At 34.4% G+C, this 72,089-nt stretch overlaps 1 protein-coding gene across 2 annotated transcripts; it reads left to right on the top strand.

Annotated features, from left to right (window-relative positions):
* The first annotated feature begins 25,612 nt into the window (after positions 1-25,612).
* On the top strand, positions 25,613-40,143 carry LOC131030244 (uncharacterized membrane protein At1g16860). Of its 2 annotated transcripts, XM_057960971.2 has the most exons (5): positions 25,613-25,999; positions 26,160-27,193; positions 35,789-35,944; positions 38,918-39,129; positions 39,347-40,143. In XM_057960971.2, exons 2-5 carry the CDS (start codon positions 26,264-26,266, stop codon positions 39,537-39,539), a joined length of 1,491 nt encoding a protein of 496 aa, XP_057816954.1. In that variant the 5' UTR covers positions 25,613-25,999; positions 26,160-26,263; the 3' UTR covers positions 39,540-40,143. The 2 variants fall into 2 exon arrangements, with proteins under 2 accessions (XP_057816954.1, XP_057816953.1); XM_057960970.2 differs by having other exon boundaries at positions 25,613-27,193.
* The last annotated feature ends 31,946 nt before the right edge of the window (positions 40,144-72,089 follow it).

Consider the following 72,089-nt stretch of genomic DNA (forward strand, 5'->3'; position numbering starts at 1 on the left):
AGTTCCCTTGCCTCATGGTAAAAATCTTGTTTCTTGTAAGTGGTTATATAAAACTAAATTGAATGCAAATAATGAAGTTAATAAGTTTAAAGCTAGATTAGTTGCTAGAGGTTTTTCTCAAATTGAAGGCTTAGATTATACTGAAACTTTTGCTCTCGTTGCTAAAATGTCTACTATTAAACTTGTTCTTGCTTTAGCTTCTAATATGAATTGACCTATTCATCAAATGGATGTTAAAAGTGCTCTTCTAAATGGTGATTTACATGAGGAAATTTATATGTCTCAACCTCCTGGTATTATTAAAGAAGGTAATGAACACTTAGTTTGTAAATTAAAGAAATCAATTTATGGATTAAAACAATCTCCTAGGGAGTGGTATTCAAAGATTAATACAATATTTCTTTCTCAAGGTTTCATTAGAAGTAAAAATGATCCAAATTTGTATATTAAACATAGTGAAGATGACATTGTGATTATTATTTTATATGTAGATGATTTAATTCTAACTTCAAGTTCCAATAATTTGATTTCTAAAATTAAGTTTCAACTTAATCAAAAATTTCAAATGACTGATTTAGGTCTTTTACATTATTTCTTAGGAATGCAAATTTGGCAAACCTCTCAAGGAATTTTCTTATCTCAAAGTAAATATGCTCAAGATCTCATAGATAAGTTTAAAATGAATGATGCTAACCATGTTTCAATTCCTATTGAATTAGGCACTAAGTTAATGCTTGATATGCAAACTCCACTTGTTGATCCTACTTTGTATAGACAATTAGTTGGAAGTTTGAATTATTTAACTCTTACTAGGCCAGATATTACTTATAGTGTTGGTTTGGTTTCAAGATTTGTGTCTAAACCTCAACAAACACACTTTAAAGTTGCTAAAAGAATTTTAAGATATATTAAAGGAACTATTAATGTAGGTTTGTTTTATGATGCAAATTCTGATTTTACTTTAAACGGTTTTACTGATTCCGATCTAGGTGGAGATCCCAATGATGGGAAATCTACTTGTGGTTATTGTTTTTTTGTTGGTTCAGGAGCAGTTTCTTGAAATAGTAAAAAGCAACAATCTACCTCTCTTGGATCCACTGAAGCTGAGTACAAAGGATGCATTAATTCTTCCAAAGAAGCCTTGTGGCTTAGAAGACTACTTGAAGATTTGGGTCTACCTCAACACGAACCAACTCCATTGTATTGTGACAACCAAAGTGCCATTGCCTTGGCTAAAAATCCAGTTTTCCATGCAAGAACAAAACACATTGCTCTCCAACACCACTTTATTAGAGAACAAATTGAAGACAAGCAAGTTTCACTCCTCTATTACAAGGGGGAAGACCAAGTTGCAGATATTTTGACCAAGCCACTTTGTAAAGAGAAGTTCCAATTTCATTGTAAAAATCTTGGTTTGCAACCCATTGAAGGGTTTGATGTAAACTCCCCAAGTAAAGCTTAAGGGGGGGTGTTAGAATATTTAATCTTTACTTGGCTTAGGTTTATTTGTATTTAGTTTAGGATATTCCTTTGGAATCCCTACATGTAATCTATCCTCTAGTACATGTGTGAGGACAAGTAATTTCTTTTATTTTCCTTTATTAAGGAATATTAGATTTCCTCCTTAAGGGGATGTGGACACATGGCACACACATTTTATGAATGGTGGCATTCATAGATTTGGTAGTTACTTTGTAACTCCTCTCCTCATCTCTATTTAAGAGATGTCTCCTTTCTTATTTCTTCTTAATGACATTATTGTAAAGAGCCTCTCTCTCTCTCTCTCTCTCTCTCTCTCTCTCTTTAGGCATTGCCTCATTCATAATATCACAAGGGGTTTTTCTTTGCTTTTCCCCTTTCAAAAGTTCTTGTGCCTCCTTAATATTTGGGTGATTGCTCCAAGGTTTCTGCATTTCTCTTGGTAACATTTACTCCATCAATAAACTTACTTGGATTTTGTTTTTCTTTCATTGCTCTTTTATTTCCTTTCACCCTCATTGGGTTTTTCATGTAAAATCTTGGTGTCCTTGTATGGTTTTTCTTTTTCTTTTTTTCAGTTGTTTACTTCTACACGTTATAATTGGAATGTATGGTAAATGAATGGTTAAGCTTTAATATATGTTGATTCACCCCCCCCCTCCCCAATCCTCTTAGCATCGGTAAGTGTTCAACACCTCACACCTTTTTTGTACCTCTTGTACCATGAGACATATTAAAAATCATTCAAAGGTATCAATCTACGACATATCTCCTAACATAAGGATCACATTGTAGAAAGGTTGAGGACCTTGTAAGAATAAGTTAATAGGAAGGAAAAGAAAGATGCTAAGGAGAAAAGTGATAAGAAAAAGAGAATTTTGAAAAGGAAATAAAAATCAACCAAGATCCTCTAGTTTCAATGGTTAAAAAGGCTACAAAACAATAGACCATGAAGATACCAGAATAGAGATTAGAACAACTAGTGTCTACAAGTGGAAGCACTCCAATGCAAAAAGAAAAAATGTTTATAGAAAAGTAATTAAAAAGGGAAAAAGAATAAATATATTGAGAAAAAAATAATTCACATAGAGGATATCCCCCCACAAGCTAAAAGTCTTCTATAAGAAACCAAAAAGGCCTTGTTAGAAATTATCTATGAGAAAAATAAAGAGAAGCAAGTAGAAACAAAATAAATCAAAAGGGAAAAAAATAAAAAGCATGAAGAAAATCGGTGCAATATGATGACAATTTGTGAATAGAAGAGGAAACTCTAAAGGAAAAACAAATGCAATGATGAAGAAGAGAAAAAGCATCACAAGAAAAAAAAAATCCAAGAACCTACTTTAGATAAAAATAAATTGCTTAAAGCCTTACAAATAGTAGATAAGTAGTTGGAGGTAAGTCAAACTTACTCCACCACAATCACAACTAATAAAGAGGTTATTATGCATGCAATGTTTGACTTCATTATCAGTAATCCTTAATCTATAGAGAAAATTATGGAAGGATCTCGAAAGGAACTAAGATCAATTATACGAAAGCAAGTTGTGACACAAATAGAAAAATCATCCACATTTATAACTATCATGTGTTACCAGGAAACGCGTCTCCTACCAATACCGGAGACTTCTCCGGAAACTTCTTGACGCATAAGGTGCTTTTGGTTGCCATCTCCTGTCGTCTCCCGCCTAAAAATTGACGTCTCCTAGAAAACTTAGGGAAAAATGCAGTAAAAGGGCAAAAAAAAATAAAGCAAACAAATAAGATAAGCTTGAAACAAAGCAAAGTTGTAGGGAAATGACTAATAAGGAAACTGTTTCACAGGAAGACAAAACTCCATGCAAAGTTATAGTGATCAGATCTATTGACAATGTAGACTTTTTGAGAGGACCGATTTCTTATCATTGTAATAGTTTAAAGAGAAATTGCCTTTACTATTTAGCTGACAATATTGAGTGTGCTCAACATCTATATTACCTTACTTTCACTAAACAATTTAGACTGGCTATGGTATCAGCAATATAAACAATTTCAATTTCATTTTTTGTTCAATTTTAAAGTTAATGTTAAACTTTACCACTGTTCTTGTTTTCAAAGTTCTCTGTCATGACATGTTTTGGAAATTATTAAATATTATTTATTAAAAAAATTGGTGTCTCCAAGTCCTCGCATCTCCTATTTTCGAAAATTAGTCGTACCAGTCTCTAGAGTCTCCAAGTACCCTCGTCTCCTGGTAACCTTGGAACTATCACTAAACATATGAGCAATAGAAGTGACTAAAGATTTATGTCTTTCTTCAACAACAATAAATAAAGTATAGAGCTTACACTCTCAAGAGTTGAGAATAAAGATGAGGTAGATTCCCTACTGCAAAGTATAAATTATATAAAGATTTTACATTATATGGAGAATTTGTTGTGGCAACCCAACTAACTTATAATAATGTTATAAAGAGTAAGAAAATATAAAGGAAAGAATTAAAAGCTACACCATCACTATCTTCACTATATATACAACGACCAAAGGATGGGCATGATTTACTTCACAATTGATATAAATAGAAGTAATTGTTACAAAGGGGCTAGTAGAAACACCAAAATAACTACTCAGAACATAAATTTAGTATTCATATGATTTTCTTATTTATATTTGCTTATTCATTATTTCATTAATACATTTTATTATTTATCACATGTTTTAAACAATTTTTAAAAATCTAATGGTTAAAGTTGTCATTGTGTCACCTACCCTTTTTTTAACACTCTCACCACCTTTCTATCAATCTATTATGTCTTATCAATGGTGTGGGTAGGCTCCTCAAAATCACAAAAAAAAATCCATTATTTATCTCTTGATATATCTTCATCAAGAATTATATAGAAGCGGCTACAATATGATTCCAAAGAAGGATAAATATTGTTCTTATTGGTTGGGACTCAATGATGTGAAGGACTTGCCAAGTGAAGGTAGAATAACTTTGATGGGAAAATTGTCTCGTCTACATTAACACTAGAGTTACCCTCACTACTTAATTCTAATGTTTTATTTTAATTTACATTGACCTTATGATTGTATACCTCATGGGGTCATGATCTCATTATTTTGTGTCAATATTTTTCTTTTTGAAACAACGTGTTTCTATTATTTCTTGACTTTACATATTTAACTCCGAACTATAATTCTATGTCTCCCATATTGAAAACAAAAAAATAATAATTTTAATATATAATTTTCATATTATAACATAAAAATTAATAATTTTAATATATAATTTTCATATTATAACATAAAAATATTTTATATCTTTATAATAATAAACACCTTAAAAATGATATATCCCAACATTTTACAAATTACAAAACCTAAAAATCTCATCAACAAACATACACTTAACATACAAATCATTATTTCTTGCAATATATTTTTCATTTTTTTCGATAACTAAGAGGAATCTATAGGTTAACCTAACGATTCGGGGTTTAGTTCTTTGACAAAGCGAAACCTCCATAACCTCTTGAGATCAAATCAACCACCAAATTAATCGAAATGATAGAAATCGATCTTACATACATGATTATATAATTGTTCTTACAACTATCTCTTATAACTATTAGTCTATTTTACTTAGTCCAATATAAATTAAGCCCCCAGATAAACAATTCTACAAAATCTCACATAATAAAAAAAGGTAAAGGAATGTACATTAGAATCCCCCCCACTTCTAGGTAGGGACCAGATTCTAAATCTAAGTTGAACTCATCATAGGCTTTAATTTGATTAGAATGACGTGAAATTTGAGCCACTAGGTATGATAGCTACCCCCATTACGTGCGTACTTGAGGAAGTGATAAGGTCAGCAGTTTGAATATAAAAATATTATTATAAGAGCGCAATCCCATGCATAACATTAGATAAATCTTCTTTGCTTACAAAACTCCAACGTACATTTCCACATTCAACATATGCTCAATGAATCATGTATTTATCTTTAATAATGTCAAGGAAGCTTCAAAGAAGCTTCTCCTTCAATCATTACTAATTGATAATGGTTGGTATGCATAGTGTATCAGAAGAAGAATTTAATAGTTGGGTGCATTTGTAAAATAGTATTTGCAGATTTAAATATTAATGTTTTTTATTATTATATTATAGTGTTATTAGTTGTAATATAAAGTTGTTAGTGTTGACCATTGTTGTTAATGATTGAGCGAAATGTTATTAGTGTTATTAATGTTGATCATTATTATTATTTCATTGGCTAAATAATAATTCTGCAACGTTAAATCAAAGTGTTGAAGTAATAAGTTTATTTTTAAGTAGGTTGTAGAGTTGAGAGTCGTCTTGCTTTTGTATGTTTTGTCTCTTACGTTGGACTAGGGTTGCTCGAAGAAGAGTTAGAATGAGAGTTTCCATTTGATGAACATAAGATTGACAACCCTTTAAAAAACACTTAAAGTGTGTTAAGAGTAAAATTAATTAAATGTAAGTGATGTTTTATATATAAATGAGTTGAGTCTAATAAGTATACTAACTAAATTAAGTAAGATTAAATTTAAGCATATTGAAATGAAATAAGGCGATTTAGGGTCATGTAGCTTGAAAAGTGAAGTTTGATTAAAGGCATGCTAACCAAAAGAATTGCAAATTGAATTATTAATCAAAATGTTTAGATGACTAACCTTTGAGAAGATGAGAGTCTAAGGTACTTGATCATGGTAGTGATATTGTCCAAAACATGATCTTGTCCAAATTTCTATGATCTCATATTGAGAAAAAAATTCCCTACGATACCTACAACACTTGCTAGCCTACAAATATTTGGAATAAGGAATAAGGTGGTCATGCTACAAAGCATTATGGAGCTTTATATGTAAAGGTTGAAGTTTAGGACTTCATTGTACCTTAATCAAGTCTCAAGATCCAGTAAACAATATACGTAAAAGCGACTATAGCGTTGAATGTCGATGTTGATATACATAGAAAGGTTGACATTCTAGACCTACAAAATTCTTAATGTGCTTCCTTACTTTGATTCAATGATTATGTGGCACTGAGTGGCCTAAAGATTATATATTTGAGTACATGGCTTAAACACATAATTACAGGCCTTTTAGGATTTGGATCACTTAAGGACATAAAATGTGTCTATATTGCCTAATTAGAAAGTGATCATTATGAACACAAATATGTTTGTAATGTATTGTAATTAAATAGAAGGGGAAAAGTGTCAATATGTGTTCTTTCTCCTCTACATTTTCCTTGTGATTTTAGTGTATTTGCAAAACTAAGTTTGCATGCATATCAAAATATAAATGAGTAAAATAACAGTGAGATGAAGGATATGAATCTTCTAGATATTGAATCACTAGAAAAAAAATTGTTCCCAACCTATGAAACTATGCATGAACTAAATATTAAATCAATGGTAATATGAGCCCTTAAATTGTGTGGACTATTTCATAGGGGTAAATTCAGTCATAAACGATAATCAAATTATAAGAGCAAATAACAACTCTAATCTAATTAGAAACACTCCTAAATGACAATATAATAATGCAAAATCAATTGAATTGAATAAATAATCTAATTAAGACTCCCTCAATTGATGTAGCAAGGCTTCCATTGCTCTTCTCCAATTTGTGTGGTAGGTGGCTCTCAAGTGTTGCACTGGGATTTCCTGCATATGATTGACACAAATATTTTGAAGACTATGATTCTAGATTGATTTGATGAAAAGGTCTTGTATTTATAGATTTTCAAGACAGATTGGGTAAGATATTGAATTGAAGTTCTAATTGATAGATAATTGATTTAGATTGATCAGTTAACAGAGTTGATTGATTTGTCAACTAAGATTGATTAACTTGTTAACTCGTTTGATTGAGTAGTCAACTAGATTTATTGGATGGTGAACTAAATAGATTAGCTAGTTGACTGAATTGATTGAGGAGATGACTGAATGGATTGGAGAGATAAGTGGATTGATTGATCAGTCAGAAAAAGTGATTTGGAGTGAAAAGGGGTGATTGGTGAGTTAACTGATTTGATCAACCAATTATGATTTTCAACATGTGTTGTAGGAGATTGAATTGAAATTCAATTTCATTCTTATTTGAATTTGAATCTTATTTTCGAATGCTAAAATGCACATGAAATTTATTAAAATTAATTGAAATTCAAATATGGTGAAATGTGAATTTGATGATTTGGAATTAGATGAAATTAATTAAAATCCATATTTGGGGAATTGTGAGTTTGAGAGAAATGAAATTAGATGGAATTATTTGGATTTCAAATTTGGGGAATTGGAGGAATAAATAATGAAACTATCTAAACATTAGAAATGGAATTAATTAAATAATAAAAATTATTTAATTAAGGGAATTAATCGTAATTAATTTTTAATTAATATTTGAGAAAGGGGTCAACTGATTAATTAATTGAGAAGTGGAAATTGAATAATTAGAAATGTTGAATGTGATGATTGAGTCAGTTTAGAAGAATAATTATCTTAATTACTTAATTAAATAGGACGAATAATCAATGTGCGATTAATGAGACATTTTTAGGTGTCTACATGGACTATGAATGAGTGTCCCTAAATTGAGGAGAGAAAGGAGTAAAATAATTATGATGGAAGCATGAGATTGCAGTAGAATATGAACATGTAAATGTTAAATTGAGGGAAGAACACATTGCTATTATGTTCCTACTTATGTGTGTGATCCATGTGAATGGAGGATGTAAATTAAAAAGATGTCCTTGTTGGAAACTCGAGTTGTGTTGTCATTGATGTCAAACTTGTTGGTGTTTGTTTGGTGTTGATGTCAAACTTGTCTAGTGTTTCCATTAGTGACACAATTTGTGTGGTCTATGATTGTGTGTTGAGGTAACAAAAGTGAAGAGGAAGTTGGAGTTGTTCAGTTATGTGGATGCAATATATGGTCCGGAAATGAGTGCTCAAATGTTGTTATATTGTTTGGTGGTGATGTCGAGTAAGTATGAGATGTTTTTCAGATGGATACGATAGTAGAAGTCACAATATGGAGGAAAGGTTATTTAATGTCCTTATGGAAGAATGCTTTGTATTCCTTTGATTCTTGGTGATGATCGCTTGTGATTTTGGATATAATGTCTATGTTATGTGGATGTTGCACTAACATATTTTTAGGTCCTAAGTTGCTTAGATGATGAGGTTAGTTGTGACAATTTGCTGAAAGTGAGGCTATCTATCAGGATCGGTCCAAAGAATGTTCTGCATTGCTCTGTTGTGTTGATTCATGTGTTACAACTTGGAGGACATGTTTGTATGGTTCATGCAACGCTCTAATTCATATTTATAGTGTTGGTTTGATCGACAAGTGAAATTATGTTGTTTTGTGTTCAACATTGTTAGTTGTGTTGGTCTTTGACTGACTTAGCTTATTTATTTTATTTTGATCATACTCTTTTAGTCCAAATATGCATTGGAGGTTGAGTTGGAATGTTGATATGGGTCTTATCGTTGTGAGTGTAGATCCGCATTGAGTAATTTGCATTGGGTGATGATTTTGAGCCAACTAGTTAACCCGCTTCATTATTTTTCTATACGTTATGTTTGATGCTAACTTTGGAGAAGTGTTAGCATGTGCAATTCATTGGAATCAACTTAAGAAGATGTGTTGTGATGTATTTGGGTCCCCTTTATCTCTTGGAGTGGACCGCATTGTGTGTTATTGGTCTAGGTGGCCGATTTTATGTAATTCATGTATATTATGTATATGGCCAACCTATTTGAGGGTTTCAATTAATAACATTGTATAAATGGAAGTGCAGATGTGTGAATTGGTGTGTGGATTGTTGTGAAGTGGATGTGAATGATATGCAAGCGCGTGTGAAGAAGCAAAAGTGAAAATTCAATTTTGTGATGAGTTTTGATGATCATATCTTCAGCGTGACAATGTTTTGAGACAGCGAATAAAGTGAGATATGTTTACCATGATATTGTTTTCTTGACATAGTGGTTGAAAATTAGTTTCAGGATCACGAGATCTTGTTCATTTTAATTCATCATTTCCTTGTACCTTGTTCAATTTAATTCATCATTTCCATGTACCTGTTGAAAGATAGTGAGTCCTTTGGTAGCTTGTGCAGTCTCTATATCTTGCCTTGGAGCAATGCGCTTCACTAATGCATGTCCTTTGTATCTTTCCCTAAGGTTGTGCACCTTAGTCTTGCAATTCCAATCAGGAGCAATGTGCTACCTTGTAATTAAGCCTAAACATTGTAATCAATTATTCATATTGTGAGTGTGATTCTCACCATGGTTTTTCTCTTCTTGGGTTTACTATGTAAATCCGGTGTTCTTGTGTGTATTGTGTTTTATGGTTTCGTGTTTCATAATTGTAGAGATAAGTTAATTGTGATTTGAAGTTTAAAATGTTCTAAATGAGTTATTTTAAGGTCTAGACTAATTCACACCCCCTGTCCCCCCTCTCAGTGTTGTAGTGTGTTCAACAATTGGTATTAGAGAAAGGTTCCTCTAGGATAATCTTAACCACATGGGGAAGGTCTGAGATGGCACGAGATACCTATTTCAAGGCACCAAGGTTTGGTGGGACAAATTATTCTACTTGGAAGTCACATATGGAATATCATTTGAATTCTCTACCACTTGGAATATGGGAGATTATCAAGTTTGGCTATACTGCTCTAAATGGTGGTCCTACCACTTCAGATGAGTTCAAGGATCATGAAACAATGCCAAGGCAAACAATTTACTTGTCAGTAGTTTAAGTAACTCGAAGTTATTGAAGGTCAATGGATGAAAAACTACAAAGCAAATCCAGGATAAGTTGAGAAACATCTATGAAGGAGATGAGAAGACCAAGAAAGTCAAAATATAGAATCTAAAGTATAGGTTTGAGACACTAAGGATGTCCGAAGATGAGAAAATTGAAGGTTACCTGCATCGAGTGAATGAGATAGTAAATGCACTTAGAGGAATTGGTAGGAAAATTGAAGAAGTGAAGTTGTGAGGAAAGTTATGAGAACACTCCCTCACTATTATAAACCTAATAAGTATGCCATTCAAGAAAGTCATGATATGGATAAATACACTTTGGATTAGCTCTATGGATCGATCTCTGTCTTTGAGATTGCAATGATTAATGATCAGTGCAATGAGAATAAGGAATCAACATTCAAAGTTACCAAGAAGATTGAAGATGAACCTAAATCAAGCAATTTGATGGATGAAGTACAAGAAAATTTTGTGAGAAGATTGAATAAAGGATCTGATAAATACAAAGGTAAGATTCCCTTTAAATGTTTTAACTATGGAAGAATTGGTCATTATGCTTCTAGATGTACTTTCAAAGAGGATAACTATAAGATATTCGATGATGATAACAAAAGAATAGATAATTATAGGAGAGATGAGAGAAACAAAAGAGTAGATGACAAAGATAAGTCTAAAAAAACTAAATTTAAGTTTTTGCTTAATGAAACCTATTCCTCTGAAGATAAAGATGGTGATGACTCAAATGAAGAATATTTTTTTTAGCCATAGAAGAAAAAGACAGTAAAGTTTCAATACTCTGCATGATGATAGTGAAAGATCAATGACTGTGAAGACTGCATTGCATGCAAAAGTGGAACCTAAAGCTTGGATGATTTATTTTGGATGCTCAAATCATAAAGAGACGAAAGGAAGTTCATAGACTTAAAAAAATATGATGGTGGGTCAGTGAAGTTTGTAGGTGAGGAGGTTACACCTATTTGTGTTAAAGGAACCATACCCATTGATGGTAATCATAAGAAAAATGATGTTTATTATGTTAAAGGTTTGAAACATAATCTTTTGAGTGTGAGTTAGATGTGAAGTAGAGGCTACAAACTCATATTTTATGGGTCTGAATGTGAGATCAAAAAAGGAGGCTCCAGAAGGTTAGTTGTAGAAGGCATAAGAACAAATGGTAATATCTACTATGTGAAGGAAAATAGGGGAAGTAGTTGTTTGTTGGTGCATAGCATTAAATGTTGGTTATGGAAAAAGGGTTGAGACATGTTAAATTTGACAACATTGTGAAGATCAACTCTACTCATGCAATGAGAGATTTACTAGCACATTATCAAACCTACCAATATAGAGTGCAAGGAACCTCAAATGGGAAAGAAAACAAGGAACAAATTCAAGAACAAGGAGTATAGTACCACAAGGCCTTTGGAGTTGATTCATGCATATATATATAGACCAACAAGGACAAGAGGACTAAATGGTGAAATGTATTTTATGTTGCTCACTGAAGATTACTCTTGAATGACATGGGTTACTTTCTTAAAGGAGAAGTTTAAAGCATTTGATAGATTTAAGGTATTCAAATCTATGGTTGAGAATCAAATAGATGCTAAAACTAAGCGTTAGAGGTTTGAAGGAGGAAGATAGTTCACATCAAATAAATTTGATAGATTTTATGAAAAACATAGTATTAGAAGGCAATTTTTTGCACCTAGGACACCTTAGTAGAATGGAGTTGTTGAGAGGAAGAATAGGATTGTTGTTGAGAGGTCTACAACTATATTAAAAGATGTTAACTTGTCTAATGTGTATTGGAAAGAAGTTGTGCATACTATTGTAAATATTCTTAACATAATACAAGTAAGAGTGGATCACACAAAGACACCTTGTGAGCTATGGCATTGAAGATCACCTATTATCAAGTATTTCAAAATATTTGGAAACAAGTGCTACATAACAAGAGATTAAGAATACTTGGGAAAGTTTGATGCAAGATTAGATGAAGGAATATTCTTGGGACACTCTACAAAGAGCAAGGCATACATACGTTACAACAAAATTCTAAAGAAGATTATGGAAAGTATGAATGTCAAAGTGAGTGAAGAATGGAATCATGTTGCACTTGAACTTGAAGTTGAGATAGAGGATGCTCCTATTGTTGTGGAAGAGAAAGTTTAGTTCTGGAAGACAAAAAAGAGAGAAATGCAAAATGAATGAAGCTAAACAAGCACCTAAGACACGTATGAAGTGTGTACGAAAGAACCATTCAAAAGATTTGATCATTAGAGACAAAGAAAAAGGAGTTCATAAAAGAAGAAGACTTGTTGAGACTAGTGAAAAAGCAAATTTATGTTTGCTATCTCAGGTGGAGCCAAAATCTTTTGCAGAAGCTAGAAAAGATAAAGGTTGGATGAAAGAAATGGAAGAGGAGTTAAATCAGATAGAAAGAATCGGACATGAGAATTGATACCTAGATTGATGGACAATAATGTGATAGGAATAAAGTGGGTGTTTCAAAATAAGTTGAATTCAGATAGAGAAGTCGCAAGGAACAAAGCAAGACTAGTTTGTAAGGGTTGTTCATAGGTTGGAGGTATAGAAATTCGAGGATACTTTTTCTTTGGTAGCTAGGATGGAATCTATAAAAATGTTTCTTGCATTTGTTGCATATAAAAACTTTAAGGTAATCTAATGGATGTTAAGTCAACATTCTTGAGTGGAGAAATTGAAAAATAAGTGTATATTGAACAAATGGATGGGTTTAAATTGTCAAAAGATCCAGATATGGTCTATAAACTCAAGAAAGCACTCTATGGACTCAAGCAAGCTCCTAGAGTTTGGTACACAAGGTTGGATAAGTATTTGTTGTAGAAAAATTTCAAGAAAGGTGAAACATATAGAAATATTTATTTGAAAGTTGAAGGTGATAACTATTAATAGTTGTTGTGTATGTTGATGATATCATTTTTGGACGAGATGATGCTATTTGTAGAATATTTGTAGAAGAAATGCAAAAAAAATTGACATGACAATGATTGGCGAGTTATCAATTTTTTTTATTCGAGTGACATAGTCAAAAGATGGTATTTTCATTTATCAAATCAAGTATATTAAGGAGATGTTGAAGAAGTTTGGTATGGAGAATTGTAAACCAGCTAGAACTCCTATGACTAGACTCATTGCAAGTTAAGTAAGGATGATGAATCTTCATAAGTTGATTAGAAATAGTATAGGTCCATGATAAGAGGATTGTTGTATTTGACTGCTTCAACATTGAATATTATGCATGTTGTTTATTTGCTTGCCAGATATCAAGCTAATCCAAAGCAATCTCATGATCAAGCAGTGAAAAGGATATTTAGATATTTGAAAGGGGTTCTAAATTTTGGTTTTTAGTACAAGAAGAATGATGATTTCACTTTGAAAGCATACATAGATATAGATTGGGTTGGATGTGCTAATGATAAAATAAGTACAAGCAGTGGTGCATTTTTTCTTGGGAGATAGATTGGTCTCTTGGTTAAGGAAAAAGTAGGATTTAGTGTCATTATCTATAGAAGAATCATAATATATTGCAACAACATCTCGTTGCACTCAAATCATGTGGATGAAGAAAACTCTCAGAGATATCAAAGTGATCTATGATGAAGCAATTCTTATTATGTGTGACAATACAAGTGTAGTTAATATTTCAAATATTTTGGTAATGCATTTAAGGACTAAACACATTTCTATCCGGTATCATTTCTTAAGAGAGAAGGTTGTAGAGAAGGAAGTCAAGTTGGAATATGTGCCTACAAAGGATCATATTGTAGATATCTTTACCAAGGCATAGATGAAACATATCTTTGAGTATCTCTAATAAAAATTAGGGGTTATTGTCACTCCTTCAAACTAGATACATAGAAGTGGTGCATCTTTCTAAGGGGATATTCAAAGTTTATATTTTATCTCCTGGGTTGATGTGGTGGTTGCTCTCCGGGGGAGAAATGAAGGTTGTGAATTCTCGATTACAGGAAAATGGTTGCAGAAGAGAGATATCCCTATCAGAAGCATATACCTAGAAGGTAGAGAGATATTTATAGAAATTGATATGGAGAGTCATTGTTTGCAATATTGCACCCTTTGTCCTTCATGTCAAAGGGAAGAGAGAGATATATATGTAGTAAGATGGAGAGAGATATGGTTGGAAAGAGTTTATTGTTGGTTGGTGGTACAAGTGTTTCCATCAATAAAAAAGGGGGAGATTGTTGGAAACTTGATTTGTGTTGTCACTGATGTCAAAATTGTTTGGTGTTGATGTCAAACTTGTTTGGTGTTCTCATTAGTGACACAATTTGTCTAGTCTATAATTATGTGTTAAGATAACAAAAGTGAAGAGGAAGTTGGAATTGTTGTGTGGATGCAACATATGATCAAAAAATAAGTTCTTAGATGTTGTTATATTGTTTGGTGGTGATGTTGACTAAGTATGAGTTGTTTCTGGATGGATGTAGTAGTGGAAGTTACAATATGTAGGAAAGAGTATTTAATGTCCTTATGGAATAATGTTTTGCATTTCTTCAGTTCTTGATGACGATGGCCTGTGGTTCTAGATATAATGCCTACATTCCATGGATGTTGCACTATCATGTTTTCAAGTCTCCAATTGCTCAGATGACGAGGTTGGTTGTGATGATTTACTGACAATGAGGTTGTTTGTCGAGACTGTTGCAAAGTGTTAAGGTTTAGGCAGATCCAAAGCAAAAGAAAATTAACAATTATATGCAAATTCGAATACACAAAAAATAAAGAATAATACATAACACAAATAACACCGAGATTTAACATGGTTCACCCAAGGTGGGCTACATCTATAGAACAAAGTCATCCAACCTTTTCTTATTATCTAGTAAAACAATACAATGCTATTACAATGTCTTTTTCGTTCTAGCCACTTATAGCATGCAATTTTTAGGGCAACCTACAAAGTCGGCTTTTTAGGATACGTTGACGAATGTATATTATTTGCATAATTAGTTGCCACATACCAACACAAAGAATGATTTGCATTGCTTTGTTGTGTTGATTTATATGTTGCAGCTTGGAGGATATTTTCATATGGTTCATGTAGTGTTTCAATTAAAATTTATAGTGTTGGTTTGATTGAGAAGTGAAGTTATGTTGTTCTGTGTCTGACGTTTTTCAATTATGTTATTATTTGGTCGGCTTCGTTGATTTGTCTTATTTGGATCATACTCTTTTGGTTTTGATGTGCATTGGAGGTTGAGTTAGGATGTTGATATGGGTCTTACCATGGTGTTTGTATATCTACATTGAGTAATTTACATTGGGTGATGATTTTGGGCCAACTAGTTAACATGCTTCATCCCTTTTCTACATGTTACATTTGATGTTAACTTTGGAGTAAGTGTTAATCTATTTGGTTCATTGAAATCAACTTAAGAAGATGTGTCATGATGTATTTGGGCCCCCTTTATCTCCTGGAGTGGACCGCATTGTGTGTTTTTGGTTCGAGTGGCTGATTTTATGTAATTCATGTATATTATGTCTATGGCTAACCTATTTGAGAGTTTCAATGAATAACCTTGTATAAATGGAAGTGTGGATGTGTGAATCAGTGTGTGTATTACTGTTGTGAAGTGGATGTGAATGATATGCAAGCACATGTGAAGTAGCAAAAGTGTAAATTTTGGTTTGTAATGAGTTTTTATGATCATATCTTTAATGTGACAATGCTTTGAGTCAATGAATGAAGTGAGATATGCTTGTCATGAGATAGTTTGTTGGACATTGTAGTTCAAGGACAATTTCATGATTAGGATATCTTTTTCATTTGAATTCATCATTTCCCTATACTTTCCAGAAGACAACGAGTCCTTTGGCAACTTGTGCAGTCTTTGTATATTGCCCTGGAGCAAAGTACATTAGCAATGCAAGTCCTTTGTATCTTTCCCTAAGGTTATGTGCTTCAGTATTGCAAGTCCAATCAAGAGAAGTGAGCTACCTTAGCCTTGATCCTAAACATTGTAATAAGTTATTCATATTGTGAGTTTTTTCCCTTCTTGGGTATTCCACAAAAAACTAGTGTTCTTGTGTGTATTGTGTTTTATGGTTGCATGTTTCAAAACTGTAGAGATAAGTTGATTGTGATTTGAAGCTTAAAGTATTATAAATAAGTTGTTTTAAGGTTTGGACTAATTCACCCTCACTCTCTCATTTTTGTAGTGTGTTCAACAGTCCCCATGCATTTCCCCTATAAGAAAACAAGTACACATAAATATTATAAGAATAAAGACTACCTTGCCCCCAAAATGGAAAGATCAAGTGAAAGAAAGAAAATAAAATGAACTATGGTATACAATAGAAAATATAATATATAGTGTTAGAGATGTAAAGAAATAAAAAATAAATCCGTTAAAGTTGAGTAGATATAGATTGATATTAATGGGTCCAATAGATGTGTCACCTAAACCTATGCTTCCCATGAGACTATCCTTAAAATGCCATGTTGTATAAAGGATGGTGCATGACCATGGATTATTTCTCTATGAATGAGAAATGGTATAGAATGGTGTCTAATATCATGTATTCATTGAAATAAACTACTTAGATACTATGCCCTAGTGTTTATATCCCTAGCCTTTGGATTTTTTAATAGATATTTAGTTATGCGTGTGTTAGGAAAATAGGCATGGAATAGGGATAGTATTAGCATCACACACTACATTTTTCAATTCTAAATCAACTTCCTTGAATGAATCTTACTTAAAACTACAATGATTTGATTGATATGTACTTTAAAAATCCTAAAATAGATAAAATAATAGCTAAAATTTTGGCCAACTAAAAAAAATAGATTGACCCATAGAAAATTGATGCAATAGTAGATGGAGGGTCCATGGATTAGGACTATCCAACCACACAATCAAGAGTTAACACAATGCAGTTATCATGAACACGAAAGAGATTCTTATTTATTCAAATAACATAATAAAAATAGAGTACTTATTTTCCTCTTACATGTATTATAAATGGCTCAAAGGCCACCATAAGCTGATTACAATATTAAATGCAAAATGATAATAAAACTCTTGAACAATACTTAAACTCCTTATGAAAACTTCATATACACTAGCTAACTACCTCTAACTCTAACCACCTTCTAATGAATCCAAGGTGTGTTAGTCTATTCTTTACGATGATTTGTGTTGATCACAAGGTGTCCTAATACCCAATGTTTTGTGAAATGTGTAGATCAACCTAATTCCCATGGTGAATGTCCAAGAGGGAATGAAATGTATTGTGGTCCCATTTGAGGATTTCTATAGTCCTAATCTACCTCATGATGTAACAAGATTGGTGCTACAAGAACACAAAAGTTTCAGACACTTCACTTAAAAAAATTTGTATTGTCTACTATGCACTTCAATTTTTTGTTAATGATATCTTCTTGGAAATCGATCCAAACATCCTAGTTCCAGAGTATGTCACATATGATTTGTTTTAGATATATTGTTCTCTATCATAGGCTAAGTTTATGTAATGTGGTGAATTTCAATAAGCTCTATTGGGATGCTCACACATTAGACACCCAAGGTTATTTAAAAAGTGAGTCTTACACTCTACCAATTCTAGGTAAATTTTGATGTCTTCCATAACATCTTGAGAAATCCTTGATGAGACTTCTATTGACAATTCTTCCCATTTCACTAAGTATTTCATATACTTGATATTTATTATTGCATCCAATTCTACAGTCTAATATATGTTTAATTTTTTCATGTTTTTGTTTTGGTAGTTGTTCCTTAAAATTAACCTCTATGGTATCATTTCTTGACTATCCTACATGATACTTATGAAGATATGTAATATTGAATATGGGTAAAATGTAAATCCTTTTAGTAAGTCAACTTTGTTGGATTGATGCTCCAAGCCAAGATCAACTTTATATGGAAGTTGTTTGTAGTCGTGATCTTGGCTTGGAGCATCACTCCAACAAAGTTGAGTTACTAGAAGGAAATGACATTTTACCCATATTCAATATTACATATTTTCATAAGTATCATGTAGGATAGTCAAGAAATGATACCATAGCCTTGCATATATATAGAAAAGATAAATACATTGCTAAGATACTTTAGGATGTATAATAGCCTTGCATATATATAAAAAAGATAAATATATTGCTAAGATACTTTAGGATGTACAATAGCCTTGCATTTATAGGCAAGAGATGATGAGGTAGTTGTAAAGATTGAAAAATTGGGTTAGATGTGTAATAGATCAAATAAGCAACCACAAACTAAGATCTATTACTAAATTCCAATCATAAACACAATCAATGTATGTTGATAAATTCAACAATCAAGAACAAAACAATCAAAACAAACTTAAAGTTGAATCTAAACATGTGACTTCCATTGCTCTTCTCCTCCTTGTTGCATGTGATGATAGTGGCTCTTAGAGTTGTACAATACTTGCAATGTGATCAAAAGGATTCGAAGAATATAGTTGATCATGACTAAGGATGATGTTTTTGATTAAGGGAAAACAAGTTTTGAAGGGACCTGAAACCCTATACAAAATAGGTTTTGGAAGGACCTGAAACCCGAACCGTAAGTAAGATAAGCTTGAAAGTCCACCCAAAGAATGTTAGAATCAATGACAGTCCCAAAGACACTGAGAGGGGGGGGGGGGGGTTGTGAATCAGTGTCTAACCTGTTAACAAAATATTTAAACTTATTAAGAAATTTGTATCCCAAAATAGTGGACTGGTAAATAAGAATTAATGCAACAAATAAGAATAACAGAGACAACATAGAAAACACACCATAACACAAGATATTTAACAAGGAAACCCGATGTGGGAAAAACCTCGGTGGGATTTGTGACCCACAATATTCACTCACTGGCCAATGAATAAATATTACTTACAATGAGGGGCCTGCACATGCAAGAAGGCTAGCAGCCTAGAGCTCACTGCTCAATCACAAAACAAAAGTCTCACCGACTTACAAAATGGATTATCAAAATCCAATACAATGTACTGCTTCAGATCAACATCAACTATGCCAGGTTCAGTATCGGTTTAAGCTCAGTCTATTATCAAAAACCTTCGCTGTCAACTTTATCACCTTATACAAAAATATCATCTATATCCACTCTCTCTATCATATATCATCTCTCTCTCACAAACTGACCTATAAGATCTCATACATATATATGAATCTTTTACAATATGCCATGTCGGCTTTTACAAAAGATAATTACAATATAAAATAATAAATAAAAGTGTATTCCATGTCGACTTGAGTGTCGGTATGCATTATTGCTGCTGCCGGTGAAGTGCTTACCGGTGAATGTAGAAGTCTATTGCCGGTGCCGGTAACTGTCGGTGGGTTGACAGATGATTGCTAGTTGGTTGCCAGTTGGTTGCCAGTTGGTTTCCATCAATGACAACATCAACTATTCTCATAAGAGTGTAGAATGCCAACAAAAAAATAAAACACAAATGAACACAAAAAAACCATACAAAAGATGGGGGACAACACAAGAAGGATCCCCAACAAGAACCAACGAGCTGTAAAAACCAAAGACCAACAAGCAACCCAAACCCTACCAAGACGGATCAAGAATTTGATCTACACTTGTGGGATCGAAGGGTCATATTAAGAGAGGACTGAGACAATTTAGATTTCTCACTTTTAACGATAATCCATCCCTCCTCAACCCTAGCAATAGTCCTTTGCCAAGAAGACGGGTCTAGAATAGAGGACCTCCCACCACTAGGAGGAACAGAGGCAACATCCGGAGAGGCAGGGACAACAGAATCTGAGAATCAGAAGTATCAGACAAAGATCCAGCATCAATCTGGGAAGAGGGAAGGTAATCCACCAAAGAAGAAGATCCAACATCCTTTAGATGATCAGTCGGGATGCCACCACAAGCATCCACACACACTTGAGGCAATGCAACATCAGAACCAGGGGCAACAACAAGAGGCGCAAAACCATCACCCACATCGGCTAGAGGAACTTGCGCAACCACCCGGGAGAAGCTTTTCTTTCGAACAAAGCAGTGTTCAGAAGAGGCACCCTTCCACCAAGAAAGATATCTTTTTTTCTTTTTATCCGACTCACACTGTGCAACAACATGCCCAACCTGGAAGCAATTTCAACATCTGAAGGGGATGATGTTGATTTAATAGATTTTTGAAATTTGAATCGACGATCAAGATTGATTTAGCAACAAAGTCAATCAACGATAGAGAATCAATGAGACAAGGTAGTTGGGAGCTGATTACTCATGTAACTAGATTGATTGATAAGTTAGTTGATTGACTTAGTGGAAAGTGATTTTGAAAATAGTGGATTGATTGACTAGTTAGAAAAATTGATTAACAAGTCAATGGACATGTTAGTAGTGGAATTGAGAGTCAGTGGTAGTTAGACATTTTCAACATGTGTTGTAGGAGAATGGATGAAATTAGCATTTTAGTTGAATTTGGAGAAATTTGGTTTTCAAAAATGCGAGGGAAATGAAATGTGAAATTAAATTGAAATGTGAGGGAAGTGAAATTAAATAAATTAGGAAAGGCATTATTAGCTAATTAAATAATCTAGAGTAATTATTTAATTATGGGAAGATCATTGATATAATTAAATAATAAGATTATTTAATTTGATTAAAAAGGGGATTAATTAAATAATAAAATTATTTAATTAATATTAGGGGAAAATTAGCTAATTAAATATATATAAAAAATTAACTATAGAATTGGAGAGAAATTTGAAATTTGAATTGGGAATGGAAGAATGATGTTAATTTAGAATAATAAAGTCAAATTTATTATATAATTAAAATTATTTAATTAATAAAGAGGAATAATTAGTAAAATTAGTGTTTGCGGGCATGAACCAATTTTAGGTGTCTACATTTTGTCCCTCTTTGAGACAATACGATTTTAAGCATTGTTTCAAATAAACATCATTAAATCTCTACCCTAATATGCTCTAGTGGTGAAAGGATGATGTGGTTCACCCTCGGGAAATTGGGCAAAAAATGGACAAATCATTTTTCTTCTTGCTAAGCAGTTAGTGAGCAATTGATGGCTTAAACACATGGATGCTTTTTCTTAGGCACTATGTTAACTTTGGTTTATCTTAAAACAAAAAAAGTTGGTCTAGGGAATTGGCCTACACTCTTGTTATCACTAGTACTCATGTCAAGATTAAAAGTTATTTATCATTTAGAATATTGGAAAGCCTTCAATGTGGTTAAGCCTTTCCATAAATGGCTTAGAGATTATTTAGAAGCTTGTATGACTTTCAACCACCAAAACCTTTGGTGGTCTCTAATTATTAATAGCTCCAAGTTGCATTAAGTAGAAACACTCAGAATTGAAGCTCTTTGACCCTATCACAAAGTTATCCATACCATTAGAGATTTAATCCTTTCTCAAGACTAGACCTCGTGGCTTGCTTTACAATATAAAACTAAGCTTTCTAGTGCTAATTCTCCTCCCATACTTCAAATTGAAGAGCTTGTTCTTAATATTGTGCTTCACAAGCTTGAGCTTCAACTTCCTCTAACTTGGTAGAAGGATTGGAGTGGAATTTCAACACCACATTTATGATTTGCACTTATGGGATTTTCTATCCTTTTCCTCTTTCCCCTTGCAAGATCAATGGGCAATGGGAATTGAATTCTCCCCCTTAACCTTTCTCTATATGTGTAAATATGTTTGATAGTTTAGTTTGGAGCCCAAAATTGATCCTTTTTTTTTTATGGTTTTCAGTATGCTAAGGGCTCCCTATTGAAGAAACACTTGAATATTGAACTAGATCATCTAAGATGTCACACCTGTTAAAGTGGAAACCTTCAAGAATTTATTTTGAACTTTCTCTTCAACCTAGGATACTTAGAATTAGCTACACAACCTTCTTTTATCATTTTCTCTGGAATTCTTTTCCCAGAGATTTGAGTCTTTTAGGGATAACACCTCTTAGTTAACATATATTACTAGATTTCATGACGTTTTTAGAGTTTTTATTTTGTTTTAGCTCTAAAAACCTAAAAGTAATGCTATTTGTATTTCTTTTAATAAGAAAATTTAATTGCTTACCTATGCATACTTTTAAATCTAGTCATAGGTGGAGAAGGTGGCTTTGAAATTCCAATATCCCTCAAACCTTCTTAACCATTGAGGACTTCATTCCATAATATGAACATAGTTTTAACCCATGGCCCTTCCTAGAGAACATTGTAGGCCTCCAACCCCTAAGTAACACTTTTGCTCACACAACTAGAACAATTTCTTATCACCTTCTTCTTAATAAAGTGGTTAAATTCCTTCCCCATGGAGGGAATCTATTAGGCCTTTGATAGAGGCATTAAGATTCTTATTTTGTCATTGCCTCCTAGTTGGAGAGTGTTGGTGCCACTTACAGTCTAAGATTCATAAGATTGTTGAGAGCAATGATTTGCCCTCTAGTGAGCCTTCCCCCTTGGATGGTTCCCTGGCAAGGTGGTATACTTCCCCTTTCTCCTTGTGTCATTATGTGTAATTAATAATGTCACTTGATACTTTTATTTTTATTGGTTTCTTGTTAGTATTGTGTTATACCATGAATATCTATTAGTCTTTTAATTGTAAATTTGTCATTGCATATTGCTATTTTTTATAATATTTAATATCTAATGGCCACATAATATTTTCAAAAATATTATTTTTGTCAAGTGATCCCTAATCTTTTAATGCAATTAAATAAGCCACAAACTATCCACCAAAATCAAGTTTTATTGAGTACAAATGAAAAAATATTTTAAAAAAATGAGATTGCAATTATATATCTCCACCTATTTTAATAAAATAAATCACCCCAATCTTTAATTTATAACCAAAACAATATATTATTCATACAAATTCAAACATCTTAAAAAATAATAATTGTAAAACCATCATAGTACATATTAGTAGGGTTTAAGTTTAAGAGTAGATAATGGGCACATTATGAAGATGCTCTTGAATTGTGTATATCATCATTTCTTATTTAGAATCAAAAGTCTCCATCAACTAATAAATGTGTGTCGTGCGTTTGAAACTAAAGCTCACGAGGGACAGAATTCAAGTAAAGAAAATTAAAATTGTTTGAAAATTATGTGTGGGAAAATGTAAAGCCAATGAGGGAGATGTTGAAAAGGAAACTAAAAGATAACAATACCAAAATTTAGACGTACATGACAACCATCAATTCCTGCTATCAACGTCAGTTCAAAAGTGAATCTATCAACGTCAAATTTTTAGCGACTCACTAACATTGACCTTTTATTGTAATCATGCTAATCTACACTTCTTTTAAAGCTAATCTGCACTCCTTTTTACGCTGTCAAAAGAACACAGAAAATAGCTGAAAACCAAAGGCAGCTGCAGCTGGTAAAAAAAAACCAAAGGCAGCAGCAGCAAAATAATTTCATAATTTATTATCTTTTAAATTAAAATATTAGAATTAAATTACAATGAATAAAAATAAAAATATTTTTAATAAAAAAATGTATTCAATATTTTTTTAATAAGGTGTTATACTTTCATTAGAATAAAAATAATTTATTTTAAAATTTATATATACTTCTATTTATTATTCTTTTTTAATTTTTTAATAAAAAATATAAACAATAAAAAGAGAGGTAGTATATTTATTATTATTAGATTAAAATAGTTTTCATAATAAAGACAAATACTAAATTTATTATTAACAATAGAATTCTAGTTCATATTTTTTTTCATTTGACCATGGCAATAAAAAAATTACATAGTCAAATTTAGAAAATTGTGGAAATTTTAGGATTCTAACAATGTAATTGTTAATAATAAAGATGAAAAACTTAAAATAATATATTTGCTATCTTTAATAGATTTAAAAGATAACAAACATAAAAAGTCTCTCTATATAATACAAATTACAAATCAATTAAATAATATTATTGTATCTATTTAAAAAATAATAAAGAAAAAATGCCTCTAAATATAATAAATATTACAGATAAATGATATTTCTATGAATTAAATTTATATTATTTTAATAAAATAATTGATTAAAATAAATTTTTAATATTTTTAATATATTTATAAAAAATAACTTACATAATTATAATTAATTATATTAAATACACATTTTCTCTTCTTTTTAAAGATAGATTATGAAATAGACTAATATTCATATTATTGTTAATTTTTTTAATATTCTAAAAGTAAAATAAACAATTTAAAAAAAAATTGTTAAAAATTATTTTCAAGTAAATATATAATAATTAAAGTAAAATACCGCTTTTAGATTAATTGGGTTAGTTTATTTCTTAGATTTTACTTGTTGGATCACACCATCTAGATGTTAGAGAGTTGACATTCTGATGACATTCCCATGGTAGATCAGAGAGTGTGATCCAAAACCTCTAGATGTATGTAAATATTTCTAGTTTTATTATTTGTTTATATGAAAATTGTTAAAAATATTTTCAAGTAAATTTATGATAGCTATGTGAAATGAAAAGGTTGAAGAGTGGATTAGATTTATTCCTTAAATAATTTTGATAAAATGGTTTCTCTTTTCAATTAGAGACCACGTCTAATTTGAATATATACTTATCATATCATAATCAATGTAATATAATGACTAGAATAATAATTTTCTTATTATAATTTAATTATGTTAAAGAAGTAAAATAGATTCAACCCATATATAATTTTAAAAATAAAAGGACCAGTACAAAAATACTTTATGACAAAGACACTTCTGATATAATAAAACAGATTCAACACAATTATAATTACAGAAAACTTAAAAAAAATATAAATTAATAATTAAAAAAAAAAACATCTAAAAAAAAAGAAATGGGTAAAACATTTTTTGAAATCGAAAATGGTGACCTCCTTTATAGAATGCGTGACGTAAAAATTGGAGAGAAGATACTATGATTTGTCAGAAAAAAAGTTACAAGTACAGTAGACAGAAACTTGGAGAGTTAGATTCTAACTTGTATGTCCTCTATTGCACCGTTATATAACGCCCATTTACCCAAATTAAACAACGTTAAATTTCCACGTATATGCCAACATTTTCCAGCCAGGCGTGGGAAAATGCGCTGATGTAACTATTTAAAAAAAATCACCACTCCGTATCGTGAAGACGTGGCGGCGACAAAATAGGTGGAAAAGCCCACGTGTCATGTGCGACGTGTCGTACAGTAAGTGGGGTCTCCGCCCGCGCCTCATATTGTTAACGGCACAAACTCCCCACTGACCGAATCCCGGTAAGAATCGGAATTCATTTATCACAGTGACCGGGGATGACGGGTGGAGAGGGAGTGGAGTACCGGTGCGGCCAGTGATCACCAGGCTGTAGGCAGGCAGGCAAGCAAGAAGCAAAAGAGTGGGATGTGTGAAGCAGAGGAAGTGAAGAACGAGAAAAAAAAACCGATAACGGCGAGAAAATGATGGACAGCCTGTGTGTGTGCCTGTGTTGCTTTTTCATATGTTGAGTTTGAGGAGGAGGGACGTCAAGAGATCGAGTCGCTGGAAGGTGTGGAGGATATTTTACAGCTGATCACACCAATGAGCGCCGTTGCCTCGGGAATCCGAGGCTCTGTCACCATCACCGTCAAATCACGCGCGTTTCGACAACGACGACTTCATTGCGCAGTGCAAAAGTGATCTTGATTTCTCTCACCAGGTTGCTGCAGGTTCGACTCTCGATCTCTCCAAATTATGGAATAAACCCTAGTTAGATTTGAGTGTCCCGTCTTTCTGTTGAGCCTCTGCTTTCCAGTCCTCTGCACAATGTCAGTTGAAATCCGGAAATGTCTCTGAAATTTGTTTAGTCGTCTTTGCAAATTTCAACAGAAAACGCTGAAAAATCTACAAATTTCATCGACATTTTACCCCAGTGTGCTTGCAACTTAAGTAGAAGCACGTACAATTAGGATCTGCGCGAGAGCAATATATCAATGGCGAACAACAGTGGTAGGGTTTTAGCGCATCAGCTCAGTAATGGGCTTTATGTCTCGGGTCGCCCTGAGCAATACAAGGACAAGCAACCGACGATGAGCTCGACTGCAGTCCCTTACACGGGAGGAGACATCAAGAAATCTGGCGAACTGGGAAAAATGTTTGACATACCGGTGGAAAACCCTAACAAGATGAAGAAATCGGGGTCGCTGCAGAAGATGTCTAGTTCTTCTCACTCAGGTCCTCTTACATCGGCTGGAGGTCCGAGGGTTTCGGGGCCCATAAACCCCGGCGGACTTTCACGGCCAGCTACCAATACTAACCAGGGATCGAAATCTGGTCCTCAGTCCGCCAATCTCAGCCGTCAGGTGTCTCAGTCCGGGCCACGAAGTGGTGACATGGCCGTTGGACCAAACCCTAAATCTGCACCTTCCAGCGGTAATGTGAAAACTTCAGGCCCTCAGTCGTCCACTCCTGCCATAGTGAGGACAAATTCCGGTAATTTGCTTCCGGCTACGGGGCTCATTACGTCTGGGCCTTTATCATCATCCGGTGCGCTGAAAAAGGTGACTTCTGGCCCTCTGGATCCCTCCGGAATGCCAATAAAGATTGCGAGTATGAATCACAACCAGGCTGTAAGCAATCTCAGCAATGCTGAAGACTATTCGTTCCGAAGAGGTTTTCCCAAGGTGTTGCTCTGGACTCTTATCCCCTTGTTTATAGTGGGGTTTATTGCAGGAGGGTTCATTGTGGCCACTGTTCGCAATGCAATACTTTTAATTGTCGTCGCGGGGCTCTTCAGTTGTGTTTTTCTTTTGATGACATGGAACATTTGTTGGGGAAAGAGGTCTGTCCTTGATTTCATGGCCTCCTATGGTGATGCTGATTTAAGGACTGCACAAGATGGACAGTATGTGAAAGTCAGTGGGGTAAGATTTTATTGTTTGAAATTTTGAGAAGAATACTGCATTTGTCTTACAATTCTATTTATCTCATTCATTGAAAATATTGCCTATATATTCAACATTGTACTCTTCAATCGCCTTGCATTGCATGTCCATGTGTGTGCATTAGTTTTGTACAGGATCTCATGCTGTTAGTATTCTGAATTTTTGTTGGATGTCTTTAGCAAGAAAACTGTTGTGGCATCATTTTCTCATTAAATAATCCTGTTTTTGTATTACAGAAAGTTAATACTGAATGCTCTCCTTGTTCAAAATACATTGGAGTTTTGTTTTTTCATTATATGGGGTTCAACATTCAGTTGTGAAAAGTAAGAGTTCTCCGTGTGCCTAAATATCACATCTGTAACTTGTTATGTATTGCTTAAGACTAGATGACTAAGATCTAATGTCATGTATTGCCAAACAAAGGAGGCATGTAGCTCTTGGAAGACCCTAGGGTTTCTTAGAAGACCATTTCAAGCTGAGGGTATAATGTTGTCCTTTTCTTGTTTTGAAGACTGCCAAATCTTGCTGTAGTTAAGTTTGAATATCTTCTCTATCTGCAAATGCTATCAGGGTGCTATCACCAATGAGATTCCCAATTTTTAGCTTAAGCACATTTGTTGTGGGTTTCAGGTTGAATATGTGTTTCTTAGTTATTTCTTAATAATATTTGCCATTTTGACATGTGATTGACTGTATATAGTTGTTCTTGATTTGTGTACACTTTATCATACAGCTTATTCAAGGACCCCAATTTGAAATTATGATTACGTCATTGTTTAATTAGGAGGTTATTAAAATCTTGATGATAGACAATTTTCTCATGCATCAAAATTTCTAATAAAGGTTATTCTAGATGGTCTGTGTCTCTGACTTTTATGCTTAATAAAAGTTAATATTCTGCTATACTCGTTTAAACAGTAAGAAAATTTCTTCATTTAAGAATTCTTGTTGATTTATTAATTAATGAAAAATAAATTGCATCGATTTATTACAAAGGAATCTCTCTTTTTTTTTTTTCCATTTCTCTTCTCTGTAAGAGAGCTTTTTTGGTGCAGATAATTTTTTTGGGTTTTATGAAACCTAAACAGGGGTTGTGCTCGATTAGGAACCATTATAAACAATTGTAATGGCTATTGCTCTCTTGACAACTTCTGTGCCATCTGTTTTACTGTTATAGCCGAATTTAATCGCTTAATGGCCTGGAAACATTTGTTTCCATTTTCTTCAAATTTAACTTTTAGTCACAAAGTGCTTACATGGAGATTATGTTCATGACAAAGTGGGTACAGAAAGTCTGATTGGTTTCTTGTCCACAATCGGTTTTGCCCAAAAACACCAGACCTGTATAATTAGAGTAGAGGTGTACTGGTTCACAATAAGTCTCCCAGCAGGTACGTTGGTAGAGGCTTTATAAATTTATAAGTAATCACCTTTAAAAAATGCGTCCACCTTTACCTTCAACAAAATTAAACTTAAATAGGTTGAAATTGATGTTCGTGATTTATTCTTAAATTGTTCTAAGTAAAATAAAATGACTCTTAAGTAAAACAACTAAAGACTATATCTGAGCATTTTATAGATAGATGTCATCAAGATTTCTGTACTAGTCTACTAGCTTGGTAAACAAGTGATGATATGGCAAATAAGAAAATTTATTGTATCTTTTATTGGGCCACCCATCTTGATCTGATATTGCAGTGCATTATAAATTGACCAAGAAGTATGATGTCATTCTATCTCTGCAGTGACTTCCTTGATGGCATTGTTCAGTATCCTACCCCCTAGAGTTTTAGGCTTATGTGGCCTCTTAAACCTGCACTACAAGTAGTAATTCTATTAACCATACATTTACAAGATGGAATATATGATAACATTAGTGGCTGAAAAAAAATAAAAAAAATAACTACAGCTAGCCTACGCTGGTCTCATAGAGCTTCCATCTAACTCTTGCCTTCAAGTGAAGTTTGAGCATTGTAGTATTTTCTAGAAGCAAAAAATATGAATACTGCTGGTTGTACGGGGCACAAGTAGATATCAAAACACTCTGCGAGCTTAAATGAGATGGGTATGGAGTTGAGGTGGGTGCAGTTGAATCATTAGTGATATCTAGCGGATGTATAGTTACTGCCCCATCCCAAGAGAGTAAACTCTTCCTATGTCTCTCTTTTGTGTTTTCCTTTTTCCTTTTTTTTCTTTGGCCTCCACCTTGGCATTCTCTTGATTACAATTACAAGAAGAGAGGCGAGGCAGGTTGGGTGCTGGGCTGGGTTGTGGGGATACCCCCGAGTTAACAAAATAAGAAAAGAAGAGAGGCATCAGGGCATGGTGTTGCATCATGAATAATTATTTGGCAAGATGGTAGTTTGATCAGTTTATTCCTCAATTCAGTACTGCTAAAAAAATAAAAAAGACTTTTCTATTTGATTGCTATGTGATGATTTCTTGCTATATTCCCTCCTTTATCTTGTGCAGCAATTTTTCCCTAGGTGCTTGCTGTATTATTGATTATTATAAAACTCTGCCAAGAAAGCCTGAAATCATAACTACTAATGCTTTTCCATTGCTGAAAATGAAGTCTTTACTTTTTTGGCTAAGGAAAACCCTTTCCAAATTGCTGCTCACTGGAAAATCAAGAGAACCTTATATCCTTGTATTGTTAGCTGCCCCTCCATCACCTTTGCAGTGTGAAAACCTGATGATTTGAATACTGATTCAATTGTCCAAATGATTTGTTGCCATCTCCAAAAAAAATTAAACTTAAAAATTGAAGACCATAAGTTCTTAAAAAAAAGTAGTGTGTGGTAGCAAGTCTTGGCCATAGACTTGGTGTGTTTCCAGAGTTACTAAATCGTGCAAACCTGCCTTGGTATCTTGCAGATTTGGCATTACTCGTGTGGCAGAAAGTTTTGTCTAAGTCTTGTAACAGTTCCAACAATCAATAGCTTAAGCTGGGGAATTAACAGTGCTCATTTTGTATTAATATACTACTTTAATAGACATTATTGTCTCCTCTATATTAGTAGTAATTACCGCCAAATGGTAAAAGATTAATGAGAAAGCAAGCACATAACTTGGGTTGTGAATTAAAATTTGATACGATGCCTGAGTTAAATATGAATTTGCTAGATGAAAATATATCAAATTATTCTGAGGTATATTCTCAAAATGCACGCACAGCCTATATTCCTCAAGTGTGATAAAATAGATACTTGTTAAGAGGTTTTAGGAACCCCGTTTTCTGCAGTTGTCTTTCTTGTTCTATAGTTTTGTGCATATGTTATAGACCAACTAACTGCAACTTAGGTGATGGAGGCAGATTCCGATTCATGTTTTGAATTTTGGTTCTGTTCAGGATACACTTGATGGTGATTTTTTAACTAAATTTTTCATTAATTGGCATTTGCCCATGTGTGCTTGTTAATAGCTAATGAATTGAGATTTGATATCCATTTGGAACAATATTCACTACTCGAGCTATTACAATTTGTTATAAACAAGCCTTGTTAGTAGTCTGAGATTGCTAAATTTCATTTGCTTGCCTACAGTACTGGTTTGGATGTTGATTGTAAATTCTAGTAGCTTTTAAAATCCTTTTTTTTTTCCATCACACTGTTGGTACTGGTACCCTTATATCCTTTTCTTTAAGTTTATCTTTCTATCTTTGGCATTTTGCACATAAATTTTTTGATTCATTTTACAAATAGTAATTTTTTCATTTTCACTTCAAATAAAATTATGGAATCAAATAAAGCATCATTTTTAAACCACAAACAGAAAGTCTCACAACCATGACAGACTGGTTTGAAAATTTGCTGGATGCAATCAAAACCATTTGAGAATATTTGAAAGTCTGATTGGGACATAGTTTTGTTTTACAAATGTGAGAGGGTCTGTAGGGATGGACTTTATTCTGGACTTTAGTTCTACCTTATGACCTAGCACCTAAGTCACCAGGTTTGGCCGAATTTCATCCTTGAAGTTCAAAATTCGCCAAACTTCAAAAAAAAAATAAAATTTTTTTTTTGGCCTCCTTCTTCTGTGAATATTTTTTAAATACATCTTCAGTCTGTCGTGAGTTGCGGCCTGCAGGAGTAGTCGCAGACCCGTGATAGTCACAGCCTGCAGGAGAATTTTGACTGCAATTTTTGCTTGCCGTTCGTGCCCTAACATATGTTTCCTATGGTTTATATTTTATAAATATGTCATCTTTTTGTTACGATTTCAAATCTATTTATCAATGTTAAACTATTTAGGCAATTTTATAGATATATTACATATATTTATTAAAACAATTTAAAAATTACATATGGCAAACTTAATTCGAATTTTATACATTTCAAATTTTTCCCGCATCGAACTTCATTCGAATTTCAAAGTTGTCGAACTTCGAATTTGTATTCGAACCTGGTGACTTAGCCTAGCACACTTTCACATATTATATATTTTCAATTTTGGTGTATGATTGGATCTACTATTGAAGCAAATTTGATTAACTAATGCATGAAAGATTAGCTTCTCTCCATAAAAAATCTATTTCTAATGGAATCTGTACTTTGCATAACCATTAATTTCAGTTTTCATCCCATGATCTACAGAAAATTTAGTTGAAATTGTTTTTACACAGAGCAAAGTTGGATGACTAGCAACATGATTGACTTTCATTTTTACTTAATAGCGAACTGGATAGTATTTATTTGAAGATGCAAGAGATTCTTTCCAAGTACTTGAGGCCAAACATTTACGTTAGCATGAGGCAAATTGAAATGGTTCACTCATCTTTATCCTATTCACATTATTGAACTACACATCTTCTGTTTTGGTAATTGGTTTACAAGTACTTTGAAGCTTCCGTTGCCCTCACTTATCTGTTTCTTAACCCTGAATGATATATATTACTGAAAATGTCGCAAACTGATATAAATTTTGTGTTGTAAAGCTATAGTTCCTGATACCTTTTTTCCATTCTTAATTTGCTCTGCATTTTAGATGGGTGTATGATTCTGCAGTTATTAGTGAGCCCTTTGCAATATATTTTCATGAAGTTAAACTTAATCCCACTAAATTGTCATTTTTAAAAATAAGAGATGTTGCACCAAGAACAACATGCATCTCAACTAACTGTGGTATAAATGGCAAACTATCTAGGGGTCAATATTTGGGCACACAAAATTATGACCAGTTTCCCATGAGCTGATGGAAGACGAGAATCTCTTTCTGTATGCCACTTCTAATACAGCCCCAGTATGATGAAACCGCCATTCGGATTGACAAGAATCATTTGGATTTGGAAAATCAAGTACATTTTAAAATAACTTGTTGTTAATTAGTAATTATTTTAATTATTATTTTTACGTAACTTTTTATGCATGAGCTTTATAAAAGGGTCACGCTGGTGTGATTTGTGACTTTCATTTTCCTCTGTACATTTATAACCCCAATATGACTCCTTTATAAGGTTTATCAGTCTCATCCTATTTACCTTTCAAGGTGCAAAAGCTAGTACTAGAATTCTATGCACTGTTTTCAATTACATTCTGATTATCTCCTGTATTAGTTTTGAGAAAGAATCTCAGGCATTAAATTAATGATTGCAAGGTTTGCTTACTCACATTACAAGTTGCTGCATAACATCTTAGCAGAGAAATGTTTTGCCAGATGTGAAGGGAATCCTAACCATACAAGCGTAGTTTACTGTAACTCTACTGCTTTTCACATTCCATCCTAGATAACCCATGTTTAGTTTCAGTGCCAAAAACTCTATTTTATTACTTTCCATTTTGGGAATTACCTTGTGGTGTATGCTTTGTTACAGATTGATGGATGCTTCTGCATTTCATATCTTGATTACATTCCCACATTTATCTTTTATTTGGTGAAGGCAGAATATCAACTTCTTCAAATGTAGAACATTCTCATCTGCATTTATCTCGTGTTCTTTCTTAACTTGCATATGGTTTCTCTTGTACTTCTTGCTGTGTTTGTATGGTAAGGTACTAAGGATTGATGACAAACTACTTAAACCATTTCAACTTGCACTCATTTTTCATTATGGTAAGATCTGCCAGTCTGATAGTGGTTACGGATGGATGAATCTCTTTTTCCTGCTTGTATTGTATCCCAATTTGCTTTGACTTATGATGTTTGTACTTTTTGAAGTTTTTAAAAACATTGAGTTTTATGGAATGTTCCAATAACTTGATGTTGATAATTAGTAAATAGTAATTATTTTAAGTAACTTTTTATGCATGATCTACCGCACTTCTTGGTGATAGGGTGATGCCAGTAGGCTTTATAAAAGGGTCATGCTTGTGTGATTTGTGACTTTTATTTTCTCTGTACATTTATAACACCAATATGACTCCTTTATAAAGCTTATCCTCCTATTACCTTTCAAGGTGCTAAAGCTAGTACTAGAATTGTACTTTCTGTTTTCAATTACACATTGATTATCTCCTGTTGCAGTTTGGAGAAAGAATCTCATGCATTAGATCAGTGATTGTAAGGTGTGCTTATTCTCATTACAAGTTGCTGCATAAAAGCTTAGCAGAGAAATGTTTTGTCAGACGTGAAGGGAATTCTAACTATACAAGCGTAGTTTCAGTACCTCTACTGCTTTTCACATTCCATCCTGGATAACCCATGTTTAGTTTCAATGCCAAAAACTCTTTTTCATTACCAATCGTTTTGGCCCTTGGGAATTACCTTGTGGTGTATGCTTTGTTACAGATTTATGGATGTATCTGCATTTCATATTGTGATTACATTCTCACACTTATCGTTTATTGGTGAAGACAGAATATCAGCTTCTTCAAATGTAGAACTGTCTCACCTGCATTTCTCTCTTGTTATCACTCTTAACTTGGTATTTGTTTATTTTGCCCTTCTTTCTGTGTTTGCATGGTAAGGATTGACGACAGACTACTTAAACCGTTTCAACTTGCACAAATAAAATTCCGAGGGTGGTTCTGGATGAATTAGTCTCTTTCTCCTGCTGGTATTGTATCCCAATGTGCCTTGACTTATGATGCTTCTACTTTTTGAAGTTTTTAAAAACATTGGGTTTGAGGGAATTTTCCAATATATTGTGATCTGGGTTTCTGTTATTTTTCAGTTCTTTTTTATGGTGTTCAATATAATATAACTTTTTTGTATTCTTTCTTTGTTGATATTACACAACCTAGCAGCACTTCCTCTGCAAATACTTAGTTTGAACTACTCTGTTGTCGTGCCTCTCGTATGGGGCATCTCTCAAAGCTCTGCAAGCACATCTAGCATATTATCCTTTACAGGGCTATAATTTTGTGACATGCCAAAATAAATTCCACATGTTCCAAAATTTCAAGGCCATCGTTTCCTAAAAATGCCAAACAAGGTTTTATTTTATCATCATTGTTCATATTGTGGATAAATTCCCAGTGCAACATCTTTGTGTTTCTAAATTCTAGTTGATGTTATAGCCTATAGGTGAATGCTGTAGCTAGCAAGGGCATTGTATGCAAAACATTATAAGTAATCATGCAAAACGAAGGGAGAGGAGAAAGAAGTTAAGTAATAGAATATGATCTTTCTACAAGCTTTTTGCCTGTATTTTGAATCATGCACGTTTCCAATGAATGTTGAGAAATAGTGTTGTCTCACTTTGATCTTATATTGAACTGGAAGGAATTGTATTTGTACTAAACAAAAATATGTTTGTTCTAGGTGCATTATGGCAGATATTTCCAAAATGATATATGACTATCCTCTATTTGTGTCAGCCATGCTTCACTGATTTGGCTATGTCATTGTTTCATTTTAACATTACTTCGGTTTAGATCAAACTGTCTGCTTATTATTGATCTTGTAATTTCCTTGAAGAGGGGATCTTGAAAGAGACTTGAAATGTCAATTTAAAAACATCAGTCTTGACAAAGGTCAAAATAAAAACAGTAGTGTCATCCAGATACATGATATTATGTTTGACTATGGAAGTTTAAAAGTCTTTAATTGTCTGCTTATGTTTTGCAGATGCATTAAATATAACTATTTCATTTTTTACATTAATTTGTACGTCCAAACAAGCCTGCTTATGAAGCTTACAGTTGATTAAATTTTTATAGTCAAAGCTTGTGATAATGTGCTTTTCATTTTGTTTTATGGTGATTGTTTTATTTGTCCAGTATACTGGTCTTCTTTCTAAATTGTACCCTTTCTACATCTTGTGACTGCATATCTGACACATTTGAGAGCATTGGCACATTAATCATTGCATTTTTGTATTAAAATGATCACTAATTTACCACCAAAATAGAAGTTATGAAAGATGGTTTCTCTTGGATTGTTACTTATCCTTGGCTGTTGCTTTTTCCAATCTATATTCTTTCTTTGATATCCTCTAACAAACAATCTCATTTTGTTTATGATTATGTCTTTTATGTCAGCAATCTTGAACTATGTTTCTGCTGTTAATGATTTGTGCAGTTCTGAGAATTTATTAGTATCAAAATTACATTGGAGAAGCTTTTCCGACTCTTTTTCATACGACTCAAATTTTCTCCATCTTTTGGTTTTATGATTCTTCTTACTGTTTTGCAGGTCGTCACTTGTGGAAGTGTACCTTTAGAGACATCATATCAGAGGGTTAATCGCTGTATTTATGCATCCACAGGCCTTTATGAGTATAGAGGATGGAAATCAAAGCCTGCCAGGGTGGGGCATCGCCTCTTTACATGGGGTTTGAGGTACCTAGAGGTAAAACTATAGTTGATTTGGCTTGTAGCCCTAATTTTCTGTTGGAATAAATATTCTATATGATATAAAAATTTCCACCCTACATATCATAGAGGTGCAGGCTTGAAGGTGAACTTCTTTCCCACTTCTGTAAGTCTTGAAACATTATGTACAGGTGAAATAAGCTTGTTAGTCAACTTACCGAATGTTTTCTAGTCATATAACTATAGAGTAAGCTTTGTTTGCCTCCATAAATTATCTTAGAATTATTCTTAAAACCTTGCACGCTCTGGTAAGTTTTTGATGTTACTATATACATGAGAAGGGGCATTACGCCTAAAACTTATGTTGTGATAGACCTTTATACTGCAAAAGTAGACAGAGAGCACAAAGCAACACCTACGTCAAGTAGTCTGGACAAACATGAAGCTTTGGAATGTTACTTGTGACAAATTTTGTAGTGACGTGTTTATACCCTCTTGCTGGATTGGGAGAGGGTGTCATGTTCTTTAATTTATATTCGTGAAGCTTTTCCTAGAATTCATCCAGTTTTATAAAAACCATTTTATCCTCATGGCCTTTTGTTGTGACCTTTTCCCCACCAAGAAGGAATCTCAAATATCCTTGGGAGGTTATATGGTAAGAACTGAGCTATATTACGTGGTAGAGTTTGGGTAGATTCATCACTCTTTACCATGATTGCATTCAATAGTTGAAAATTATTGGTGCGTGCATTGGGACACCAAGGACTAACATCAATAGTCAAGTAAACGAATGGTTTCATTATACAATACAAATGATTGAATTGTAAAAAATAGGCCATGTGGGCTTGATGGTGGTGTATGAGCGAGCAACATTTCTGAATTGGATGAAGCATAGCCAAGGAGTGTTTGTTTAGGTTCAAAAACCACTACATTTGCTTCACTTTCAGACATATGAGAAGATACATTATTGTTTTGCTGCTATCACAAATAACTGTGACATTGTCCAGGAGCAGTTGTTTTCAGGATCTAGCTTTTCTATGCCATCCTTTTTAGCCTATATTTGTTGTGGTTGCAAACCTGCCTTTTAGGGTGTTTGATCCGTATGTATTGCCAAGGTTAAGTGCTTGGGGTGCATGCAAAATGCAGTCTAATCTAAGTTAACAGCCAAGAAATAAATCTAGTTCACTCTCAAAATAACCAAACAACTGAACCAGAGGCTCTCCAACCGACTAATGTGCAAACCTAGGGATCAGTGAATCACAAACTTGAAATACCTGCACATTTCAATGGATAATGATGAGAGTTTGGAGGACTGTTATTTGCACATTTCAATGGATAACGATGAGAGGCAGAGGACCGTTGTAACTATGATTGACAAGCAGTTTATGGAAGAAACAAGAAAAATTTGGCTAGGAAGCTCAATGGTGATGATAGAAGATTGTGGGTAGTTAAAGAAGATAATATGCTTGTGTATATGAGATTCAATTACAAAATTAATATGCCTATGCATATTAATGTGTGATGTACAATTGCAGCATAGCCCTTTGGACAAAGCTGGTAATTGTTCTCTTGCCACCTGTTTTGCAGTATTTTGTTTTATTTGCCATTTGACTTCGGCTATATCAAAATTGCATTTATGGTCTTTGAGGCTCCTGCCTAAACTTGAGATTCCAAAATTGTCATTGTGTGCAGAGCCTATGTTTGATCTCATACACTTTAAAATAAAGCTAAGCTGTTGCACAACAAGAGGTTAGAATATGTGAAGAACCTTTCTATTTCTATTCCTTATCTGGATCCTTCTTTTTTAGCTGAAGTTATGTTGGTTTCTGTAGCAAATTGTGAAATAGTATATGGACCAACAGACAGAGGCTGCATTAGGTCTTATCAATTTATTGATTTTAGTAAGACCGCATCATATTTTGTCCATGCTGTGTCAATAATGAATATATCTTGCACATCCAAATTGGAGTGAAGTTGGATCCCTTTGTGAATTGTGAATAATACATCACTAACCCATATACAGAGGCTGTGAAGGTCTGATCATCTGTTGATTCTACTAATGCTGCCACATATTTTTGTGCATTCCTTATTGATAATGAAAATAGCTTGCATATCCAAAGGCCCATCTTCTTCAGCTAGAATCTAGGTGGTTGAATAACATGAACTGCAAGAAAATCAGAACAAGTTCAGGCAGACTTTTAAATGTTAATCTTGAACAATAGAAGCAGGCTGTAGGCTAAGAAGAACTTGCAATTGTTTGATTATTTGAAATAAACTTATCAGTCATGACTCAATGAATTGAAAATGCAAGAAACATTTATATACACGTGGAGAGGTAAAACTAGTATTCAAATAAAGAAGAAAATTGGATAATGGGTATTATTAGTAGACATTAACCTCTTAGTTGGATGGAATTCTTGATTCCTTTACGGTTGTGGTTTAAAAAGCTATTATCCCACTTGTGCTTCCAGTCTATTGAAACTTAAGAATTGTGCACAAAGATTAGTTTATGTCTTGACAAACTTCAGCCAAATATCATTTTTTGGACAAACAAATAGATTAGTTTGACTAGACAAATTTTATATTCTTCTTTAGATGTGAAATACCTGAAACGTGTCCTTCAAGCAGACACAACAGTTAAACTGTTAAAAGATAAAAACACATCCCAGCAAGCACTTAATATTTAGCCATAAATGTAAGTTCATTTGCTTTGTTAAGTTTGTGTGCATGATATCAAGTACGCAAAGGAAATCCAATTTTGCTGATTAATGTAACTAAACATGATGGTTGTGGCTTGCAACTATTCTGATTTCAGGGATTCTAACTTAAATCAAACTTTTCACTGAGTTTGTAGCTCTTTATGGTGCTTCCTTAGCTTTGCAATCTTGCAAACATTGCCTTGTAACAGGATTTATGGTGCATTTATTGGAACTTGCATTTGCTAAGGGTAGATTGATTATTTTATTTGCTGGTGTCGCTATCATCCTTAATGGTAACATTTCTTCAACAGAGGCATGTAGCAGAATTCTACATCTCAGATTTTCAATCTGGTTTGAGAGCTTTGGTTAAGGCTGGTTATGGTGCACGGGTCACTCCCTGTGTTGAAGAAAGCTCTGTTGTTGACATAGGTCCAAGGAATAAAGATCTACCCAATGATTTTGTTCGTTGGCTGGGTGAAAGAAATCTTTCAAGTGATGATCGTGAAATGCGACTGAAGGAGGGGTGAGGATATTTTGTGACTATATTATATACAATCTCTAGATTAATTTCTTGATTCTTTCATTATTTACCCTAAGTAATTATAGGAGGCAAGTTTACGGAGTAATAATTTTCTTTTTCTTTGTACTAGAGATCAATATAAAAAATGATCACCTATTCTGGGTCAGTTTGAGTGGGCTGAGTAATGCCATAAAAATTGAATCTTTATGCATCACTTCAGGTACATCAAGGAAGGAAGTACAGTGACTGTCATGGGTATGGTTCAGCGCCATGAGAATGTTCTCATGATAGTTCCTCCTCGTGAGCGGGTATCCACTGGTTGCAGATGGGGAAAGTTCCTCTTGCCAGGAAATGTTGAAGGCTTAGTTATAGCATGTAATGAAACCTCAAAGTTTGATGGAATACCACTTTGATAAGTGACTGCTGGAAAATGTTGGAGATTGATACAATATGTTTTTGGTCTTTGTAATTTTAAGTAGGCCTCCATTATTTTTTACTATTGACCAAAGAATTTTACCAGGATTCTTTTTCCATTTGTGAAGCTGGGTCTAGATGTATTCTTGCATAATTTCAGGGATTGGAGAAGATATTCCATGACAATAGAGCACAAAACCAAGCTTTGGAACCTACTAAAAATCTATTGTCTGGAAGAACTAAAAAATGTGATCATTAAATTCTACAGGCAGTGCTGTTTCCCCAAAGGTAAATGTGCTCACTACTTTGTTGAGCACGGCATTTGAGTGAAAGTCTCCTCTCCACTAAAAAGGTTTTTAGTTCATTCTATTAATTTGCAGTATAGCGATAATGTATTGATTTAGTGGCTTGTTAGTCTCTAGACATTAAAGTACTATGTATTTGTAATGATAATTTTGGTGAAATCGTATGATTTCCAAGTTTGTAAAGATTCCATCTTTCGATGTTCAGGATGCGTGCTATTGTTACTAGGTGCGTGAACTTTATGGCTTTAATGCCTTTTGCGATAACATATGGAAATAGTACCCCACCATTTGAATTGTTTCTATTTTTTTATGGTGAATTTGCACCTTTTTGGATTAATTTGGAACTGACTTAGAAGATATTGAGTATCTTATTTTAAATTTTAAAATCTTTCATTTTGTTGAATTTATCGAGAAAAATAATAATAAAAAAATTGCATTTTGTTGAAAGTTGTGACAAACATCCTTACCTGATAATATTAAAAAATAACATTTATATTAAGAATATTAATGTAATTTTTGAATTTTTTTTGGACCTTTATGAAGAGAATGTATCATGATAACTCTCTTTCACTACAGAATTCTATAAAGTAAAAAATAATAATTTATACGTTCATTGTTATGCAAATAGGGATTAATTAGGGTTCTCATTCGAGAAGAGGTTAAAAAAATAGGACAAAAAAAGGCAAAGTTTTCTCAAAGATGATCAAGTTTCATTATGGCAAGATGCTGCTAGTACACACTAGGTGATTGAGTTTCATAATGATAAGATGCTAGTACATACTAGTAAGTCATAAAGTAAGTTTAAATGTTTAAAATTTAGTAGAAATATGTTTGGGACTTGGAATGATGTATGCTCAACTAATAATTATATATATTTTATTCTACCATAAACTATGTGTGATAATAGAACAACTAAAACACCCATTTTAACCCACCTCTTAATTCTTACCTAAATAATTTGAAGTTTCAAAATGATCTTTATTTCTTTATAAATAGAAATTTTATTAATAGTTACTTTTTTCAAACAAAGATCCATGAGATATTAGATGTAATCATATGGATTGAGGCAACTCCTTTTGAAAAAACTCCTTTTGAAAAACCTTGTAAGGACCACGTTGCTTTTGTGCCAATTTGTTATCTTTTTTTTTTGTTTCTTTATAGATAAATTGGCTTGTGATAGTGGCCACTTCTCAATCCTTATTTCAGCTTACTTATTGGGATTTAACCTACTCATTTTCTTATTTCTCCCTTTTTCCTTATTTTGCCTTAGCATGTGGGAACTTTGGACCTTGACACCAAGTGTGTTACATGCTCCATTTCTCTATCTTCCTCTTTGTACTTATTTGGGTTTTGTGTTTGTTGATAAACCTCGAACACTAGCACAAAGTCCTTAGTGTTTAGTCTATCTTGAGACTCGGTTTCCTTTATATTGTTATATCTAGATTTCGTGTTTATGTTCTTTCCCAAGATCCATCCCTTTATATATATCTTCCTTGAGACCTTAGACACCTAGAGGAACCTTGCGCCTTTAGATCTTGTACAAACTTCTAGTCTTATCTTGCAACCTTGTCTTGGTTCTTAAATGTATCTTAAATATTTCTTATTTACCAAGTCACTCTTGATTTTTGAACCTTATTTGAACCTAACCATCAACCCTCACTATCAACCCTCAATGCTCATTCTAATGTCCCTCTTAGACCCCCAAAATTGGTAAGTGGTAGATTGAACCTTAATGCGCTTCCATACTATTTCACATATTTCATCAATCTTCAGGTTATCTCATCTACTCGGATCTATGGTACGTTCCATTTTGAAGGCCATTTATATACATTTTGTGGGCATTTTATGACATTAGGCACTTATATTCTAATCACCATTATTGCTAAAGACATCATAAAATTCTAGAGAAGCATTCTTCCATACCTTTAGGGTACATTCATGCACATTTGGACACGATTTAAAGAGCAGGAGAACCCAAGAGATATGAGGTCCTCTATACTATATCCTTTAGAGGACTTGCGATTTAATGTTAATTTTTGCACCATTTTTTTAGTTGGCGACAATGTACTAATGGTGTATTTGAGGCCAGCAAATTTACTTGCAAAAGGGGATGGACAAATAGAGATAAGAGCATCGACATAGTAGACGATAAATTTTTTCATATGAAGCCTTAAGGTCTCAAGTTTTAATTTTGGGTATCAAAATCTTGGTATTGTATAAATGTGGGTTTACTCAAGTTTTATAGGAAATTAATTATAAATTTTAAAGAATGTATATAATGTGTAGATTTGAAATTGAATGAGTGTCTCTAGGTGTAGTATGTTTATTCCTATATGTATTCATCATTATTTCATCTAATAGAAGATTCTAAAATATTTAAAAATATCTTTTTAATGATAATGGACATATTCATGTTATTTAAGGGTTATTAATGATTTCTAATTTTATACTTTGCAATTCAAAAATATATTTCAAAACATATGTATAGAACCTTGATTGATTGATATTTTATTTGATATAGTCCTTTTGTGGGAAATTCATTATATTATGACATTTGGTTTCTATTGTTTCATCTTTCGAGTAAAATTGATAACTTTATGCTCAATTGGATATATGAACTAGTCTTTTGTTTTCTCTATAGTGCATCATTCCAACATAGAAAAATAAACTAAGAATTTCTATTATTTTGCCTTTGTTGTTTTAGTGCTTTACAACCTTCATGTTTGAGAGCATATAATAGTAAAAGGGATTGTCATACTAAAAAGTTAAAAAAATCAATAATAATATTTAATTTATCTAAGTAAAGGTGCTTGACCTTGTATAGTCAACAAGCATAGAGAGACATCATGAAAACCAAAATAGGGCTACATTATGTAGTGGGTATGGTTTGCAAAACAAAAATTATTTATATATTACCATTTAATCAAATACAACACCTTAGGGAAGCTCACCTTGGAATAATATAGCCATAAGTGAAAGAGGATCTACCCACCTCAATAATTGGTACTTAGTTACTCAAACTTGACCATAAGTGTGTGGTCCCTCTCCCAAACTTGATACTCTTGGTAGTTGGGAAGGGATTTGGGATATTAGACCACTGAAAAATTGGCACAATTACTAGGGATGAATGTTTTAACCATTATTGATGAAGTGTGAACCTTGTGCATGTATTGAAAACCTTTGCAACCGGATTTCTAGTTCTAGCGAAAGGATTTGAGTTTGAAAAATTTGTTAAACCATAAGCTAATACACATAAATTACCACCATTCTTATGGAGGATTTGAGTAAGCTCATATTTTCGAGAATTTGGTTAATAAATTTTTGGTGTATTTAGGAAGATAAAATTCCTTATGATTTAGTTTAAAAGATATTCACTAATAAAGAAAGTGTATCTCTCACTTGGAGCGTGGAGACTTTGTTTTAGTATCAAACCTAGATTTGGTGTGCAAATTAGATAAGTTAGTTATGTAAGGTGGAAGAATACCCAGAGGTGATTGACGAGATATTTTAGCTAAAACAAAGAAATAATAAGGTCACTAAAAAGATAAAATATAAGTGATCTACCCATGATTCCCATGATGTTGAATATGTTAGCACATTTGGTAGAGGAAATGCTTTTATTTATTTGAGAGATCAATACCAATACTCTTTAAATGATTAAACTGACAACATGCTTAGAGTAGGTAGGATCAATTTTAGATATAATTATGTTATGCCTAGGAAGTAAGAAAATGTGAGGGTAAGAAACAAAAAAAACTTCTCATGTATTACTCACTAAGAATTTCAAAATAAAATTTCCTTCACTACTATAGTGTCTAAAATTGTACTTGCTTACAATTTTGTCCTCACTTGGACCTCACTTTGGCCCTTCAACTTTCGAGGCCTAACTGAAGTATTGATATTGCTCACACCACCTATCAAACATACTTTTTCACTACCTGCACAATCTCCCCCCAAACTTGGAGCCTTGATATCTAGGACCATGGCACCCAACACCACAATCCTCTAAAAAAGGGCCTAATTTGGGGCCTCATAACTGTCAAATAATTTTAGCGGGGACCTAGATCTCGTTACAACTTGTGTCAAAAATTCAATTTGTTTTTTGACAAGCAAGTATAAAAGGAGGTCTACCCCTCTCATTTTAAACTTAACCTCATTCAAGATCACAATTACACTTTAACAAATTCAAGTGAGCAAGCAATCAATCTTTCATCAAGCATTGGAGTAGAAGCGAAGTCAAGTTTGAGACATTGAAGATGATATCCATCATCTATATTTTATGAAGACAACATACATAAAACCCTAATTCCTGTGTGAAGGTTAAACAAAACTTCATTGAGGTATATCATTAGTGTTTCAATCATTTTACTAAAGTCTTTCACTTACATTTGTCAATTCACATTCATGGTTAATTCTAAAACTAGGGTTTGACCTAAGGCAAAGCCATATTCCCAACAATTTTCCCAATCTCTTTGTGTACAACAACAAGTACAAAGTTGTAGTCTAGAGGACCAATAGAGTTCACATAGATGAACATGCTTAGCTTTCGAAGGTGGAAAATTCAGAGGACCATGGTGAATTGATACTACATGGTCACAAAAATTAGGTTGAACTTCTGAGAGCAGATTTTAGACAACTTATTTTGCCCAAATCTAGGTTAGTGGCTTTGTACGACATTTGTAGCTTACTGTTTTTGTCAGAATACTTCAATTATCACCTATTTTCCCCTAATTATCAAACAATCAAATCAATTCAATCTAGGAAGGAGAAAGCCCTTACTCAAGGAACTGGAATTTGAACAGAATCTCAATCTTTTGAGGTTAGATCTATTAGATTTGTTCTCCTTCTAAATGTAATGGTGAATTAGGTCATTTAGTGGTTTTATTATCTTAATTTTACCCTAACCCTAAAATTTCCACCATTACATTTTCAGTGAACCCGACTTGCACCCTAATTTTTGATTTGTGATCTCAAATATGATTTGCATACATTTTCAAATTAAAACTTGTACTTATAAGTTTTATTTTCAATTGAATTGCATAAATTTTTAGGTTAAATTGACAAAAACCCTAATTTATAATTATAAACTTAAACTTGTGGGTTGCCTAATTTTGATTTATTGTCTTAGGTTTGATTGTTTATGCATTTTAAAATTCAAATTCGCACTCAAAGATCTCATTTTCAATTGAATTACATAAATTTAGAGGTTGAATTTAAAAAAACCCTAATTTATAATTCTAAAATTAACTTGTGGTTTGCATAAATTTTCAAGTTTATTTTCATATTTGATCTTTATGACATGTTATACTATGATTTAGAGACATTTATTGTTCAAAATCAATATTCAAATTGCTTAATTAATTGGTTAATCATCATTTTTACAAAAAAATGTATTGCTTAATTATAATTTTTAATTTTTGCATTCAAATTTCCCTCCTTTGTGCACGAGTTTTATGACCATTAGTCCTACATACAATATTCTTGTGAGAAGAAGTTCTAGAATTAAGGCTTCCCAAGGTTTAACTACTAAGGATATGGAGCCTAATTTGGATAACTTATTTCATGAGAATGTTGGCGCATCCTCTAATCCAACAGATGATACCATTTATCTCCATTCTCTAAATAATTCTCATGATGTGGATGAATCACTAAATAGGGTTACTATTTGTAGCATCCTAAATTGTACCCCTTTACAATTTTATCCTCAATTGGGTCCTCACCTTGGCGTTCGTGTCTCGAGGGCTGACTGGAGCCTTGATTCTCCTTACACCATGCAAATTCTTCATTATTTTCACTTTGCACTTCATTTCCCCCTTGTTTCTTGGTTCCTGATTGGTCAAGACCAGGGTGTTGGCACCTTGGTCTTTAGGGGCCAAAGTGCCCAATGCCCTGGTCCTCCCAATCAGAACCCATTAACAGTCACATCATTTTGATAGGGACCTAGATCCCGTGTCAGCTCATGTCAAAATATTAAGTTGTTTTTTGACAAGCATGTATAAAATGAGATCTACCCTTCTCATTTTGATATACAATTCAAATCCAAGGAATTCAATCAAGCAATCAAGCATTCAAATTCAAGTGAGCAAGCAATATGTCTTCTTTCAAGCATTAGAGTAGAAGTAAGGTCAAGATTCAAGCATTGGAGTTGACATTCATGATCTATGTTTATGAAGACTTCATGAAACCCTAATTCCTTGTAGAGACAAACAAAATGTTGATTTTCCCAGGTTTTATTGGATGTATTTTAATGTATATATCTGATTCAATCTGATACTTGCATTCTTGGAATTCTATGTGTTCTCAAATTGAATAACATTATACTATATATTCCTTTGGAGAGGCATGTCCTTGAACGTACATGTCTCTCCTTTAATTATAATAATTTAATCAATATTATAATGTTTCATTAATCAATTATTAATTTAGAATAATATAATAGATTAATATTGAATATTAAATTTTATTTGATTAATAATAATATAATAATATAACATAATAATATATTATTATTAATCAACATATGTTATATCTATTCTAAATGATCATTCGACTGAAGCTACAAACATTAACACTCCCTCTTAGCTAGGGAGGATGATCAGACATAATGTGTAGTGATCTCCCATGTCAACACTTATGGCCCTCACCATAGCTACGCAAAACATAATCAACACTCCCTCTTAGCTAGGGAAGATAAAAACAATGTAAATGCATTAAGTCTAGATTAATTATGGAATAGAGAAAATATTATCTCACTATGATATCAAGAAGTATGGTGTAAACAAGAATATCAAGGCACATGATATTCACCATAACTCAAAAATATCATCTCATGATATTGGGAGTATTTGCATCAACCATATGATGCTCATCACAAGGGACCATAGTCTCAAGGTGTGAATTTGCCTCCGTCAGCGATTCTATTCACAAGCTCTTGCGTGGATTGCCTCTGTCGGCGATTCTATCCATAAGCTCTTGTGTGGATTGCCTCAGTCGACAATTCTATCCATGAGCTCTCACATGGATTGCCTCAGTCGACGATTCTATCCACAAGCTCTTACATGGATTGCCTCAGTTGACGATTCTATCCATGAGCTCTCACGTGAATTGACTCAGTCGGCGATTCTATCCACAAGCTCTTATGTGGATTGCCTCAGTCGGCGATTCTATCCATGAGCTCTCACGTGGATTGCCTCAGTCGGCGATTCTATCCACAAGCTCTCACGTGGATTGCCTTAGTCGGCAATTCTATCCACAAGCTCTTAAGTGGATTGCCTCTGTCGATGATTCTATCCACAAGCTCTTATGCGGATTGCCTCAGTCGGCGATTCTATCCACGAGATCTCATGTGGATTGCCTTTGTCGGTGATTCTATCCACAAGCTCAAGTTATTGTAAGATCGTCACCTTCCAATAACCTCAAAAATACAAGTGGAAATCATTTGGAAGTCATCACTTCCTTATGATTTACACAGGGCCCATAAGGCATTAAATGATTTCATTAGTATAATAATCAATTGAATCAAGTTTTACCTCATAAGTGTTTCACCTTTAATAGTGAAAATCCCTCTCAATCACTATGATCGAAATTGTCACAAGTTGACTGAACCATCTGCTCCCTCTGAAGCTCAAGTTCTTGTATCAACCTCTTGTCCTCTTTTGAAATGTCAAACTCCCTCTGCATCTGGTCTCAATCATCAATTCGTTTATAAGCATCAATTTATTTCTCCCTTTAATTGATATTACAGCTAGCTCATAAACTAAATTATCTTGAACAAAAATACCAATGATAGAAGCATACAAGATTTTACTAGCCAATATTATAGCATAAATTACAAAATCAATAATTCATGTGCCTTAATAAAACATGGAATACTTATCTTAAGTTTAAAACATTTCCTTTCATAAGGTGAGCCCGTATAAGAAATATCACGCATGAATCATCTCTCATCATAATTCCCTTTGAATGATGTAGAACATTTTCATAATTTTGATCAACACTTTCATTATGATCTGCCACACATAGTCGTTAATAAATTTTGAAATTTACCAAATTTATCCAATCTCTTCGGTGAGATGTTATAAAATCTAATTACAAACATTTCCTCCAAGTTATAGTCAGATCCAACAGTTAAAACAAAAGTTATGACATTTTTCCCAAAACTGCTAACCCTAGGTAGGGTTTCAAGTGACCTGCACCAAAGTCGTCATATCTTGCACAAAACTTAATAAAATTTGATGAGATAAACATATTTGAAAACTAGAAACACAGATCTTTCCATCCATATATTATAGTCCTCATTTTGAGGCCAACCAAGGGCCGTACAATGGCATATTTCAGATTGAAAATTCTAAAAAAAACTGAATTCTTCAACCCTCTCCAACCTCCAAATTAAACTTCATAGGCCTGAGCTCTGATACCATGTTAATTTTTCTAGGTTTTATTGGATTTATTTTAGTGTATATATCTGATTCAATCTAATACTTGCATTCTTGGAATTCTATGTGTTCTCAAATTGAATAACATTATACTATATATATATTCCTTTGGAGAGGCATGTCCTTGAACGAACATGTCTCTCCCTTAATTATAATAATTTAATCAATATTATAATGTTTCATCAATAAATTATTAATTTAGAATAATATAATAGATTAATATTGAATATTAAATTTTATATGATTAATAATAATATAATAATATAACATAATAATACATTATTATTAATCAACATATATTATATGTATTCTAAATGATCATTCGACTGAAGCTACAAACATTAACACAAAACTGCATTAAAAGGTATATCATTAGTGTTTCAATCATTATTCAACATCTCCCTAAAAAGAAGAACATTTCCATTACTATAATTCAATTACATTTCATTTCTATTCCATGGTTAATTCCAAAACTAGGGTTTGACCCAAGGCAAACCCCTATTCCCAACCTATTTCCCTTCTCTAGTGTGCACAAGAATAGGTACAGAGCTGCAATTCACAGAGTTGAATTTATTTATAGTGACAAACAAATTCCCCTTTGGATGGAGAAAAGTGCGGAGGACCGGTGTGACGAACATACCGGTCCTGAAATTTCAAGAGTTCCTTCTGGGAATAGATCCGAATACACTTACATTCCTTAGATCCAGGTTTGTGGCTCGATCCGATGACTATAGCTCAGTGTTCATGTGTTTTTACTTCAATTCCAACATATTTACCCTAATTTTAGCATTTTACAATTCAACTCAAAAGAGGGCAATCAATTCAAATCCAATAAACCTAAAAAGGATTCTCAGCCCTATCCTTGCTAATTTGTGGCTAGATCTATTGGGTTTACCCCAATCTTTTAATGTAATGGTCCCTAAGTCTAAATATTTATGGTTTTCATACATCTAATTGTGGATATCCTAATATTTTCACCATTAATTACACTATTGACCAATTGTGGAATGTTGACAATGAATTTGAAAATCTTTGACAATGGATGAGTCAACAATACCCAAAATTGAGGCAATCCCATTGATTGAAAGATTAAAGAGAATGGTGCAAAGTGATAAAATTGGTGTTGATTTGTTGCGTGGCCTTCCTCATATTGTTGACACTAATATCATGCCAATCAAAAGTTGTTCCAAAGTCCTTGGTTACTCTAAACCTACTAGTCAAGTCAATCATTCTTTTCCTATGCCTACATTCTTTCCTAGTGTGCCTACATTTACATCTTCTATCATGACTACATCCACACAAGATTTTAATCCTAAACATGTTAGTCATGGGGGCAATCCTATTAATCAATATTCTTACACACATCCTTCTATGAGTCTTCTGTTTGTATCCCAATCATCTCCCATACCCACATACCATTGTGTTCCACCTCCTTATTCTCAACCTCCACCCACATACAACAATATTACTCCTCCATCATAATCCAATCTATCCAATTTCAATCCTTCTACCGAAGCAACCATTAACAACTTAGCCCAAACTGTTACATCCCTACAACAACAATTGGCTTCTATTACTCAATCCAAGTTCAATGTCCCTACATTTGATGTAGCGAGCCCATTATCTGATGACATTTTTAGTGTTGTCCCTCCTAAGCATATATAAATCCATTAATTGGAGTTGTACAATAGAAAAGGTGACCCCTTGACTCACGTAAAAACATTTCAAACTTTGTGTACTAGTTTTGCTCATGACTAAAGACTTATGGCTAAATTGTTTACTAGAACCCTTAGGGAAAAAGCTTTGCAATGGTATTGTTATTTTCTCCTTATTCTATTACTTCTTTTCAACAATTGTCTAATGCTTTTATTCAACATTTTCAAAACAACATCGGTCTTGAGATTACTTTGACTAATTTGATTCATTACAAGCAAGGAGTTACAGAAAAAAGTGATTGATTTTATTAGTAGATATAAACATTGGTATTCTCAAATTGCTTATCCTATGCCTAATCATGATGCTCAAACATTTTTTATTGCCAATTTACAAATAGATATTTGAGATAAGCATCTATTTTCTATTTTTTCTTTACGCAATTGTGTGCAATGCTTCATAACTACCAGCTTCAAGTGAGCCAATTTGAATAATCTCCTTCAATGGCTCTGGTTGATAAGAATGAGCGTGCTCAATAATCTTTTGCGGACTTTAAACCTAACAAAGGATACACCAAGATAAATGAAAACATCAATACTAAAGTGGTAGCCATGACATCAGGTATGGCCCCTTTATCCAAATACTTTACAAAAGAGTTAACTCCTCTTTTCGAGCCTTTGCATAGTATTATGTTGAGATTGATGAATGCTAATGTGTTGAAACTTCCTCCCATTAGACCAAATGACTCTTCTAAACCATTGCCAACCTATCATGAACCCAAAGCCTTTTGTCAATATCATTGTCAACTTGGCCATGATACTGAGAAGTGTTATACTTTGAGGAATAATATTTAAGACTTCATCGATAATAATACTATATTCGTAGCTAGTGTGAATGACAAAGGAAACAAATTCATAGTCCTTCTAATAAAAATATCAAAATCTTTACCAATTCTTTGTCTTCTCACTCTACTAATGTTGTTGAGTTAGAGTCTCTTGCCTTTCCTCCCAATGACCTTGGTGTAGAATCTAATAATGTTGTGAATCTTGTTGACAAACTTATACCTTCTAAGGACCTGTGCATTACCTTTGATCCTAGTGAGATTATTGTTGCACCTAATGTCCCATTGTATATCACTGCGAATATCAAAGATAAATTGTCACAGTGAGTGCTTATTGATCCACTGTGTATGGTGAATGTGATCACTAAAGAATATCTTTACATTTGAGAAGTGAATCAAGTAACATACGATAAATTTGATTTTATGGTCACAGTGTATGATGGTTTCTCTTGTCCTACTATTGGTTCTATTACCCTTCTCATTGAGGTTGGTACTAATTACTTATATGTGACTTTTTCTATTATTCCTACATCAAATCAATTTCGTGTGAAGTTGGGACATCCTTGGCTCTCTTCCATGAAAGCTATCCCTTCTACCATTCATAAGTGTTTGTAATTCCTCATAATGGCACTATCATAACAATTAATCATAGCCTTTACCAATGCATGGCGAAGCATGTTAATTTCACCCTTGATTAATTTTGGCCTCAACAAATTGAACCTCTTAAGCCTCGAAGTGATGCCCTTTTTATGTCTTATCAAAAGTGGAAAATGTGATGATCATATCTTTGAGTAATCCTAGAGACCAGGTAGACCTATTCCTCCTCCTCATGATGGACCTGGTAGCCTTCCTACACCTTCTATTCCTCCCATATATGCCGCAGTACCGCCTCCTACGTCTTACAAAGGAAAGCACTTGGTATCTCCTATTTCTCAACGTTGTAGGGCTTCTCCCCTTCCCCCTCCTTTAAAGGAAGGAAAGAAGCCTATGTCCATTGATCCTCAACCTCCACAAACCTTGGCTAAAACACAAAGGAATTGTTGTGTGAGAGAATACTGACAAAGACGTCGTGCCAAAGCTCGTGAACTTGCTTCACAAACCATTTCCTCCTCGAAGACACCAAATTTTGACTTGGTCCCATTTGTCCAGCCTTCACCTAACCATAGGGAGGAAGTTCGATCTAAATCACCAAGATTAAAAATGCTTAAGAAAAATGATGGTTCATGTTCTTTTTGTGTTAGAGATCCTATTTTTATTAATCTAGATGATGCAATGGATGATGATGTTGTTCATGCTAACAATGTTGATTCTAATGATTCTAATGATATGCATGAGCTTATTTATGTTAATCATGATCTATCTTCACATTTTTAAAAATAATTAACCTTGGCTCCTAGTGATAGACAAAGTGACTCATCATTAGAGAATGGTCCTCATTTGGAACTTGTGGTAGCTCCATCTACTGTACTTGAAGTAGCTCCTCTTGCATCTTGTCCACCTTCCCAAAATAATTTTTAACAAGATTTGGAGGCAAATTATTTTCTTGATTAGCTTCATTCATGCCATAGATAATCTCTTGTGTGTTTGCTTGTTCATAATGTGTTTCCCCTATAATGTGTTTTTGTGTTATGTTAGGTTCTCTTTGGATGACCCTTGTCACTCCATTAGTGCAAGGTAAAAATGAGGTTGAATCTATTGTGACATTCTTCTATTTTTATCTCAATTCTTCTATATGTTGTCCCTAGTGTTGTCTACTTGGGGATGCTGCAAAGTATTGAGATCTCTTTTGGTCTCTTTCATGTTGACTCAAAAGACACATGTTCCTTTCTTCCATTGTGTTTGTAGTTCCACTACCTTCTAGGAATGAGGTCAATTCAATATAAATATTCATGATATACATTATTTATCATAAGAGCATACTGACCCCAAAGATAGTGGATCCTTTATGTGGTTTTATGCTTTGTGACCATTATCCTTTGATTTGTCCTTTCTTGGGGGCATCTCATTGTGGTAATGTGCTAGTCTTTTGGATGCACTCTACCTTACAGCAACTGCTCTTGATAAGACACATGCAATCACTTTAACGTGGGGGCATACACTCCACTCGATATTACACTTTATGCACAAATCATGACATGTTTCAATACTCAAGTTACTTTGCAAACTGAGCCTTTTTCTTTATAATTTGGTAATTTTTGTTTTTCAAGACTCATAGTTAGCAAATCTTACTAGACTAGTAGTCATGTTCTCTCTCTCTTTCCTATTTCTTATGATGTTCCTTTTATCTTGATATTAGAGTAGCAAGATCCTAAAGTCCCAGGGGGCTTGGTGTCTCTTGTCTCTTTGATATCTTGATGAAAGTTTTCAATGCAAACCTTTGTACTTTATCGTGATTATGCTTAGTCTCATACTCCCGCTAAAGTGGTGGCTAAATGTAGAATCCTAAATTACACTCACTTAAGATTTTGTCCTCATTTGGACCTCACTTTGGTGCTTCAACTTTCAAGGCCTAGCTAAAGTAGTGATACTACTCACACCACCTATCAAACATGCTTTTTCACTATCTACATAGTATCCCACCAAACCTAGATCCCTAATTTCCAGGATCATGGCGTTGGGCACCTTGGTCCTAAATCAGGACCATGGCGCCCAACACCATGTTCCTCTAAAAAAGGGCCCAATTTGGAGCCTCATAATGGTCACATAATTTTAACGGGGACCTACATCCTATGTCGTATTGTGTTGGAAATTCAATTTGTTTTTCAACAAGAAAGTATAAAAGGAGGTCTACCCATCTCATTTTAAACCTAAACTCATTCAAGATCTCAATTACACTTTAGTAATTTTAAGTAAGGAAGCAATTAGTCTTTCATCAAGCATTGGAGTAGAAGTGAAATCAAGTTTCAGAAATTGAAGATGACATCCAGGGTAAATGCACAAAGTTGAGTTTACTTAGAGTGGAAGTTTCAGAATTAGCAAAAAAAATGAAAAAGTGTAGAATAAATGGGACCCCATTGTTCTTCGGGGTCTTGAGCCAAAATTTGAAACAAGATCCCATTTCCCGATGGGATTCCAAGCCTAAATCTATGGAATGGGATCCCATTTCAAAAATAAAATAGGATCTCATTTCATAAACGAGATCCCGTTTCAAAAATAAAATGGGATCCCATTTCTTTTTATATTGTTTATTTTTTAATATTAAAAATAGCTAATATATACATGAAATATAACATTTAAGTATAAGTCACTTATATATACATGAAATAGTAATGAAATTTGATTGTCTGAAAAATTTATAAGATCTTGTAAAATCTAGAATTTTCATCATAACTCCTAGAGATCTGAAACCATTCTTAAACATCCTGCCAATATATACATTAAATGTAACTTAAATGATTTTCGGGATGTTTGAGAGTGTTTTAAGATCTCTAGAAGTTATGATGCAAATTCTAGATTTTAAAAGATCTTATAAATTTTCAGACAGTCAAATTTCATTAATCAATGTAGGCTCCTATCAGTATTTTCTAGATCTCTTTATCTCAATCTCTTTATCTTCCTTGAGCTCTAAACTCATCTCTCTCCATATCACTCTTCCTCTATCCCCTCTCTACCTCTCCATCTCACTCTCTTCTCTCTCCCAATATCTAGACCTATCCAATAACTCAATGATGAACAATAAGTACCAAACCGGTACTGAGAGGGGGGGAGGGTGAATCAGTACAGTCACAAAAAATTTTCCCGAACCGGTTTGACTGCAAATACTACAAATGTTTGACAGACAATAACACTAGTCTGAAACAAAGTGCAACCGGTAAAGCTAAGAATGACTGTGACAAGCATTAACCGGTTAATCACTTAGCTTTCCACTCAACTTAATACTACACTTCCATTTCACTCTTTTGCATGAATAGGTAATCTATCATCATAAATATAATAACAACTAGCTCAACATGATTTACCTTCAGACACAAATCACTTAAATCATCACATGAAAAATACTACACATGACACACAGATTTTTCACGTGGAAACCCAACTGGGAAAAACCACGGTGGGGATGAATACCCACAAGCTTCTTTTGAACTCTTTAGAAGTCCACTTTGTTAGGAGCCTAGTCTGGTTAAAGACTGTTACAATAGGTTCTGCAAGGAACCGATCCTGTTAGAGATCACCCGGTTAAGGGATGGCTAAATACCCGGTTAAGGGTTAAACCCTGTTAGAGGTTACCTTGTTAGAGGATTTGAAGAACTCAATGAGTTTGAGTCACCTTGTTAAAGGATTTACAACAAGCCGGTTAAAGCTACCCGGTTAAGGGATTTTCCAACTGTTGAAGTGGTTAAAGATCAACAAGTATTACAATGATCTGATAATAGCACTCAATGCCTAATGTAGATCCGCTTAAGTTCCTCCTTCTGCACACACACTATGCAGGAATCAATCCTCTTATCTCATCTAGTCTGGCAAGAATCACGTATCTCTGCACTTAGACACACACACACACCATTTTCCAACAACCTCAGTATGAAACACAACATGGACCTTATATGAAACAGATAGGTCGGTAGCATAAACCCTAAACCCTAAACATTTAGGTTAAGCAATTTAGGCAGTTCAATCCTGGCCATTGAACACTTTGCATTTGAATACAACGGTCTTGAACAGATCTCAAGATATTCTCCATCGTTCGTTCTTCACCGTTTCATGGAGGCGATAACCCATCACGCGTTCTCCATTGTTTACAGGGACTTCACACATTCCCGAGGCAGATAGGATCAATCTCCTTCATGCAAGATCCTTCACGCGCACAAGGCTGACATGGAAACATGATCTGATGTTGATTACAATGCTAGCTCATCACACAATATCATCGATTGAATCACACAGGCTTGGAACACTTTAACCGGAAACCCTTAAGCTAAGACTACCAACAGGTAGTCATACCATATCAAGCTTTACTAGAAAACATTCCATATGCCGGTGCACATTCCATCATATTGGTTCACTTGGACAAACATACCGCTTCACCTATTGCTCATATACCGGTTTATACCGCTATACCGGTTCTCTTTGCCAGCTGCTTAGCTTCAATATACCTGTTCACTTCTTTGCACATATACCGATTCACCACATTATACTGGTTCACTTTTTAGCATATTGCTGGTTCACTCTCCCGTATATTGACATCAATGAGAACATAATATCATCATGTCAACATACTCTGCAGAAATGCCAACAATCTCCCCCTTTGGCATTGATGACAATATACAGAGATATTACCTAGCATTACATCTTCTGCTGCAGATATCTTCTCCGCTTCACATATTCTCCCCCTTTGACAACAATGCCAAAGTGGAGGCACAAGTTTTCCTGTTCCAGTATGCTGCTCCCCCTGAGGAGTAGCATCCTTCAACACATCAATCCTGAAAAATATTGGACACTGCAATACCTGACTGATGTGGAGCACATACTTTCAGTTCACCTCTTGAAGGGGCAGCACCCCTAATTCACCTCTCAAATAGGTAAATATAGCCTTTGGTAGAGGCTTGGTGAATATGTCTGCTAATTGATCCTTACTGGAAACATGTTCCAACACAACCTCCTTGTTCTGAACCTTCTCCCTCAAGAAATGATACTTGAGGTCAAAGTGCTTGGTTCTAGCATGCAAAACAAGATTCTTGGAAATGTTAATTGCACTTGTATTGTCACAAAATATGCGTACTGGTTCAAATACAGGAACATTGAAGCCATTTAATACATGCTTCATCCAAATAGTTTGGGTGCAGTTCATAAACGCTGCAACATGCTCTGCTTCTGCTGTAGACTGAGAGATACAACTCTGCATTTTATTCATCCATGAGACCAATCTACCACCAAGGAAGAATGCACCATCGGTTGTGCTCTTCCGGTCATCTACATTACCAGCCCAATCAGCATTTGTGAACACTTTCAAGTTGAAATCATTATTGTATGGATACCATAACCCATAGTCAACTATTCCCTTCAGATATATAAGATTCTTCTTGACTGCTACCAAGTGGGATTCTCTTGGGATTTGCTGAAATCAAGCGGTAATACCCATTGCATGTGTAATGTTCGGTCTGCTATGCACTACATAATGCAACTTACCAATCATTGATCGGTAATCCTTCTCATTTACCAATGCCGAGTCATCCTCTTTTGATAATTTACAACCGGTCACCATTGGTGTATGAATCGGTTTACTGTCTTCCATGCCAAAGGTCTTCAACACCTCTTTAACATACTTGGACTGAGTAATAAAGATTCCTTCTTTCATTTGCTGAATCTGCAGTCCAATGAAGAACTTAATTTCCCCTATGAGTGACATCTCAAACTCCTTTTTCATCTCATCTGCAAAATCATGACTCATCTTGTCATCTCCTCCAAAGATGATGTCATCAACAAATACTTCACAGATTAGAATTTGATCTCCTTTTGATTTCAAATAGATATTGCTATCTTCACTTGTTCTTTCAAATCCAATCTTCACAAGATGGGAGTGCAAGCATTCATACCATGCTCTAGGTGCCTGTTTTAGTCCATACAAGGCTTTATGTAGCCTACACACCATGTCACTGTCTTCTGATAGGGCAAACCCATCTGGTTGTTCTATGTACACCTCCTCTTCAAGTATTCCATTTAGGAATGCAGATTTTACATCCATTTGATATACCTTGAATCCTTTAAAAGCTGCATATACAAGAAGCATACGCACTCCTTCTAATATTGCTACTGGAGCAAAGGTTTCTCCATATTCTTCTTCTTCTTCTTGGGCGTATCCTTTACACACTAGTCTAGCTTTATTCCTTACCACCGTGCCATCCTCATTTAGCTTGTTTTTGAAAACCCATTTGGTTCCAATGACATTTTTATGCTCCAATCTGGGTACCAAAGACCATGTACCATTCTTCTCTATCTGGTCAAGTTCCTCCTCCATTGCCTTGATCCATTCTTCATCTTTATGTGCCTCTTTGAATGATTTAGGCTCAAATTCAGAGATCATACATGAGCTTTCTCTAACCTTTCTTCTTGTAAGAATTCCTGCATCTTTGTCTCCTATGATCTGCTTTGGATCATGATTGAGTTTGACATACTTAGGTATGTTCTTAACAAATTCTTCTTTCTTTTCTTCTTCATCCTCATCTTCATCAATATCAGCATCCACCGGTGTAGGAACACAATTACTAGTACTAGGCTGATTTGCAACCGGTTCCCAGAAGGTTACTACCGGTTCATTTCCTACTTCCTCACTGCCGGTTTCCTTAGTTTTTCCAGAGTTTTCATCAACCCTAACATTGATGCTTTCAACAATTCTCTGAGTCCTATTGTTGAAACATTTGAGAGCTTTACTCTTCGTGGAATATCCTAGGAATATTCCTTCATCACATTTTGCATCGAAATTGCTCTGATGTTCACTCCTCTTGATATAACATTTGCTACCAAACATTCTAAAGTAGCTTACCACTGGTGTCTTACCGGTCCAATACTCATAAGGAGTCTTATCCTTTCCCTTTTTGATGAGTACCCGGTTTATTGTGTAGACTGCAGTGCTCACCGCTTCTCTCCAAAAGGTGTGAGCAACTTTTCCTTGGATCAACATAGTTCTAGCCGCTTCAACCACAGTCCCGTTGTTTCTCTCTGCTAAGCCATTTTGCTATGGAGTCTGGGGGGCAGACAATTGCCTCTTGATTCCATTCTCTTCACAATATTTGTGTAATTCACTGGAAGTGAATTCCCTTCCTTGATCAGTTCTAAGGCATTTGATTCTTCTACCACTTTCCTTTTCTACCAATGCTCTGAAAGCTTTGAAATTTCCAAAGGCTTTAGACTTGTCCTTCAAGAATGTGACCCACATCATTCTTGAACAATCATATGTAAGAATCATAAAATACCTATCTCCCTGCACACTCCTAGTTTTCATAGGATCACACAAATCAGTATGCACAAGATCAAGTAAGTTGTCAGCTGTGAAAGATTTACCTTTGAAGGTTGAGGAAGACATTTTCCCCAGTTGACATTCTTTGCACAAAGGATTTTCTGGTTTGCTCAGCATAGGCAGTCCTCTAACTGCCTTGATCTTACTGGCCTTCACAATGTTATCAAAGTTTACATGGCAAAGTCTCCTATGCCATATCCAGCTATCATCAAACTTAGCCATAAGACAGGTACTTATATTTGCATTTAGCTGAAATAAGTTACCTTTGGTCTGCATATCGGTGGCCATCAAATCACCATTCTTTCCTTTGATTTGCACACTCCATTTTTGAATTCCAGAGTGAGTCCACTGTCATTCAGCTAGGCAACACTCAATAGATTGTGTCTGAGACCTTCCACCCAATACACATTGTAAACACCGCTCTTTCCATTTAGAGAGATGGACCCTCTTCCTCTGACCATACATGGTGCATCATTACCAAATCGAACCACACCACCATCATATTCTTCCAAAGATAGAAACGTGCTCCGGTCACTAGTCATATGATGAGAACAACCACTGTCAATAATCCACTCATTGGAATTATCAAAGTGGGAGACAAGAGCCTTCTTGTCTGACACATCTTCCTTTACTGCAACAAACACGATATCTTCATTCTCTTCATCTTCCGATTCCTCATCTGTCACATCTTCATCAACTGCAACAAAACAGTTTCTCTGGTTTCCTCCTTTGAATTTCTTGAACCTCTCCGATTTGTCCTTGTTGTCACCATTAGGATAGTTTATAGAAATATGTCCTATCCAGTTACAAGAAAAACATTTCAAAGGGAGCTTACCTCTATATTTACTGGTTCCTTTAGGAAGTTTCCTGACAAGAAGAGCTTCAAATTCCATCTGGATCTCCTCATCATCCATTTCTCTACTCTGTCTTGGTTCACCACTGGTGCTTGCTTCTTTTCCTTTTCTGGATGGTACAACAGAAGCTCTAAAACTTGATTCAGTCTTTTGAACACTGCCATCAAAACTATTTAGCTCATAGGCTGTCAACTTTGCAATGATGGAGTCTAGGGATACCTTAGTCTTGTCTATTGATCTCAACTTCTAAATAGCAGCAACCCTTATTGCATAGACTGGTAATAAGGATCTCAGAACTTTGCTTACCATAGTGGAATCTTCCATTTTACCACTTGCACTCTTGATATCTCCAATAATAGTTTTGATTCTTATTCCATACTGTCGAATGGTCTCACCTTCAACCATCCGCATGTCTTCAAACTTCCCTCTAAGGCTTTCTTCCTTAGCTTGTTTTACATGCTCATCACTGCCATAGATATTCTCAAGAGTGTCCCATACTTCTTTGGAATTATCTTCATCCTGGACATCAATAAACTCAATGTTAGATAAGCTGCTGATTAGGGCTTCCATGACTTGCCCATTCTCCTGTATTTCTCTTTTTTGATCATCGATGAGAGTACCGGTAGGAATAACAAAATCATTCTCAACATAGCTCCAGTGTTGAGCACCCATGCTTCTGTTAAATCTTCATTCTGTCCTTCCATATTTTGAAGTTATCTCTATTGAACTTTAGACCTTCCCTCTTCATCATTACAATAGGATCTTTCCCTCAAGCGGTTAAGCTTACAACATAGAGGACCTGGAGGATGCTTTGATTACCAATTGATAACTCAATGATGAACAATAAGTACCAAACTGGTACTGAGAGGGGGGGGGGTGAATCAGTACAGTCACAAAAACTTTTCCTGAACCGGTTTGACTACAAATACTGCAAAAGTTTGACAGATAGTAACACTGGTCTGAAACAAAGTGCAACTGGTAAAGCTAAGAATGACTGTGACAAGCATTAACCGGTTAATCATTTAGCTTTCCACTCAACTTAATACTACACTTCCATTTCACCCTTATGCATGAATAGGTAATCTATCATCAGAAATATAATAACAACTAGCTCAACATGATTTACCTTTAGACACAAATCACTTAAATCATCACATGAAAAATACTACACATGACACATAGATTTTTCACATGAAAACCCAACTGGAAAAAACCACGGTGGGGATGAATACCCACAAGCTACTTTTGAACTCTTTAGAAGTCCACTCTGTTAGGAGCCTAGTCTGGTTAAAGACTGTTACAATAGGTTTTGCTAGGAACTGATCTTGTTAGAGATCACCTGGTTAAGGGATGGCTAAATACCCAGTTAAGGGTTAAAACCTATTAGAGGTTACCTTGTTAGAGGATTTCAAGAACTCAATGAGTTTGAGTCACCTTGTTAAAGGATTTACAACAAGCTGGTTAAAGCTACCCAGTTAAGGGATTTTCCAATTGTTGAAGTGGTTAAAGATCAATAGATATTACAATGATCTGATAATAGCACTCAATTCCTAATGTAGATCCACTTAAGTTCCTTCCTTCTACACACACACTATGCAAGAATCAATCCTCTTATCTCATCTGGTCTGGCAAGAATCACGTATCTCTGCACTTAGATACACACATACCATTTGCCAACAACCTCAGTATGAAACACAACATCGACCTTATAGGAAACAGATAGGTCGGTAGCATAAACCCTAAACCCTAAACATTTAGGTTAAGCAATTTAGGCGGTTCAATCCTGACCATTGAACACTTTGCATTTAAATACAACGATCTTGAACAGATCTCAAGATATTCTCCATTGTTCGTTCTTCACCGTTTCATGGAGGCGATAACCCATCACGCGTTCTCCACCATTTACAGGGACTTCGCTCATTATCAAGGCAAATAGGATCAATCTCCTTCATGCAAGATCCTTCATGCGCACAAGGCCGACATGGAAACACGATCTGATCTTGATTACAATTCTAGCTCATCACACAATGTCATCGGTTGAATCACACAGGCTTGGAACACTTCAACCGAAAACCCTTAAGCTAAGACTACCAATCGGTAGTCATACCATATTAAGCCTTACTAGGAAACATTCCATATGCCAGTTCACATTCCATCATACCGGTTCACTTGGACAAACATACCGCTTCACCTATTGCTCATATACCGGTTTATACCGCTATACCGATTCTCTTTGCCAGCTGCTTAGCTTCAATATACCTGTTCACTTCTTTGCACATATATCGGTTCACCACATTATATCGGTTCACTTTTCAACATATTGCCGGTTCACTCTCCTGTATATTGACACCAATGACAACATAATATCATGTCAACATACTCTGCACAAATTCCAACACTATCTCTCTCTCTCTCTCTCACATCCTTAGCTCTTTATTCTCTATCTCCTATCTCTCTACACACCTCTCCTCACTCCCTACCTACCTCTATTTCTCTACATATACCTCTCTCTCTCTCTCTACATGTACCTTCTCTCTTTCGCTACCAACTTGTCTTTCTCTACATACGTCTATATCTTACACCCTCTCTTTATTTATCCCTCTTACCCTCTCTCTCTCTCTCACACACACACACAAACACACACCAACCCTCCTTCCTTCCCTCTCTACTTATATCTCACCTCTATCCCCTCTCTACCTCTCTATCTCACTCTCTCCCAAAATTTAGACCTATCTCTTTACCTCTCCCTCTCACATCCTTAACTCTCTATTCTCTCTCCTCTCTCTCTACACACCTATCCTCACTCCCTACCTACCTATTTTTTTTTACATATACCTCCCTATCTCTCTCCACATATCTTCTCTCCCTACCTACCAACTTATCTTTCTCTACATATGTCTCTCTTCCACCCTCTATTTATTTCTCCCTCTCACCCTCTCTCTCTCTCTTATACACATAGACACCACCCCTCCTTCCTTCTCTCTTAAATTTTATCTCCCCTCTATCCCCTGTCTACCTCTCTATATGAATCTCTCCTCTCTCTCCTAAATTATATACCTATCTCTCTACCTCTCCCTCTCACATCCTTAACTCTCTACTCTCTGTCTCCTTTCTCTCTACACACCTCCCCCCACTCCCTGCATACCTCTATTTCTCCACATATACATCTCTATCTCTCTACATACCTTTTTCTCCCTCCCTACCAACTTAGCTTTCTCTACATACATCTCTCTTCTACCCTTTGTTACTCTCTCTCTAACTCTCTCTCTCTCTCTCTCTCTCACACACACACACACACACACACACACACACCACTCCTCCTTCCTTCCCTCTCTACTTTTATCTCCTCTCTATATCATCTCTACCTCTCTATCTCACTCTCTCCTCTTTCTCCTAAAAAATTATACCTATCTCTCTACCTCTCCCTTTCACATCCTTAACTCTCTACTCTCTATCTCCTTTCTCTCTACACACCTCCCCTCACTCAATACCTACCTCTATCTCTCTACATATACATCTCTATCTCTCTCTACATACATTTTTCTCCCTTTCTACCAACTTATCTTTCTCTACATACATCTCTCTTCCATCCTCTCTCTCTTTCTCCCTTCCACCCTCCCTCTCTCCATCTCTACCTCTCCATTGCTCCCTCCTTCTCTCTACCTATCCATCTCTCTCTGTTTCTTTCTATCTCCCCTCTCCCTCTCTTTCTATCCATCTATCTCCCAGTCACTCTTTATCTCCCCTCTAATTCTCTCTACCTACCTCTCCTTCTCTCAGTCTCTACTTTTATCTCACCTCTATCCCTTCTCTACCTCGCTATCTCACTCTCTCCTCTCTCTCCCAAAATCTAGACCTATCTATCTACCTCTCTCTCACATCATTATCTCTTCCCCCCTCTCTCTCTCCATCTCTACCTCTCACCCCTCCCTTATTCCCTCTCCCCATCTCTACCTACCTATCTATCTCTCTACTTCTTTCTATGTCCCCTCTCCCTCTCTTTCTATCCATCTATAGCATCCTAAAATTGTACCCTTGTACAATTTTGACTGTATTGGGTCCCCACCTTAGCATTTGCACCCCTTGGATTGATTGGGACCTGATAATGCTCATGTACATAAAAAAATTGCATTATTTTTAACTTTTCCCATGCATCTTGCACCTTATCCTAGCCCTAAATAGGGTAGGACCATGGAACCATGCTCTAGTCCTAATCATGACTAGGGTGCCATGCTCTAGTCCTAATTATGACCATGGCACCACACTCTGGTCCCCCCCAAATTGGGTCCCATTTGACCCCTTCATCCTATTTAAAAAATGAGCAAGATTTCTTTCTCTGTGTCAGCTCGTGTTGGGAACCTAGCAATTTATCCGACATGCAAGTATAAAAGGAGCTTTTCCACTCTCAGTTTAGCATCCACACATAAAATCAAGCACACATGAGATCAAGCATTTAAGCATTCAAGAGCAATTGAGCATTAATAAGTCTTCCTTCAAGCTTAGGAGCAACAATAAAGTCAAGATTCAAGCATTGAAGTAGACATCATTCATCTTATTTTTTTGAGACTTCATCAAGCCCTAATTCCATGTGGAGACAAACAAAACTTCAAAAGGAGGTATATCACTTGATTTTCAGTCATTATTCAACATCTCCCTCAAAAGGAGAATCTCCCATTACAACAATTTCAATTATATTTATATCAATTTCATGCTTAATTCCAAAACCAAGGTTTGACCTAAGGCAAGCCCCTATTCCCAACCTATTTCCCTTTCTTTTTGTGTGTAGGAAATAGGCACAGAGTTGTATTCTTTAGAATAGGCACTATTCGCAGAGACAAATCAACCCTCTTTGTAGGAGGACCAAGGCGATGGGCACACCAGTCCCAACATTTTTGGAGCTTTTTCAAGTATCAGATCCGAATATGCATATACTACTTAGATCTAGGTGCACGCGAAAATCCCACATTTGTAGCTCAATGTTTTCTCAGTTATACCTTCATTTAACATTTCAACTCACAAAAGAGTAAACCCCTTAATCAATCCAATTAGTATTCAGTCTTAATCTTTTCTGATTTTTGACTGAATCTATTGGATTCTCCCTCTTTTGAATGTAATGGTCAACCTAATAAAAAAATGATGGCATCCATAAATCTAATGGTGGAAACCCTAATTTTTCACCATTACATTTTGGTGAACCCGACTCCTTACACCTTTAATTCTGATTTAAGTTCTTAGATCTGAGTGTTATGAATTTAAAATTCAAGTTTTCATTTACAAGTTTGATTTCCTTGCAAATTTTAAAAATTCAAAGGTTAATTTCAATAAAACCCTAAATTTTTTAAATTAAAATTGAGCTTGTGGGTTGTTTAAATTTTGAAATCATCATTCTAGAGTTGCCTCAAATTCAAAATTGCAATCTTGGATCAAATTTCAAATTTTAATTTTAAAATTAAGTGGTTAATTAAAAGAGCCCTAATTTTTATATTTAAATTAATTATTTCAATTCACAAATTTCAAACTTAGATCTAATTTTAAATTTAATTTTTTAAAATTAAGAGGTTCTTTTTACAAGGCCCTAATTTTTTTAAAATTTAAATTTCCATTTGGTAATTTTAAATTCAAATCTCCTTGTGGGTATTTTAAATTTAAATTAAGAGGTTATTTTAGAAAAGACCTAATTTTAAATTTAAATTTCCTAGGGGGTTGCATAAATTTTCATAGTTATTCTTTGTCTTTTCAATTAATTTGCTTATTTAATTGAATAATCATTTTTCTAAAATTTGGCACTATTAAATTATTTTGCAAGTTTCAATTTCCAATTTCCAATTTTAAATTTCCTTCCCTTAGTGCATGAGTTTTACTATTATTAGTCCAACCTATAATATCCCCATGAGAAGAAGTTGTAGAATTAAGGCTTTCCAAGGTTTAATTACCGAATAGATGGAGCCTAATTTGGATAACTTGTTCCATGAGGATGTTGGTGGTTCTTCCAATCCTACAAATGTCCCTGTTTATCCTCATTCTTTCCATGATTCTCATGATGTGGATGAATCACTAACTAGGGTTTCCATTGACCAATTGGAGAAGATTGACAATCAATTTGAAAATATTCAACAATGGATGAGTCAACAACACTCGAAAAGTGAAGTTCTCCCATTGATTGCAGGATTAAAAAGAATGGTTCAAAGTGACAAACTTGGTGTTGATGTGTTGCGTGGTGTTTCTCATATTGTTGACACTAATATTATACCTTTTAAGAGTTGCACTTAAGTACTTGGTTATACACAACCTCCTAGTCAAGTTAATCATTCCATTCCTTTGACTACCCCTATGGCTAGAATCCCCACTTTTACATCAAACATCATGGCTACCTCTACACAAAATGTCATACCTACAAATGTTAGTCAAGGGGATAACTCCTCTAATCACAATTCCTTCATCCCTCCTCCTACGAGCCTTCCATTTGCTACCCAATCTTCTCCAATACCTATCTATCATAGTGTCCCACCACCTTATTCTCAACCCTTGCCTTCATATAACAATATCCCTCCTTATTCTCAACCCCTTCCTTCATTCAACAATGTTAACCCTCCTTCTCAATCCAACATGTCAAATTTCAATCCTTCTACCGAAGCTAGCATCAATAGTCTAGTCCAAACAATGTCTTCCTTGCAATAACAAATAGCTTCCATGAATCAATCTAAGTATGATGTGCCCAAATTTGATGTAGTGAGCCTATTATGCAATGACATTGTCTAAGATGTCCCTCCTAAACATGTGGAAGTCCCTCAATTGGAACTTTATAATTGAAAAGGTGATCCCTTGACTCATGTTAAAATATTTCAAACTTTGTGTGGGGACTTTGCTCATGACCAAAGATTGTTGGCTAAATTGTTTACTAGAACATTAAGGGATAAAGCTTTGCAATGGTATTTTTCTTTACTTACTTATTCTATTACTTCATTCCAACAATTTTCTAATGCTTTTATTCAACAATATCACAATAATATCGGTCCTAAGATTACTTTGACTGATTTGATGCATTGAAAGCAAGGTGTTAAAGAAAAAGTGATTGATTTTATTGGTAGATATAAGCATTTGTATTCTCAAATTTCTTTTCCTGTGCCTGGTCAAGATATTTAAAGCATTTTCATTTCTAATTTGCAAAAATACTTTTGGGATAAACTTCTCTTTTCTGAGTTTACTTCCTTTACGTGGTTGCGCACAATACTTCACAATTGTCACCATACTGTGAGTTAATTGGAACAATCATCTTCAATGACTTCGACTGATAAAAGTGAAAGTGTTCAACAATCTTTTGTGAAGTTCAAACCAAATAAGGGATTCATTAAGTTCAATGACAACAACACTCAAGTAGTAGCCACACCAATAGGTGTGCCTCCTTTGTCCAAGTACTTTTGAAAGTAATTCACTCCTCTTAATGAATCTTTGCATAATATTATGTCACAATTGTTACAAAGGAATGTGTTGAAACTTCCCCCTATTAAACCAATTGATACAACTAAGCCTTTGCCACCTTATGATGCCAAATCTTTTTGCCAATATCATCGTCAACCCAGTCATGATATTCAAAAGTGTTATTCCTTGAGAAGTAATATTCAAGACTTGATTTACAACAATACCATATCTGTGGCTAGTGTGAATGATAAAGGAAATAAATCAGTAGCTCTTCCTAATAAAAATATTCAACTTTTCACTGATCCTTTACCTTCCCATTCCACTGATGTGATTGAGACCGATCGTCTTGCCTTCTCCCCCAATGATCTTGGCCTTGAGTCTAATAATGTGGTGAACCTTATAGATCAAAATGAACCTCCTAAAGACTTGTGCATTATATTTGATCCTAGTGAGACTATTCAAGCACCCGATGACCCATTATATATCACTGTGAGAATCAAAGGCATACCCTCTTAAGGGGTGCTCATTGATCTAGCTTGTATGGTTAATGTGATAACTAGAGAATTTATTTATATCTTACAATTGCATCGAGTAACATATGAGAAATCTGATGTTTTGATTAAAAATTTTGATGGTTTCTCTTGTCCAGCCATTTGTTCTATTTCTGCTCCAGTTGAGGTTGGTACTAAAGCTTTAGATGTTAACTTTTCTATCATTCCTACATCAAAATAATTTCATGTGAAGTTTGGACATCCCTGACTCTCTTTCATGAAAGCGATCCCTTTTACTATTCATAAATGCTTAAAATTATCCCTTGAGGACAAATATCATAACTGTTAATCATAGTACGTACCAACCCATGGTTAGGCAAAGAGATGTTTGTCTTGATTATTTTTGGTCTACACAATTTTAACTTCTTAGACCAAGAAGTGCTTTTCTCTTTCAATCTTATCAAAAATAGAAAAATGAGATGATTTTATCTTTGAGCAAACCTAGAGATCCAACACTTAGTCTTCCTCCAACTGATGATCATATACCTCTTCTTAAGTATGAGTCTATTCTTCCTCCTAAGGATAGAGATATTCTTTCTCCTAAGGAAGAATCCATTCCTTCTCTTAAGAATGAGTCTATTTTTCCTCCCAAGGATATAAAATCTCTTCCTCCTATGCATCAATTTATTCCTCCTCCTAAGGCTAAACATATTATTCCTCCTAAGGATAGATCTATTCCCCCTACTCATGATGGGCTTGGTCTCCTTCCTACACCTCCCACTACTCCCTTGTATGGTGTGGTTCCTTCTCCTACGTCTTACAAAGGTAAGCGATTGACCTCTCCTATTGTTCAATCTAAAATTCCTTCCCCTATGCATCCTTCCTTCAAAGAATAAAATAAGCTTATGATGAACCTAAACCTTCACAAGCTTCAACTAAAACTAAAAGAAACCATTGTGTGAGAGAATGCCAATGAAGATGTCGTGCAAGGGCTCGTGAACTTGCTTCTCAAAATATTTCTTCTCCCAAGACGCCAACTCTTTAGATAATAGCATTTCCTCAACCTTCTCTTAACCAAGAGGTTCAACCTAATTCTCCAAGATGCAAAATGATTAACAAAAATGATGGTTCAATTTCTATTCCTATTAGAGCTCCTATTTTTGTTAATCTTGATGAAGAAATAGGTGAGAATGTTGTTAATGATGAAAATGTTGATCCTAATATTTCGGATGATGAATATGAATATGTTAATATTGACAATGATTTATCAAAACAATTTTCAAAAGCATTAATCCTAGCTCCAAGTAACAGACAAAGATACTCATCATTAGAGCATGGTACTTGTTTGGAACTTGTGATAGCTCCATCTACTGTGATTGATGTCGCTCCTCATGCATGTTGTCCACCTTCCCAAAATAATGATGAGCATGATCAGGGGACAAATAATGTGCTTGATTAACTTCATTGGCACCATAGATTCTCTTTCTCTCTCCCTCTCTCTCTATCTTAATTGTTTGTGATATTCTTCTATCTTTCTCTCAATTCTTCTATTTGTTGTCCCTAGTGTTGTCTACTTGAGGACGATGCAAATCATTTAGATCTCTTTTGGTCTCTCCTATGTTGACTCAAAAGACACATGTTCCCTTATTCCATGGTGGTTTTCTTTCTTTGGGGGATGAGGATAATTCTATGCACATATATATACATGATATACATTATTTATCATAAAAAGCATACAGACCCCAGAGTTGAGCGAAACCACCCTGTGTTTTGTGTTTTGTGATCATTATCCTTTTATTTGTCCTCTCTTAGGGGCTTATTATTGTGATAATATTCTTGTCTTTTTTGGGTGTATCCTACCTTAAAGAAATTGCTCCTAGTAAGGCGTACACAATCAATTTAACGTGAGGGAATACACTTTGCTCAATGATTCTCTCTCTCTTGCATATCTTGATACTGAAGTTACTTAGCGAACTTTGTCTTTTGCTTTGTAATTTTGTAATTTTTCTTTTCATGACTCATAGTAAGAGAACCTTACTAGCTTATAGTCATGGTTCTCTCCTTCTCTTTCTTTCATGATGTCCCTTTTATCTTGTCATTGAAGTTGTGATATTCTAAAGTCCATTGGCTTAGTGTATCTTGCCTCCTCGATGATTTGGTGAAAGTTTTTCAAAATGAACTCTTTGTACTTTATCGAGAGTATGATTGACTTCATACTCCCGCTATAGTGGGGGCTAAGTGTAACATCCTAAAATTGCACCCTTGTATAATTTTGACCGCATTGGGTCCCCACCTTAGTGTTTGCATCCCTTGGCCTGATTGGGACCCGATTATGCTCATGTACCTTAATAATTGCATTAATTTTGACTTTTCCCATGCATTTTGCACCTTATCCTAGCCCTAAATAAGGGTAGGACCTCTTCCTCCTTCCCTCTCTAATTTTACAAAGACAAAGTGGGTGGGGAGTTAGATGGATAGAGAGATAGAGAGAAGAGATATAAAGAAGTAGAGAGAGATAGATAGGTAGAGAGTGGGAGAGAGGAAAAGAGGGAGGGATCAAGATGTATAGATGGAGGGAAAGAGAGAGGAAATATGGAAAGAAGTGGAGAGAAGAGGGTGGGAGAGAGAGAAAGAAGGTGGAAGAGATATGCATGTAGAGAAATATAGGTAGTTAGGGAGAGAGAGATAGAGAGGTATATGTAGAGAAATTGAGGTAGGGAGGGGGTGAGAGGAGGAGTATAGAGAGAGTGAGGAGACAAAGAGTAGAGAGTTAAGGATATGAGAGAGATGTAGAGAGATAGATCTATATTTTGGGAGAGAGAGGAGAGAGTGAGATAGATAGAGGTAGATAGGGGATAGAGGAAGAGTAATATGGAGAGAGATAGGTCTATAGCTTGAGAGAGATAAAGAGAGTGATAAAGAGAGAGAAAGAAAATACTGGTAGGAGCTTGCTGATTACTGAAAATTGACAAAATCTAAAAATTTATAAGATCTTTTAAAATCTAGAATTTACATTATAAGTCCTAGAGATCTGAAACCACACTCAAACATCCCACCAATATATACATGAAATACAACTTAAAGTATACTTATACTTAAATGTTATACTTCATGTACATATAAGTTATTTTCAATATAAAAAAGTTATTTTTCATGTTTATATGTCATTTTCAATAAAAAAATAAATAATATAAAAATAAACAAGATCTTGTTTCAAAAAAATCGAATTCCAACATTGATTTTTGCTTTGGATTTCGCTTCAAAAAAATTCTTGGGGAATCCCCCCTTAGCCTTGGACTGGTTTGACCTGCAACTTGAAGGTCATGTAAGTGTCCATACAAAATACTGACTTTGGACATATATATGAAGACATATTTTGTAGATTTTTTTGAAGAAATTAAAACCCATTACAGAAGAGATTGTCTAGATTCCAAATATATATATATTTTAAAATGGATTCTATTTTTTGTTTTTAAAACAATTTCAAAGGAAAGAGGTCCATAAAATTGAAAGAACATGCTTTTTAAAAAAAAAAGTTTTTTGAAAAACAAATTATATGGCATGAAACTAGAGACAATTCTATACAATTTCAAAAATTAAAATTAAAAAATGTTAAGTTTAGGTCAAGTTATGCTTGTCGTAGATGATTTTCAAAACAACAATTATGCCCAATAAAAAATTAAAAGAAAAAAAAATCAGAAAAAAACCCCATCAAAGGTGTGTAGGCAACAATGCAACAAACTAAGAGGGGGGATGGCGGGGGGTGAATTAGTTTGGAGACAAACTTACTGCAACTTAAACCACAAATTATATTTGATAATTAACAGTTTAAGGCATGAAACAACACCACATCAATAACACACATAACACCAAGATTTTTGATGTGGAAAACCCGGTTAAGGGAAAAACCACAGTGGGAACCTACCCACAATGAGATAATACCCTGTTAGGAGTAAGTGAAATATTACAAAGGGGAATGCACATGCATATAAGCACATTGCCTAGAGATCACTGATCAAATACAAAAAGGGCTACAAACCCCAGGAAGGTTCACTACCTGATTACAATTCCGGTTAAGCACATATACTCAAACTTTGCTCTTCACACTTTTGCACACTTCTTCGTTTTTCTCCTCTGTAATTGAAAGATCAAAACAATATTTGCACACGCAATATACATCTCTTAAATGAATATTACATATATTTATACAACTCATCAACCTATATTTCAAGGTCGGCTAAACCCTCAACACAAATTACAAAATAATAACCTCACATGCTACAACAACACATGTAGACCAAAAAAATGTCAGCTAAGACACGATATGGACCCAAATCACCACTGCAAACATGAAACACTTCCAATAATTATGCCTCAACCATCTGCAACATGCTACAATCACCACAAATGTCGCATAACACGAAGAACACCACCGGATCAAGAAAATAATCAATACCACGCACAATGATCAATGCATACCAACATTATGAATAAAAAATGATCTAGAAATATTCACAAGCAACATGAATTACACCACAATAATCGTAACAACCCAAATTACTAGAATCATCACCATCTCTCTACTGGAGCTCAAGAA

This window comes from Cryptomeria japonica, chromosome 6, assembly GCF_030272615.1.
Source record: "Cryptomeria japonica chromosome 6, Sugi_1.0, whole genome shotgun sequence".
Taxonomy (NCBI): Eukaryota; Viridiplantae; Streptophyta; class Pinopsida; order Cupressales; family Cupressaceae; genus Cryptomeria; species Cryptomeria japonica.

Coding starts and splice junctions, on each gene's coding strand:
- LOC131030244 (XM_057960970.2), top strand. CDS start 26,264: ATGGCGAACAACAGTGGTAGGGTTTTAGCGCATCAGCTCAGTAATGGG. Junction 35,945..38,917: donor GGGGTTTGAGGTACCTAGAG/GTAAAACTATAG, acceptor TTTCTTCAACAG/AGGCATGTAGCAGAATTCTA. Junction 39,130..39,346: donor GAAATGCGACTGAAGGAGGG/GTGAGGATATTT, acceptor GCATCACTTCAG/GTACATCAAGGAAGGAAGTA.